Source organism: Pipistrellus kuhlii, unplaced genomic scaffold (genome assembly GCF_014108245.1).
Source record: "Pipistrellus kuhlii isolate mPipKuh1 unplaced genomic scaffold, mPipKuh1.p scaffold_m20_p_119, whole genome shotgun sequence".
In the NCBI taxonomy this organism is placed as follows: Eukaryota; Metazoa; Chordata; class Mammalia; order Chiroptera; family Vespertilionidae; genus Pipistrellus; species Pipistrellus kuhlii.
In genome coordinates this window covers 130446-202534 of record NW_023425426.1, presented here as the reverse complement: position 1 = coordinate 202534, position 72089 = coordinate 130446, and the positions used below count along the sequence as shown (strand labels likewise).

The window sequence follows — 72089 nt, the reverse complement described above, 5'->3', positions numbered from 1 at the left end:
CTAAAGATTTCATTGTTATTTGTTTTCATTGTTGTTCCTACATTCAAAATAATAGCCCTGTAAAGGCAAACATCTGTCACCATTGGGCTTTGATATATTAACATTTCAAAGTCTATTTAAAGTCATGTAATTGAAATGTAATCTGAAGTTCTCTTTTGCTAAAAGAATTCATCAGCTGTAGGTGATGGAGCTTTATTTGTACTATTGAAACTGCATTTTAATTATTCAACTACTAATAAAAGAAATAATACCTTATATTATGAACTGTTTAGCAAAATTCCTAATTGTTCTTACTGAATAAGGAAATTTTTTTAATATCTATGCTCCAAGGCAGAATGCAACCAAATAGTTTCTAAACTACAATATATATTTCATCTGATATTAAATATAAAGCCAAAGACATTCATCAACTTATTTATTCAAAAAGCATTTCTGCCCTAGCCGATTTGACTCAGTGGATAGAGCATAGGCCTGCAGACTGAAGGATTCTGGGTTCAATTCCACTCAAGAACACATGCTCCGGTTGCTGGATCAATCTCTAGTGGGGGATGCAAAAAAGGCAGTAGATCAATGATTCTCTCATCATTGATGTTTCCATCTCTCTCTCTCCTTTTGTCTCTGAAATAAATAATAAAATTAAAAAACTAAAAAAAGAAAAAAAAACCTCATTGTTAAAATGTCTCTAATTATATAAAAAAGGCATTTCTTGGGCATCTATTTTTATATGTTAGACACTGTGCCAAGCTGTCTAGAGTGTGAAACAAAAATGACCAAGAAGTTCTCAGCCCTTAAAAGAAAGTCTAATTGTTTAAAGGAAATTATACAGATATCAGCATTCAATGTGCATGCAAAATGTGAAAGGAAATTTAACTTTGTTTGGGCCAAAGTTTCAAAGAAGGAGTAACTTGACCTAGGTCATGAAGGATTTGTAGGTCAATTAGGTCTAAAAAATGAAAGAAAAAAAATTAAAGAGAAGATGCAAAGGTGGGGATGTACAAACTGAGATTGACTTTTGAAGGAATAAGAAGACATTTGGTGGAATGAGCCTTGGGCCACTGTTTCTAAAAGTGAGACATGATTATCAATTATCTTTACTTCTTAAGAACTTCTGTTCTTACAGACCACTGCCAGATGTCAAAAGATACGGCCCAGCCGGGACCTGTTTGGCTCAGTGGATAGAGCGTCGGCCTGCGGACTGAAAGGTCCTGGGTTCGATTCCGGACAAGGGCATGTAGCTGGTTGCAGGCACATCCCCAGTAGGGGGTGTGCAAGAGGTAGCTGATCGATGATTCTCTCTCATCGATGTTTCTAACTCTCTATCCTGCTCTCTTCCTCTCTGTAAAAAATCAATAAAATATGTTTTAAAAAAAAAAAAAGATATGGCCCAAAAATCTATAGTATTTTTTTTAATATATTTTATTGATTTTTTTTACAGAGAGGAAGAGAGAGGGATAGAGAGTTAGAAACATCGATGAGAGAGAATTATCGATTAGCTGCCTCTTGCACACCCCCTATTGGGGATGTGCCCTCAACCAAGATACATGCCCTTGACCGGAATCAAACCTGGGACCTTTCAGTCCACAGGCCGACGCTCTATCCACTGAGCCAAACCATTCTCGGCGAATCTATAATATTTTTAATCAGCTTCTGACCTGATTCTGATGCACACTAAATGTAAGAACCAGGTGATTAGAGAAAGGGAAGAAAAGTAGAAGTAGAGAACAATAAACCTGGTAAATACAGCGTGGGACAAAAGTAGGTTCACAGATGTTTGTATGGAAAATAATGCAATAATTAATAAATAATAATTCAAGAATAACTCTGTTTCCTGTACTTGCAACTGTAAAACTACTTTTGCTCAACCCTAATATGTCAAAGCATTACTACATAGGGACTTTATAACCCTACTGTGGAGTTTATATATAATCTACTCTTTATGGGGAAGTTTCAGACAGAAAATTAGCATACATCATTAATTTTTTTTTTAGATAACTGAACAACAATGGGCAGGATGAATAGGTGTGGATGAAAGGAGAACAATGCAGGTATGTTAGGAGATTTGGTATAAAAGTCCAGACTCTATGCTTGTTACCAACCTCAAATATGATTTGAAATTCAGCATTAAAAAGAGTTTTAAAAAACGATGGTTGTGGTATGTACAGAATTTGTTGTTTGGTTTAAAGGAAGGCTGTTTAGGTTAATCTATTTGCTGTCACTTCTTAAAAATGTGTGACATTTTCTCCTGTTACGATGCAATATATAGAAAGAAATGTTGATCTGTGAAAATAAATTGATTTAGCTTGCACCTGGATTTATTCTGTGAACACAATTGATGAGAAATAACTTTTGATTTACATTTTCTATTGATGACTCTTTGAAGGTAATAACTGTATCAGGCTCCTCAACCTCCTTATAATTTTTTTAAATATTTTTATTGATTTCAGATAGGAAGGGATAGAGAGAAACATCAATGATGAGAGAGACTCATTGATTGGCTGCCATCTGCATGCCCCCTACTGGGGATCAACCCCACAACCTGAGCATGTGCCCTTGACTGGAATTGAACCTCTGTCCACAGGCTGATGCTCTATCCACTGAGCCAAACAAACCAGGTCTGTAATTTTTTAATAACCTTAAGCTTAGCATGTTTCTGACCAAATGTCTAGATATAACTACATTTAATTCCTCCTGAATTTCTAAAGCTTCACATTTTCTACCTTTGTGAAGAAACCTCTGTGAAGTTTGAGAGAAACAGTTTACTTTTCCTCTCTAGGTTGATACAGTTCTACCAGCTAAGGTCATCAGACTTGGCATTTATGAAATTCTGTTTCAAGAGTATTGTTCATGGAAATGTTACTCAATAAAAGAGGTAACCATCACACAAACAGATGCAAATACTCTATTATACTCTTTGGTTGATATATTAATGCTGCTGTAAAAATAACTGTTAATAATAGTTACTATTTTTTCAGTCCTTACTATATATTAGGAAATGTATTAAGTAAACATGTTACAAGCACCATTGTCTCTCATTTAACCCTCATAACAACACTTTGAGGTAAGAACTACTACTATGAGTCTCACTTTACAGGTAACTGGGACAATATGACCAATGTCAATCAGCTGATTAGTGAGAAACACAAGATTGGCATGCAGATCTCTCTGCCTCAAGAAATGACATTCTTGAGGATCCAAGATGGCGGCTTAGGTAAACACACTTAAACTGCTGCCGTGAACAACAATTTCAAAACTTCAACTGAAAGACAAAATGTCTATCACCCAGAACCATGGGAAAGCTTGCTGAAAGGAATCTCTACAACTAGACTGAAAGAGAAAGGAACATTCAGGGCAAAAGTGCTGAAAAACTGAGGTATGGGGGCGCACGCGTGACATGAGCTGGCGGCAGACCCCAGCTGGCAGAGGGCATTGCTTTTTTCAACCTGAAGAGAGACAAGATCCCAATCTCTCTGAAATCCAGTTTCTGGAGAGAAGCTAGACTATCTGCCATTGGATTGGAAAGTGAGGGTGGCCAGTTTCTGTAGAGAAGTTAGACTGTCAGCCATAGGGTTGGAAAATGAGAGTGGCTTGCTTGCAGAGCTGTGCACAAGAATAATTATAAAATATTTTCTGTGCTGAGGTGCTAGACACAGGGAAACATGGGGCCCAGCGATTGCTGACAGGCAGCCATCGCTGTTAGCCACACCCTAGCCTAAAGACTCACTGAATCTCTGCCCTGAGACTCCACCCCACACAATATACAAACACACCCAAGCTCCAAGCAGCAGCTTTTGCATATGAATGTCCTTCTCTAGTGCAAACTTGAAACCCAGTGCAGACAGCTCTAAAGCATCGAAGCTCCAAGCAGGGAGGAGAGGACTGTGGTTCTCACTATAGCTCCTGCAGGGTGGCCTCAGACAGTAGATGAACTGCACCCCATTGGAATCCATAAGCCAGTGTTCTAGTGGTCAGTTTCAACTCCTCACACCCATAAGTGACACACTCAGGAGACAGACTCAGTGAGCACCAAAGCCCCACTGAAACAAGAAACGTCTCCAGAGTAGCAGTTCTTCCTTTATAAACAAAGGGGGTCCTCACAGCCAATTTGCCTGGAGATAAATTCCTCCTAGTGTACCAATAACAATTAAGGCTTAATTACACCAAGACTTTGCAGTCAGCCCACAAAGGGGTGTACCAAGAGCAACCACCTCAGGTGATTGGAGAAGCTGAGCTACTGGTCCCTATAGGTCACCAACCACACAAAGCCACTCCATAAACACAGGGAGGCAGCCAAAATGAGAAGGCACAGAAGCATGTCACAAATGGGAGAGATGGAGGAAAGTAAACTACTAGAAGACACAGAGTTCAGAACCACATTTATAAGGTTACTCAAAAATCTTCTAAAAACCTTTGAAAAACTTGATGAGACCTTCAAGAAGCTTATTGAGACCTTCAAGGACCTTAATGGGAATGCCAAAAAAAAGTGGAAAAGAACCAGTCAGAAACTAAGCATACACTTTCTGAAATAAAAAATATACAGAAACTCAACTGTACATCAATGTATCCCAAGAGTCAAACCAAAGCTCTGGAATATGAGGAATCAAAAAACACCCAACCAGAGAGGCAGAAAGAAACAAGAATCCAAAAGTGTGAGGAAGGTGTAAGGAGCCTCCCGGATGGCTTAAAGCATACCAACATCCGGATTTTTGGAGTGCCAGAAGAAGAGAACAAGCAGAATATTGAAGGCTTAATGGAAGAAATAATGACAGAAAGCTTTCCCTACCTGGTGAAAGAAACAGACCTACAAGATCAAGAAGAGCACAGGACTCCAAACAGGAGGAATCCAAAGAGGAACACACCAAGACACATCATAATTAAAATGCCAAGAGCAAAAGACAAAGAGAGAATCTTGAAAGCAGCAAGAGAAATACAACTAATTACCTACAAGAGAGCATCCATACGACTGTCAGGTGATTTCTCAACAGAAAATATGCAGGCCAGAAGGGAGTGGCAAGAAATATTCAAAGTGATGAACAGCACAACCTACAACCAAGATTACTCTATCCAGCAAAGCTATCATTCAGAATTGAAGGTCAGATAAAGAGCTTCACAGACAAGAAAAAGTTAAAGGAGTTCATCACCACCAAACCAGGATTACGTGAAATCCTGAAAGGTATTCCTTAAGAAGAGGAAGAAGAAGAAAAAAGTAAAGGTAAAAATTATGAACAACAAAAAGACATCAAATACATACCTACCAACAAGTGAATCTAAAAATCAAGTGAAAAGAAAATCTGAAGAACGGAATAAACTGGTGAATATAATAGAATCAGGGACATAGAAAGGGAGTGAACTAACAATTCTCAGGGGGCCGAGGATCTGGGGGGTGCAGGAAGAGATTGGACAAAAATCTTATACATATGGATGAAGACAGTGGTGGAGTAAGGGCATGGGGTGGGGTGGGAAATCAGGTGGAGGGGAGTTATGGGGGGTGAGAGGAACACCTGTAATAATCTGAACAATAAAGATTTATTATTTAAAAAAAAAGAAAACAGAAAAGAAATGGCCAAAACCGGTTTGGCTTAGTGGATAGAGAGTCAGCCTGTAGACTGAAAGGTCCAGGTTCTATTCCGGTCAAAGGAATGTTGCGGGCACATTCCTAGTAAGGGGTGTGCAAGAGGCAGCTGAACAATGATTCTCTCTCATCAATGTTTCTAACTTTCTATCCCTCTCTCTTCTGCTTTGTAAAAAATCAATAAAATATTTTTTTTTAAAAAGAAAAGAAATGACATTCCTGACTCCCACTCCATGCTACACCATGTTGGCTCAGTTTAACTCTACCTAATTTACTTGTGATATACTCTGGTTTCTCTTCAGATCGCATAAATCTTTCGCCTTTTACTAATTTACTTGTGATAATGAATCATTACCATGCTTCATATATTTCTTTGTTCAAAGATGTCAAAAGGTCCTGTGATCCTGACTTCCAAAGATGCAGAGATTAGGGATTTCCTTTGAGACTACTTTAGCTTCTTTTGAGTTATTCTCCATAAATATATGCAAACTTTAACTGCCTGTACATGTCCTAAATTACTGCATGTATGCATTCTTTCCCTAAGTATATACTACATCAAAACTAAAATCCTACTCCCCTCCTCACATTAAATCACTGCTGACATTGAGAACTCTCTAAGGCACATGTGTCAAACACAAGGCCCGCGGGCCAAATCCGTCCCTCCAGGCCTTGCAATGTGGCCCGCACTGCGCTGTCATCACTGCACTCCACTGCGTTTCCATCACAATGACAGTTTATGACTGTTCAGTAAACCATTCGGCCCGCGATTTAGGCTGGATTTTAGATTTTGGCCCCTTCTCTGATTGAGTTCGACACCCCTACGCTGACAGCATCTCAAAAATTAGACAGTCTGAGCTATAAGGTTTTCCAACAATTTCCTAGAAAAGGCCGATAAATTTCATGAGACCCTCGAGGATATGAAAAAGAAATTAAACCAACTAGAAATTAACATACATTGACTAAAATAAAAAATATTATACAGAGACCCAACAGCAGACCAGAAGAATGCAAGAATCAAGTCAAAGATTTGGAATACAAAGAGGCAAAGGACACTCTTGTGGAGAAGCAAGAAGAAAAGAGATTCCAGAAAGTCGAAGATAGTGTAAGAAACCTCTGGGATAACTTCAAGTATAACATCAGAATTATGCGGATGCCAGAAGAAGAGAGAGAGCAAGACACTGAAAACCTATTTGAAGAAATAATGACTGAAAACTTCCCCCACCTGGTGAAAAAAATAGACTTACAAGTCAAGGAAGCACACAGAAACCCAAACCAAAGGAATCCAAAGAGGACCACACCAAGACACATCATAGTTTAAATTCCAAGAGCAAAAGACAAAGAGAGAATTTTAAAAGCAGCAAGAGAAAAACAGTTGCCTAGTAGGGAGTACCCATATGACTGTCAGCTGATTTCTCAACAGACTATGCAGGGTAGAAGGAGGTGGCAAGAAATATACAACGTGATGAAGAGTAAGAACCTACAACCAAGATTACTCTACCCAGCAAAGTTAACATTCAGAATTTAAGGGCAGATACAAAGCTTCACAGATCAGAAAAAGCAAAAAGGAGTACATCAACACCAAACCAGTATTATATAAAATGCTAAAAGGTATTCTTTAAAAAGAGTAAAAGGAAGAAAAAGGTAAAGATAAAAAATATGAACAACAAATACATATCTACCAACAAGTGAATTTAAAAGTCCAGTGAATTAAAAATCTGAGGAAAAGAATAAAGTGGTTAATATAATAGAATCAGGGACATAGAATGGGAGGGGATAGATAATTCTCAGGGGGAAAGAGGTGTCAATGTGTGAGGTACTGGAAGAGACTAGACAAAAATCATACACCTATGGATGAGGACAGTGGGGTGAAGTAAGGGCAGAGAGTGGAGTGGGGACCAGGTGGAAGGGAGCTATTGGGGGGGGGGGGATTGAAACAATTGTAATAATCTGAACAATAAAAATTTATTTTAAAAAATTAAAAAAGAGTAAACTACAAGAAACAGAGGACTGCATCAGTGACCTAAAAGACAAGGTTGAGAAAAAATATCCAATCAGAGAAGCTTTTAGACAAAAAAAATTAAAGCAGGAGGAGAGCCTATAGGAATTTTGGCACAACACAATACAAAACAACATCAGCATTACATACATTCCAGAAGGAGAGGTAACTAAGCAAGGAATAGAAAACGCATTTGAAGAAATAAAGACAGAAAACTCCCCTGATATAGGGGCGTTGGGGGGGGGGGAACCCACACAAATTCAAGAAGCTCAGAGTCCCAAGCAGAATCAACCCAAAAGACAACCCCAAGGCACATTATCAATAAATTGGCAAACACCAACAACAAAGTAAGAATCTTAGAAGCAGCCAGAGAAAGGCAGAAAGTTGCATACAAAGGAACCCCCATTAGAGTAGCAACTGATTTCTCAACATAAACTCATCAGGTCAGAAGGGAATGAAATGAAATATACAAAGTCATGCAAAGGAAGGGTCTAAATCCAAGAATACTGTAGTCAGCAAGGCTATCGGTCAAAATTTAAGATGAAATCAGAAGCTTCACAGAAAAGAAAGGACTAAGAGAATTTATTACCAACAAACCAGCAATGCAAGATATGCTCAAGGGTCTGCTGTAAATATATATATATATATATATATATATATATATATATATATATATATATATATATATGAAGTGAAGAAGGAACAGAGGGGTAAAGAATAAAAATGGTGACAAAAAAGTACCTATCAATAATAACTTTAAATGTAAATGTATTAAATGCCCCAATCAAAAGACACAGGGTAATGGATTGGATAAGAAAACAAGACCCATATATCTGCTGTCTACAAGAAATCCACCTCAGGAAAAAAAAAAAGGAAAAAAAAAGATGCAGAAAGACTGAGGATGAAGGGATAGAAAAAGCTTTTTAAGGTGAATGGAACTGAAAAAAAAAAAAAAAAGAAGAAGTCCACTTCATAATACTAAAGGGAGCAAACCAACAAGAAGAAATAACTCTGGTAAACATATATACACCCAATACAAAAGCTACTGTATTGGGTGTATATATGCACCCAAATGCAATCAAAACCCCTGGAGGATATCAAGAGAGAAATTGATAGCTATTCACTCATAGTAGGAGATTTAATTGCCCCACTATCACCATTGGAAAAGCCCTCTAAACAAAAAATCAGCAAATAAATATCAACCCTAAATGACACATTAGACCAGATGGAATTGACATCTTCAGAACTTTTCACTCCAAAGCCACATAATATACATTCTTTTCAAGTGTACATGAGTCATTTTCAAAGAATAGAACGTATGCTGGGTCAGAGTCAAAGTCTTTTCAAATTTAAGAAGATAGAAATCATAACATGCATCTTGTCAGAACACAGTGGCATAAAATTGGAAATCAACTACAATAAAAACAATAAAAAAATCAAACACATGGAGATTAAACAGCATGTGATTAAACAATGACTGGGTTACCAGAGAAATCAAAGAAGAAATTTTTTAAAATAATGGCAACAAGAGACAATGAAAACACAACAATCCAAAATCTGTGGCATACAGTAAAAGCAGTCTTGAGAGTGAACTTCATAGCTCTACCATCCTACTGCAAAAAAAAAAAAAAATGATTATAAATGACCTAACCCTACAACTCAAAGAGTTAGAAAGTGAGTAATAAGCCCAGTGTAAGCAAAAAGAAGGAAATAATAAAGATCAAAGCAGAGATAAATGACATAGAAACCAAAGAAACAATACAAAATATCAACAAAACCAAAACCTGGTTCATTGAGAGGATAAACAAGATTGATGAATCTCTAGCCAGACTCAGCAAGAAGCAGAGAGAGAACCCAAATAAACAAAATCAGAGATGAAAGGGGTGAAATAACAATAGACCCAACAGAAATACAAAGGATTGTTTAAAAAAAAAAAAAGTACTACAAACAACTTTAGTCCAACAAACTGGACAACTTGGAGCAAATGGACATATTCCTAGAAAAATATAACCTTTCAAAACTCAATCAGGAAGAATCTAAATAGCTCAATAAGCCAGTAACTATGAAAGAAATTGAATAAGTCATTAAAAAGATTCAGGCAAACAAAAGCCCAAGGCCAGACAGCTTCAAGGGGAGTTTTACCACAGATTCAAGGAAGAACAAAAACCTATCCTCCTCAGACTATTCAAAAAAATTCAAGAGAAAGGAACACTTCTAAGCTCCTTCTATCAAGCCATCATCACCCTAATACCAAAACCAGATAAAGACAGCACACTGAAAGACAATTACAGGCCAATATCCCTCATGAACATAGATGACAAAATCCTCAACAAAATCCTAGCAAATCAGGTCCACCAGTAAATCACAAAGATCATACACTATGACCAAGTAGGATTTATCCCAGGAATGCAAGCATGGTACAATATTCACAAATCAATAAATGTGATATACCACATAAACAAATAGAGAGATAAAAATCACTTAGTCATATCAATTGATGCAGAAAAATATTTGACAAAATCCAACACCCTTTCGTGATAAAAACTCTCAACAAGGTGGGATAGAAGGATCATACCTCAACATAATAAAAGCTACCCTACCTAATAAAAGAGTAATATCCAAATTAACCTTCACTCCACTACACCCACAAGCCACGCCCACATGACCATTAGACCGAATATGCCAATTAACCCCAACCATGATGGCTTCCATCACAGAGAGCAGGAGGGAGGCTTAGGTTTCCCCAGCAATGGAGAAAGCCAAGATTTTCACACATCTGGCCAGCAGAGGCCTCCACTCAATGATACAGTTTCAAATATAGACAATAAATCCCAAGAAAAACGGTGGCAGCCATGAAGATGGAGAGAACAGGCTAGTTTTGCCCCCGATGAAAGAGGAAGCCAAGCTTTCCACCTGTCCTGGCTGGCCTAGGCCTCCACTCCAGGCTGCAAAGTTTCAATTATAGAAGGTGAATAAACCCCAATAGAAATAGTTGTTGCCACTAAGCGAGCAGAGGGCTTGGCTTTGCTCCATGATAAAAAGTTTCAATTGTAGAAGATAAATACATACTAGATACCAGGGCCTCACTTGGAAAGCTAGGGGTCATGGCTGTCCTGCAAACAACCACAGGCCCCTCTCCCAGGCTGCCCTACACCCCAAGGAAACACCCACCCTAATCTGGGACACCCTTCAGAGCAAACGAGCTGGACCCCACCCATGCACCAGGCCTCTATCCTATCTAATAAAACAGTAATATGCAGATTGACCATCACTCCAACATACAAGATCAAGATAGCTGCCTCCGTGGTCAAACATGGCTGCCCCCAAGTGGAAACATGATGGTCACCACAAGATGGCCATCAGGGGAGGGTAGTTGGGGCAACCCAGGCCTACAAGGGAGGGCAGTTGGGGGTAATCAAGCCTGCAGCAGAGGGCAGTTAGAGGTAACCAGGCAAGCAAAAAGGGAAGTTGGGTGCAAACAGGCTGGCAGGAGAGCAGTTAGACATCAATCAGGCTGGCAGGTAGAAGTGGTTAAGGGCAATCAGGAAGGCAGGCAGGCAAGCAGTTGGGAGCCAGCCGTCCTGGATTGTGAGAGGGATCCCAGATTGGAGAGGGTACAGGCTGAGCTGAGGGACCATCCTCCCCCCTGTGCATGAATTTTGTGCACTGAGCCTCTAGAATATGATAAACCCACAGCTAGCATCATACTCAATGGGCAAAAGTTAAAATCATTTCCCCTAAGAACAGGAACAAGACAGGGAGGCCCACTCTAAGCACTCCTGTTTGACATAGTACTGGAAGTATTAGCCAAGATAGTCAGGTAAGAAGAAGAAATAATAGACATCCAAATTGGTTGCCGAAACCGGTTTGGCTTAGTGGATAGAGCGTCAGCCTGCGGACTCAAAGATCCCGGGTTCGATTCTTGTCAAGAGCATGTACCTTGGTTGTGGGCATATCTCCAGTAGGGGATGTGCAAGAGGCAGCTAATCGATGACTCTCTCATCGATGTTTATAACTCTCCATACCTCTCTCTTCCGTTCTGTAAAAAATCAATAAAAATATATATTTTTTAAAAAGACATCTAAATTGGAAAAGAAGTAAAGCTGTCCTTATTTGCAGATGACATGATACTGTACATAGAAAACCCTAAAGAATCCATCAAAAACTGACAGACTTAATAAATGGATTCAGCAATGTAGTGGGATACAAAATTAAAGCCAAGAAATCTATGGTATTTCTATATACCAATAGTGAACTTTTAGAAAGAGAGACTGAAAAAACAATCCCATTTACCATAGGACCAAAAAAATTGAGATACCTAGGAATAAACTTAACAAAGGAAGTAAAAGACCTCTACTCAGAAAACTGCAGGACACTGAAAAAAGAGACAAGAGGAAGACATAAACACATGGAAGAACATACCATGTTCATGGATTGGTCGAATCAACATCATTAAAATGTCCATACTGCCCAAAACAATACATAGATTCAATGAACTCCCATAAAAATACCAACGGCATATTTCACAGACGTAGAACCAAATCTTCAAATATTCATCTGGAAAAAAATTTGAAGCTACTGCTAATATTGATATAATAAAATATGATTACTGAAAAGCTATGTGCAAAATAAAAATATTTAAATATTTAGTTAAAATATCATAAGCCAAAATTGGGTCTACTGGTTAGCCAACAGAAAAAATAATACTAAATCAAGTTGGATCCCTAATTCCCAATTTATATAAAAATAAATTCCAGGTGAATGAAAATTTTTAACATAAATAGCCAAAGTATACAAACAGCAAAAAGAAGTATGTTTAAGCATGACACAAAATTCAGAGGTCATCAGATGAAAAACTAATAAATTTAACCACCTAAATGTTTTCATAGTTCTGCATGTAAAGAAAATACTGTTAATAAAGTCAAAAGAAAGTTACATATTATACTTGGAAAATGGATAAATACAATACGCACAAGAGGCTAATCTCTTTAACATATAAAGAGCTTCTATAAAAAGCAATAAGAAAAAGATGACCAAACTGATAGGAATATAAGTGAAAGTAGTGAACATAGTTCACAGTAAAGAAAAAAATAAATGTCAAACCAATTTTTAAAAATTGTCAAATTCACTAATTATTATAGTACTGTACCACAAAAATTACAAGATATCTATACTGTTTTTCAAGTTCTGTCACCTATGTTATCTTAGTCAATCCTCACAAAAACAAAGAGGGCAAGATAAAAATTATGTTGACTTAAATCAGAAATGAAAGAGGTGAAATAACAACAGACCCCACCGAAATACAATGGATTGTTACAAAATATTATGAACAACTCTATTCCAACAAACTAAACAACCTGGAGGAAATGGACATATTCCTAGGAAAATACAAACTTCCGAAACTCAATCAGGAAGAATCTAAAAATCTCAATAGACCAGTGTCTTGGGAAGAAATTGAAACAGTCATCAAAAAGCTTCCAGAAAACAAAAGCCCAGGGCCAGATGGCTTCACAGGAGAGTTTTACCAAACATTCAAGGAAGAACTAAAACCTATCCTTCTCAGAATATTCCAAAAAATCCAAGAGGAAGGAACACTTCCAAACTCCTTCTATGAAGCCAGCATCACCGTAATATCAAAACCAGATAAAGACAACTCAATGAAAGAGAATTACAGGACAATATCCCTCATGAACATAGATGACAAAATCCTCAACAAAATTCTAGCAAATCGACTCCAGAAGACCATCACAAAGATCATACACCATGACCAAGTAGGATTTATTCCAGGAATGCAAGGATGGTACAATTTCCGCAAATCAATAAATGTGATACATCACATAAACAAATTGAAAGATAAAAATCATATAGTCATATCAATTGATGCAGAAAAAGCATTTGATAAAATCCAACACCCTTTCCTGATAAAAACTCTTAACAAAGTGGGAGTACAAGAATCATACCTCAACATAATATTAATTAAAGCCATATATGATAAACCCACAGCCAACATTACTACTCAATGGGCAAAAACTAAAACCATTCCCTCTAAGAACAGGAACAAGTCAGGGATGCCCACTCTCGCCACTCCTGTTTGACATAGTACTGGAAGTACTAGCCATTGCAATTAGACAAGAGGAGGAAATAAAAGGCATCCAAATTGGAAAAGAAGAAGTAAAGTTATCCTTATTTGCATATGACATGATATTGTACATAAAAAAACCCAAAGACTACATTAAAAAACTAATTGACTTAATAAATGAATTTGGCAATGTAGCAGGATACAAAATTAATGCCAAGAAATCCATGGCATTTCTATACACCAACAGTGAAACTACAGAAACAGGGACTAAAAAAGCAATTCCATTTGCCATTGCACCAAAAAAATTAAGATACTTAGGAATAAATTTAACTAAGGAAGTAAAGGACCTGTATGCAGAAAACTACAGGACACTGAAAAAAGAGATAGAGGAAGATGTAAGGAGATGGAAGAACATACCATGTTCATGGATTGGTAGAATCAACATCATCAAAATGTCCATTCTTCCTAAAGCAATCTATAGGTTCAATGCACTGCCCATTAAAATACCAACGGCAAATTTCACTGACCTAGAAGGAACTCTCCAAAAGTTCATTTGGAACAATAAAAGACCCCGAATAGCCACAGCAATCCTGAGAAAGAAGGGTAAAGTAGGAGGGATATCAATACCAGACTTCAAACTATATTACAAAGCCACTGTTCTCAAAACAGCCTTGTACTGGCACAAGAACAGACATATAGATCAATGGAATCGAATCGAGAACCCAGATATCAACCCAAATCACTATGCTCAATTAATATTTGACAAAGGAGGCACAAATATACAATGGAGTCAAGACATTTTCTTCAATAAATGATGTTGGGAAAATTGGGCAGACACATGCAAAAGAATTAAACTAGGTCACCAACTTACACCATACACAAAAATGAACTCAAAATGAATACAGGACTTAAACATCAGACAGAAAACCATAAAAATACTAGAAGCAGCCACAGGCAGCAAAATCTCAGATGTATGCCAAAAGAACTTCTTCACTAATACTACCCTTAGGGCAACGGAAGCTAAAGAGAAAATAAACAAATGGGACTACATCAAAATAAAAAGAAACCTTCAACAAAACAACAAGAAAGCCCACTGTGTGGGAGAACATATTTGCAAATGTTCCCACTGATAAAGGTTTACTCTCCAACATCTACAGACAGCTTATCCAACTAAATAAAAGGAAGGTGAATGATCCAATTAAGAAATGGGCAATGGACCTAAATAGAATATTTTCAAAAGAAGACAGAAGGAAGGCCAAAAGGCACATGAAAACATGCTCAAAGTCACTAATTATCTGAGAAATGCAAATCAAAGCAACAATGCGATACCATCTCACACCTGTCAGAATGGCCAACATCAACAAATCAAATGACAAGTGTTGGCGAGGTTTTGGAGAAAAAGTAACCCTCATGCACTGCTGGTGGGAATGTAGACTGGTGCAACCACTGTGGAGAACAGTGTGGAATTTCCTCAAAAAACTGAAAATGGAACTCCCATTTGATCCAGTAATCCCACTCCTAGGAATATATCCCAAGAAACTAGAATCACCAATCAGAAAGGATATATGCATCCTTATGTACATAGCAGCACAATCTACAATAGCCAGAATTTGGAAACAGCCTAGGTGCCCGTCAGCAGATGATTGGATCCAAAAACCATGGTACATCTACACAATGGAATACTATGCTGCCATAAAAAAGAAGGAATTCTCATCATTTGCAGCAACCTGGATGGAATTGGAGAACATCATGCTGAGTGAAATAAGCCAATCAATGAAAGAGAAACAACACATGACCTCACTCATTTGTGGATAATAAAGATCATTATAAACTGATGAACCAAAAGATAGATATAGAGACAGTAAAGCAACAAGCAGATTGTCAAATTTCAGCGGGGAGGGGAGGAGGATCTGGGGGAGATAATAGATCAACCGAAGGACTTGTATACATGCATATAAGTACAACCAATGGACATAAAACTCTGGGGAGGGAGGGGATGTGTAGGAGGGAGGGAGGGGTGCAAAAAAAATCAATAAAAATAAATAAAAATAAAATAAAATAAATAAATAAAAATAAAAGACAGCCAAAAAATTTTTAAAAAAATAAAATATTCTCCTTAAATGTCAAAAAAAAATTATGTTGACTTATTACATGGCAAATCTCAACTATACCATTTGAGATTTTTAAAATGTTTGATAATATACTACATTGATGAACATAGCACACATACATTGTTGGATAGAATCTAAATTGGAACCATTTCTAGAGGAATAGTTAGCAATGATGTCAACATCATTTGTACCAACAAGTTTTTTCATGGATCTATCTGCATATATATGCAAAAAAAGTATGTATAAAGATATTTATTACAGTATTATTTATAACCATAAATTAAAAAGAACCTAAGCACTCATCTATAAGAGATTATTAAATGATAATATATTCACATAATGAACTATTATGCACCCAATAAAAAGAACACAGAGGTGCTGAACGTTGTTATATGAAACAATTTACAAGGAAAAATTATTAACTGAAAAATACATACTGCAGAGAAATCCAAGATGACGGCATAGGTAAACACCAAACTGAAGGCTCACACAACAATGTCAATACAACTAAAATACAAAATGGACATTACCCAGAACTACAGGAAAATTGACTAACTGGAAATTCTACAATGAGAAGGAAAGAGAAAACCAGAAGGAATATCAGAGAAGCTGTAAAAGCCTAAGGTATGGAAACACGGTGCATGCACGGAGAGGACAGAGCAGGAGAGGAGGGGGAGGCTGAGTGCCTGCCTGGCGTTCCTTAGTGGGAAGGAGATAAAAGCTCCGGACTGTGCTGAACCCCAATCCAACAGCACTGAACCCCAGTTCTAGGCCATACCCTGGGGACCAAGGCTCATAGAGAGGGAGCCTGGGCTGTAAGGTGGAAACTCGGGGGAGCGGCAAAAGGAAGTCCTGGAGGCACACACATTGCTCACAGAGAAGGGACGGTTGATTGTGCCACTGGATTGCCCTAGCAGGAAGGAGACAAAAGCTCCAGACTGCTCTAAACCCACTTCCAACTGCACTGATCCCCAGTTGTGGGCTCATTGGGGGAGAGCCTAGACTGGTAGCAGGCAAAACTTGAGGGCACCTTTGTCTCAGAGGTGCTTCCAGCAAGTACTGAAGTGATGGGAGCCATCAGAATTGAGACAAGCAACTCCATCTTAAGGAAATAGAATTAAGTTCCTTCTAGCAGAAGTTATTCGGTGCCCTGAGGGTTTGGCCAGAAGCTAAGATTAACCTGCCACTTAACATCTTTGCAACTTCCCCTTCCTGATCCTCCCCCATAGCTAGCCCAGCCTTGGAATGTTACACCTTGGAATGTTACGCCGCCCTGGCAGTTAGCCAATCCTGTGTTGCCAGATACCTTACCACCTTGTCACTCAGTGCCTAAACCAATTATACACTGCCAAAGACCCCTCTGCATAGGCAACCCTGCCCCCCTTTGTTTCTGTTGTATATATACAGCCATTTCAAAAAATAAAGTTTGAGGCTTGATCAGAACTTTGTCTTGCCTCCATTTCTTCGTGTCTCCTGTTCTCTATCATTCCCTTCTAGGTGCCTCCTCGCCCCACTTCGATCTCCCACTGGTCGAGACACTGAAGGACACTGAGGAACACTGAGACTCAGGAGCCTCATAGGGTGGGGCTGACAGAAGCAAAGTCTGTAGGCTCCACCCTGAAACTCCACCTTATCCAAGCTAAACACCGAGACTTTTAAGGCTACCAACTCAGGGAAGCTGTGAAAATACCAAGACAAGGAAACAAATCACAAACAAAAGAAATGGAGGACAAAAAGTGACTGGATATAGAGTTCAAAACCACACTTATGAGGTTTTTCAAGAATCTCCTAGAAAAGGCCGATAAAATAAATGAGACCTATGAGGATATGAAAAGGGATCAACTAGAAATAATAAGGGAACAACAAGAAATAATAAGGGATCAACAAGAAATAAAGAATACATTGTCTGAAATAAAAAATATTACACACAGTCCTAAAAACAGAATGGAAAATTGCAAGAATTAAGTCAAAGATTTGGAACATAAAGAACCAGAAGACACTCCTCCACAGAAGCAAGAAGACAAGAGAATCCAGAAAGTGGAACATAATGTAAGAAACCTCTGGGACAACTTCAAGCAAACCAACATCAGAATTATGAGCATCCCAGAAGAAGAGATAGAACAAGATACCTAAAACATACTGAAAAAAAATAGTGACAGAAAACTTCCCCCACCTGGTGAAAGAATTAGACTTACTAGTCCAGGAAGCACACATAACCCCAAACAAAAGGAATCCAAAGAGGACCACACCAAAACACATCATAATTAAAATTCCAAGAACAAAAGACAAAGAGAGAATATTAAAAGCAGCAAGAGAAAAGCAGGTAGTTACCTATAAAGGAGCACCCATACTATTATCAGCTGATTTCTCAACAGAAACCATGCAAGCGAGATGGGAATGGCAAGAAATATTCAAGGTGATGACTAGCAAGAATCTACAGCCAAAAATACTCTACCCAGTAAAGTTATCACTCAGAATCGAAGGCCAGATAAAGACCTTCACAAATAAAAATAAACCTAAAGGAGTTCATCACCGCCAAACTAGAATTATATGAATTGCTGAAGGTGGTTCATTCAGAAGAGAAAGAAAATAAAGATAAAAATTATGAACAACAAATAGGTAACTATCAACAAGTGAATCTAAAAACCAAGGGAATTTTAAAAATTTTGATGAACAATATTAACTGGTAAATATAATAGAATCAGAGGTATGGAAGGGGAGTGAACTGACGATTCTCGAGGAAAAGCAGAGTGGGGGTTGTGGGAAGAGACTGAAGATAAACTGTGTACCTATGGATGAGGACAATGGGGGTGGGGTGGGGAAAGGGCAGAGGGTGGGATGGGAACCTGGTGGAGGGGAGCAATGGAGGGGGGCAAAAATGAGGAACATTTTATTAAAATATATTTTATTGATTTTTTACAGAGAGGAAGGGGGAGGGATAGAAATCCAGAAACATCTATGAGAGAGAAACATTGATCAGCTGCTTCCTGTACACCCCCTACTGGGGATGTGCCCACAACCAAGGTACATGCCCTTGACCAGAATCAAACCCGGGACCCTTTAGTCAGTAGGCTGACACTCTATCCACTGAGCCAAACCGTTTTCGGCAAAATGAGGAACATTTATAATAATAAGAACAATAAAGATTTATTTTAAATAAATACATGCATACATAAATACATAAATACATACATAGTGCAGATAATTCTGGTTTCTGTTCTAGCATGTATGGAGCTTGGATGTTATTACTTTACACTAACAACTAAAAATCTGAACAAGATGAAAAACAAAATATTGTTCTTACCTTTGTCAGAGAAGTGAGGGAAAACCACTGGCCCCAAAATTGGAGTGGCAGAGAGAAATCCTATATAATAAAAGCCTAGGTGGCATCACGCCCTTGTGTGATACCCTTGTGCAATGCCCTCATATGATGCTATCACAAGATGGCCAACAAAAGATGACCATGCACAAAAAGTGGAGATAGGGCCCAGTAGTCACTCCACGTGGTGAGTCATGAGGGTCCCAAGGCTCTGCACAGCTTGGAGGAGGCCAGTCCCAGCATCTCTGCCACCTCGCATGTAGGAGGCGGGTCCCAGCAGAGGAGGTGGGTTGCTGCAGGGAAGGGCAGTTCTGGGCAATCAGGCCAGCAGGAGAGAGCAGTTGAGGGTGATCAGGCCAGCAGGGGAGCAGTTAGGTGTCAGTCAGGCCAGCAGGGGAGCGGTTTGGGGGCAACAGGCTGGCAGGCAGAAGCAGTTACGGGCAATCATGCAGGCAGGCAAGAGGTTACAAGCCAGCATTTCCAGATTGTGAGAGGGATGTCCAACGACAGGGATCGGGCCTAAGCTGGGAGTCAGACATCTCCCAAGGGGTCTCAGATTGGAGAGGGTGCAGACCTGGTTGAGGGACACCCCTGCCCCCATGCACGAATTTCATGCTCCAGGCCTCTAATACACATATAATCACAATTTACTGGAGCAGAATACCATATGGAAACCAGTATCAAAGAAAGGAAAATTTGAACTGACAAATTAATGAATTTACAAATCGCAGGAGGCTCAGTGTAGACATCTCTGAAGTTAAAAACACCAGGGAAGGCCAATTTGTAGGAAAGTCCACACACTTTTGAGAGTTTTACCTCAAGGAACTCTACCAGGTTCTCACAGTGTATATAAAAGAAAAATAAGGCTGTGCTTCCCACAAGAGAAGGAAAAATATAACCATTATGAAATACACCAGATAATTTTGTCCTTTTAATAAGGTCTGCCATCAAGAGAAGCTGTTTTACCAGAGCTTAACAATCCCAAGTTTTATCAGAGTTTTACTAACTTGGAGGAAGAGAAATATCCAGCACCTGCTCCCCTAGCCGTCCTGTATCAACTAAGAAGAGGATAAAGTTGATAAACACTTTTTTTTCTTTGCTTCTTTGTTTGTTTAATTATTTATTTATTAAACTACACAACACTAAAAAAAAGAGATAGAGGAAGATGGAAACAGATGGAAGAACATACCATGTTCATGGATTGGTAGAATAGACATCATCAAATTGTCCATACTTCCCAAAGCAATCTATAGGTTCAATGCACTCCCCATTCAAATACCAACAGCATATTTCACTGACCTAGAAAAAACTCTCCAAAAGTTAATTTGGAACAACAAAAGACCCTGAATAGCCACAGCAATCCTGAGAAAGAAGAGTGAAGTACCAGACTTCAAGCTAAATTACAAAGCCACTGTTCTCAAAACAGCCTGGTACTGGCACAAGAACAGGCATAGAGATCAATGGAATAGAATCGAGAACCCAGATATCAACCCAAATCACTATGCTCAATTAATATTTGACAAAGGAGGCACAAATATACAATGGAGTCAAAACAGTCTCTTCAATAAATGGAGTTGGGAAAATTGCACAGATACATACAAAAGAATGAAACTAGATCATGAACTTACACCATACACAAAAATAAACTCAAAATGGATATAGGACTTAAACATAAGATGGGAAACCATAAAAATACTAGAGGCATCTACAGGCAGAAAAATCTCAGACATATGCCAAAAGAACTTCTTCACTGATACTGCCCCTAGAGCAATGGAAGTAAAGAGAAAATAAACAAATGGGACTACATCAAAATTAAAAGCTTTTTTAAAGCAAAAGAAACCATCAACAAAACAACAAGAAATCCCACTGTGTGGGAGAACATATTTGCAAATGTTCCCACTGATAAAGGTTTACTCTCCAACATCTACAGACAGCTTATCCAACTAAATAAAAGGAAAATGAATGCTCCAATTAAAAAATGGGCAATTGACCTAAATAGAATATTTTCAAAAGAAGACAGAAGGAAGGCCAAGAGGCACATGAAAACATGCTCAAAGTCACTAATTATCCGAAAGATGCAAATCAAAACAACAATGCGATACCATCTCACACCTGTCAGAATGGCCAACATCAACAAGTCAACAAACGACAAGTGTTGGCAAGGTTGCGGAGAAAAAGGAACCCTCGTACACTGCTGGTGGGAATGTAGACTGGTTCAGCCACTGTGGATTACGGCATGGAGTTTCCTCAAAAAAATAAAAATGGAACTGCCATTTGACCCAGTAATCCCACTCCTAGGATTATATCCCAAGAAACTAGAAACACCAATCAGAAAGGATATATGCACCCCTATGTTCATAGCAGCACAATCTACAATAGCTAGGATTTGGAAACAGCCTAGGTGCCCATCAGCAGATGATTGGATCAAAAAACCATGGTATATCTACACAATGGAATACTCTGCTGCCATAAAAAAGAAGGAATTCTCATCATTTGCAGCAACCTGGATGGAATTGGAGAACATCATGCTGAGTGAAATAAGCCAGTCAATGAAAGAGAAACACCACATGACCTCACTCATTTATGGATAATAAAGAACATTATAAACTGATGAACCAAAAGATAGATATAGAGACAGTAAAGCAACAAGCAGACTGTCAAATTACAGCAGGGAGGGGAGGGAGATCTGGGGGAGATAATAGATCAATGGAAGGACTTGTATACATGCATTCAAGTACAACCAATGGATGCAAAACTCTGGGGAGGGAGGGTATGTATGGGAGGGGGCCTGTAATGGTAAGATATGTACACAGATAATTTAATTAAAAAATAAAAGAAAAGAATAAAATAAAATAAAATAATAAACAAATCAACAAATGGCAAGTGTTGGCGAGGATACAGAGAAAAATGAACCCTAGTGCGTTGCTGGTGGAAATGCAGACTGGTACAGCCACTATGGAGAACAGTATGGAGTTGCCTCAAAAAACTAAAACTGGAAATCCCATTTGACCCAGTAATCCCACTCCTAGGAATATACCCGAATAAACTAGAAACACCAATCAGAAAAGTTATATGCACCTCTATGTTCATAGCAGCACTATTTACAACAGATAATATTTGGAAACAGCCTAGGTGCCCATCAGCGAATGACTGGATCAGAAAACTCTGGTACATCTTCACAATGGAATATCATGTTGCCATAAAAAGAGGGAATTCTTACCATTTGCAACAACCTAGATGGAACTGGAGAGCATTATGCTAAGTGAAATAAGCCAGTCAAGGAAAGAAAAATACAACATGATCTCACTCATTTGTGGATAATAAAGAACATTATAATGTGATAAACAAAAAGATAGGTACAGAGGCAGTAAAGCATTAAACAGACTGTCAAATTACAGTGGGAAGATTAGGGGGAGGTGGGGTAGATAAGAGATCATCAGAAGGACTTGTAGGCATGGATTTAAGCATAAATAATGGATGCAAGACATTTGGGGGTGAGAGCATGCATGGGAGAGGGTCAGGGCAATGGTAAGATATGTACACATGTAATGTCTTAAAAAATGTAAAGAAAAAAATTTTTTAAATCCTATCTAATAAAAGAGTAATATGCAAATTGACCATATCTCTGTCACACCCACAAGCTAAGCCCACCAGCCCATCAGGAGCAAGTATGCAAATTAACCCAAACAAGATGGCTGCAGCCAAGGAGAGAGCAGGAGGCTTGTGTTTCCCTGGCAATAGAGGAAGCCAAACTTTCTGCACAACCTGGCAGGCTCAGGCCTCCACTCCATGCTGCAAAATTTCAATTATAGAAGATAAATAAATCCCAACAAAAATGGTGGCAGCCCCATAGCTGGAGAGGGCAGGAGGCTTGGGTTATCCCCGACCATGGAATAAGCAAGTTTCCGCAGTCCTGGCCTGTCTTGGCCTCAGCTTATGGCGACAAAGTTTCAATTATAGAAGATAAATAAATCTCAGATACCAGGGCTTCCACTTAGGTCACTGGGGGGCGTGGCCAGCCTATAAAACTCATTGGCCCCTCACCCAGGCCACCCAATGCCCCAAGGAAACCCCCAGGCTGATCCAGGACACTCCTCAGGGCAAACCAGCTGGCCCCCACCCATGCACCAGGCCTCTATCCTATCTAATAAAAGAGTAATATGCATATTGACCATCACTCCAACACACAAGAAGGCTGCCCCATGTGGTAAAAGATTACTGCCCCCATGTGGACATAAGATGGCCACCATAAGATGGCTAGCAGGGGAGGGTGTTTGGGAGGGACCAGGTCTGCAAGGGAGGGTAGTTGGGGTGATCAAGCCTGCAGGGGAGGGCACTTAGGGGTGACCTGGCCAGCAGAGGAGTGAATTGGGGGCGACCGGACCTGCAGGGAAGAGCAGTTGGGTTGGACCCAGGCCTGCAGTGGAGTGGAGTTGTGCGATACCAGGACTACAGGGGAGGGCAGTTAGGGATGACCAGGCCTGCAGGAGAGGGCAGTTAGGCAACAATCAGGCTGGCAGAGGAGTGGTAAGGGGGTGATCAGGCTGGCAGGTAGAAGTGGTGAGGGGCAATCAGGAAGACAGGCAGGCAAGCAGTTAGAAGCCAGCAGTCCTGGATTGAGAGGGATGTCCAACTGCCCAGTAGGATCAGGCCTCAACAGGCAGTCGAACATCTCTCGAAGGGTCCCAGATTGGAGAGGGTGCAGGCTGGGCTGAGAGACACAGCCTCACACACAAATTTCGTGCACCAGGCCTCTAGTATTGTAATACTGATGTATGGTATCAGATGGGTATTAGATTTATTGGGGTGATCACATAGTAAGTTATAAAAACTAGTCACTGGATTGTACACCTTAAACTAATATAATATTTTATGTAAACTGTAATTAAAAATTATTATAAAAAAAGGTTAGAGGTCAGAAATAATGTGGCAAAAATAAATTCATTTCAATGGCTTATTACTAGAATAAACACAGCTAAGGAAAGAATTCCTGAGCTCGAGGATGAATCAATAGAAACTACCAAAACTGAAAACAGAAAAAAAAGCTGGAAAAAACACAGAGAACATTATATCCAAGAATAGTAGGACAACTATAAAAGGTATAACTTATGCATAATGAGACTATCAGATGAAGAAAAAGAAAAGAAATATAGGAAAAAATAATTGAAACAATAGGGCTGTAAATTTAATACAAATTAATGTCAAACACCAAATCACACAGAGCCAGGAAATTCAGAGAACACAAATCTGGATTTTTTAAAAACAAACAAACAAACAACAAAAAAAAACTACATTTAGGCATATCATATTCAAATTTCAGAAAATCAAAGAAAAATATCTTGAAAGAGGGAAAATCATTTTATCTTACAGATGCCATTTTCAATTGGTGTGCCACAGAATTTTTAAAGCATGCAATATCTGACTATTTGTCAGGAGCACTGACTTCTTATTCTTAAATTGTCAATTTAAAAAAAAAAATTCCAACAGCCAAAAAAAACAACAGCTATTCTTTGTGAATGAATCAAAATTATATTTTTTGTCAGATCAGCAAAAAATGTATCTATTGGTGTGCTGCAGAATTTAGTAATTAGTTTGTGTGCCATGAGATGATAAGGATTGAAAATCGCTGCCTTAGAGAAACATAGCTAAGAATTACATCAGACTTCTCAGTGCCATACAAACAAAAGAGTGGAGTTAATTATGTTAAGTGTTGAAAGAAAAAAAATATAAATCTAGAATTCTGTACCCTGAGAAATTATCATTCAAAAGTGACAAGCAAGAACTTTCTCTGACAAATAAAAGTTGAAGAAATTTGTTGCCCATAAGCCTGCCTTGCAAGAAATGTCAAAGAAGTCCTGAAGACAGAAGGAAACTGATATATCATAAATTTGAATTTATATAAAGAAAAAGCATTAGAGAAAAAAATGAAGGTAAAATTAAAACTTTCATTTTTTTAATTCTAAATTGACCTAACAGATACTCACGTGTTCAAGATAAATAATACAATAATTATTAGTTTATATATACTAGAGGTCTGATGCACTAAATTTATGCAAGGGGCTCGGCCCTCACAGCCCTGCTGCCACAGCCAGCCCTCCCTTGCAGCTCCTCGTAGCCCCAGCCAGCCCTCACAGCCCCTTGCAGCCCCTCACAGCCCTGGCCATTCTTTTCAGCCCCAGCTTCATCCAGATGGTTGTCCAGAATGTCGCTGGGATGGTAATTTGGCTGTTTAGTCTAATTAGTATATTAGCTCTTTATTATATATGACTAGAGGCCCGATGCATGTATTCATGCTCTGGTGGGGTCCTTTGGCGTGGCCTGCAGGGTTCCGGCCAAAACTGTCAGTCCAACATCCCCCAAAGGATATAGTAATGCACAAAGCAGCAGGCGTTGGGGGAGGAGCCCAAGTCCGGGGTGCCATGCCTCTCCCATTCATCATAGCCCTGCTGTGCTTTCCTCCACCACCATTCAGGAGGCTTGCTGCCACTCCACTGCAATCTCCACATGCCAGTCCTAGGGCGATACCAGTGCACCCATGACCAAGAAGTGGTGGTGGACACACGCCAGTCAGTCCCAACTCTTGTCCCTATGTCAGTCCTGATCCTGATCCTGATCCTGGTCCAGATGGGGGAGGGGAGTGCAGGGGGAGTGTCCACAGGAGAGGTTTGCACCACCACAGCAGCACTCACCAGCTATGAGTCTGGCATCTGGCACCCGTTGGTGAGATGAGTGGTGCTCCCACTGTGGGAATGCACTGACCACCAGTGAGCAACTTTTGCATTGAGCATCTGCCCCCTAGTGGTCAGTGCACATCGTAGTGTCCAGTCAAACAGTCGAATGATGATTTAGGCTTTTATATATGGAGATATGTAAGTGAAATGAATGACAGCAAAGACATAAGGGATAGAAGGAAAGAGCTAGAAATATTTTCTTATGATAGGTACTTGCATTAGTGAAGCATATAATGTTATTTGAAAGTGGACTTGAGCCTAGCCAACATGGCTCAGTGGTTGAGCATTGACCTATGAACAGGAGGTCACAGACCAATTCCTGGTCAAGTCACATGATCAGATTACGGGTTCAGTCCCTTGGAGGTGGTGTGCAGGAGGCAGCCCATCAATGATTATCTCTCATCATTAATGTTTCTATTTCTCTCTCCCTCTCCCTTCCTCTCTGAAATCAATTAAAAAAATTTTTTTAAAGAAAATGGACTTGGGTTTGGTGTAAGTCTGTATTACAAACTCTAGGGCAACCACTAAAGAAAGTAAAGAAATAGTTTATAACTGATATGCTAAGAAAAAAGGTACAATTAAATCATACAAAATGCTCAATTAAAGCCACAAAGGCACAAAAAAATGGGAGATAAAAATATGAATAAATAACAAGGACAGATAATAGAAAACAGTAACAAATATGACAGATATTAATTCAGCCATATTAATAATTCATATACTATATGATTCATCCACTTAAGTCCACAATGCAATGTTTTGGGGTATTGTATTAAGTTTAAAATTTTTTTAAATATCTATAATAATAAAAAGTAATATGCTAATTAGAAGAGATGTCTTCTGGATATCCTTCCTGACCAAGTCGGGGCCTGAGGGAAGCCAGCCCAGGTCCCAGGTGCCTGTGGGCAGCCAGAGGAGGGAAGCAGCCTAGGCCTCAGATGCCAGAAGGAAGCCAGTGCCAGCAGCTTGGGGAAGGAAGGCCTACTCTTGCACGAATTTTCATGCATCGAGCCTCTAGTATATAACATAAAATGTACCATTTAAAAAATACATGGTGCAGAAATGTGTGTTTTTCACTAATCGCTCAGGGAATTCTTTTTCACTAAAACCCTGGTGAAACTTCTGAATCCTTCTCAACATAGTATTCCAGCTTTCACCACCACTGAACCAGAGCAATCCCAAATGAAAATATAATTGCAAGTATGTAAAGAAATGTACACACTGAAAATATCTTACATTAGAGATCTCTTTATATACAAGCTTTTCCAAGCAACTTAGATATTACATTAAACAATGTACCTTTTAAATGGTACTTTCCCAGAAAATATAATGAATAAATATGCTAAATATGAACCATTTGCTATAATTTCTGATTGTATGCTTACATTTCTTTGCCAATTAAGGACAAAAAAAAACAGCATTGAAGAATTAATATACTTACCCATGTGTGGAATATTCCAAACTATGTACCATTTCAACATATTCTGGCAGGTTATCTAACAATGCTACAACATTTTTAAAATAGTATGACTGCCAAGTCTCAGAGTATGGGATCCAGATGTGGAAGGTATTTGGAATCCTATAATTTCTTCTAGGCAAACCTGGGATCTGCTATGTAAAAGAATTCCAGCTTCCTCACCCTTGGTGTGTAGGTTAGTCACCATGACTGGTATGCATTGCAGGTGGCTCTAGTACAAGAATGATCCTATCTCGCATTTGCAACTAGCCAAAGATTTGTAAAGAGCCTTTCTTGGCAGAAAGTTGTTTTCAATCTAACTCAAATGCTCAAGTTCATGGCATTTCTTTATCAAAGCCAGTAGAGATTATGGTTTTGCAATCTCCAACATGCACGCACACTTCCAAGCAAGCATGCATGTGCACGAACACATGCATACTCCATCCATTGCTCTAATCCCATCCTCCATTTAGGAGAAGCAGAGAGGTAACACTTTCTCAGATTTCATGGGCTAGAGTTAAAATTTCTTTGACATGATTTTCATATAAAGTATCAATATTATATCCAAAAGGAAAAACACATATCATCATTCAGCCATAGGTGTGGTCTTATAAAAAGAGTTATTGCTTGTTTCCTCATCTGTAAAATAATTTTACTTTATCCTGCCTAGTTTGAACATTTCTAAATAATAAGAATTATTGACCATTAATAGCTTTACATAAGAACAGAAGCAATATTCAACCCCTGTTAATTAATATAACTTGAGGTTAGAATACAAAGACTAAACTTGGTCATCTTTCATCTTTAAGAGTCTTCCAACTCTAAGATTCTATTGGCACTCTGCGTGTCAGTTTTATAAGCTAGTATATGTGCCTTTTCTTTCTTAGAACACTGAAAAAAATCAGCTCTTTAGAGTTAAACACTTCATCCCTTGCTTTATTGAACAAAACATGAATAGAAATCTAAGGTATTCCTATTAACAGTGGTAAACACTGAAGTTGTACACTGACAGGAATATAGCCATACATACTTACCTAATAAAAGCAAATACAGCTTTACCATAAGATAAATCAAAATTTCTATCCTTGCCGAAACCATTTGGCTCAGTGGATAGAACGTCGGTCTGCGGACTGAAAGGTCCCGGGTTCAATTCCGGTCAAGGGCATGTACCCTGGTTGTGGGCACATCCCCAATAGGAGGTGTGCAAGAGGCAGCTGGTCGATGTTTCTCTCTCATCGACGTTTCTAACTCTCTATCCCTCTCAATTCCTCTCTTTGTAAAATCAATAAGATATATTAAAACAAAATTTCTATCCTTGTCTTATCCAGATCAGGATTTGCCTGGAGACCTTCAGCCTCCTTCAGTCAGATAAATACTACTTCTGCTAGGGCCACCTACACCAAGCATGTCAAACTCCCAGCCTGCAGGCCCCATGCAGCCCACAACGAATACCTTTGTGGCCCAGCCAATATAACGGTATGTAAGAAACATTTTAATAAAAATTTCATAACTTAATTTTTACAAAATCCTGTTATACATAATTATTAATAATGAACTGCAACGTTTGCTAATGACTGATTACTATAATTGTGTTTCATTCATGTTCCTTCCGCACAAGCACACCATTTCTCTCTAATATGAGCCACGAATGTTTTAGCAGCTGATTGCCACATCATTAGTCTTGGACTGACTTGTTTGGTGTGTGCAACAGGAAATATTTTGCTTTCAGAGAACAAAAAAACAGGTTTATTTCTGTTACACTTAATTTGTGCAGATATTTCGTGTCTGGTAAATTAATGTTCAAGAAAAAAGAAAAAAATATTAATTTTTGTTAAAATGTTCTATTATTTTATGTTAACGGTGGCTCATTTATTTCAGCATTTTGTCTTCAGCATGTCTCTATTGAAATAAACTATGTTTCTATGAAAATTAAAGTTTTTTGTTTTGTTTTGTTGGTTTTTTGTTTGTTTGTTTTTGTTTTTTGTGTGTGTGTTTTTTGTTTTGTTTTGTTTTGTTTTGTTGTTGTTTTTGCAGCCCACATAAACTTAAACCTTGTTTATTTGGCCTGTGATAGCCTTTGAGTTTGACATGGTTGGCCTACACCCAGAAAATAATATAAAATAGTTTCTATGATGGGATCAAAATTCAAAATTATGTTAAATGAGAGGCAATAAAGTAGCTTTAAATGAAGAAAGATGAAGCTCAGATTCCAGATCTTCCACTTATTAGTTGTATCATCCTGGATAAGATATTTACCTGGTAACCCCTCCATGTCTCAATTTCCACATAATTCAAATGGGAATGATGATACATCATTCTTTTTTTTTTTTTTCAAGATGATCCCATTTTATTTTAATTTTTTATTTATTGATGAGAGAGAGAGAGAGAGAGAGAGAGAGAGAGAGAGAGAGAGAGAGTTTGTTGTTCCATTTACTTATGCACTCACTGTTTCCTTCTTGTATGTGTCCTGACCAGAATTTAGTTCACAACCATGATGATTTCAATACCTCATTATTATTATTTTTTAAATGTTGTTTTATAATGATTTTAGCAAGAGAGGAAGGGAGAGGGAGAGAGAGGAAAACATTGATTGGCTACCTCCCCCGTATGAACCCTGAAAGGAATTGAACCACCAGCCTGGGTATATGCCCTGACCAGGAATTGAACCAGTGACCTTTCAGTCAAAGGGATGAAACTCAACTAGTAACTGAGCAACACTGGCCAGGACTCAAATACCTCATTCTTTTTTTTAATTATTATTATTATTTTTTTAATAAGTTTTTACTGTTCATATTATTACAAATGTTCCTTTCCCCCCCCCACCATTGCTCTCCTCTGCCAGGTTCCCACCCCACCCTCTGCCCTTTCCCCACCCTCCATTGTCTTCATCCATAGGTGCACAGTTTGTGTTCAGTCTCTTCCCATGCCCCACTCTCCCCTTTTCCCCAAGAATCGTCAGTTCACTCCCCTTCCATACCTCTGATTCTATTATATTCAACAGTTACTATTGTTCATCAGATTTTTTTTAATTTCCTTGGTTTTTAGATTCACTTGTCGATAGTTACGTATTTGTTGTTCATAATTTTTATCTTTGTTTACTTTCTCTTCTGAAAGAACCCCTTTCAGCAATTCATATAATTCTGGTTTGGTGTTGATGAACTCCTTTAGCTTTTTTTTATTAGTGAAGCTCTTTATCTGACCCTCGATTCTGAGTGATAGCATTGTTGGATAGATTATCTTTGGCTGTAGGTTCTTACTATTCATCACCTTGAATATTTCTTGCCATTCCCGTCTGGCCTGCATGGTTTCTGTTGAGAAGTCAGCTGACAATTGTATAGGTGCTCCTTTATAGGTAACTACCTTCTTTTCTCTTGCTTCTTTTAATATTCTCTCTTTGTCTTTTGCTCTTGGAATTTTAAGTATGATGTGTCTTGGGGTGGTCCTCTTTGGATTCCTTTTGTTTGGAGTTCTGTGCTCTTCCTGGACTTGTAAGTCTAATTCTTTCACCAGGTGGGGGAAGTTTTCTGTCACTATTTCTTTCAGTATGTTTTGGATATCTTGCTCTCTCTCATCTTCTGGGACTCCCATAATTCTGATGTTGGTTCACTTGAAGTTGTCCCAGAGGTTTCTTACATTATCTTCAATTTTCTGGATTCTCTTGCCTTCTAGCTTCTGTGGAGGAGTATGTTCTGGCTCTTTATGTTCCAAATCTTTGACTTGATTCTTGTGATCTTCCCTTCTGTTTTTAGGACTCTGTAAAATATTTTTTATTTCAGACAATGTATTCTTTATTCCTTGTTGATCCCTTATCATTTATTGATGACTCCTTATTAATTCTAGTTGATCTCTTTTCATATCCTCATAGGTCTTATCCATCTTTTCTAGGAAATTCTTGAAAAACCTTATAAGTGTAGATTTGAACTCTATATCCAGACGCTTTTTGTCCTCCATTTCTTTCGTTTGTGATCTATTTTGTTGTCGTATTTCGCAGTTACAGATGGGACCTCAAATACCTCATTCTTAAATCTAATGTTCCTACAACACTAAAGGCATTCAAGATATAGTAACCATTATACCAATCAATGTCTCCTCCTAGACCATGTATCTTGTTCAACCTTAGCAAGTCTCCAGATACCATTTAGCTTTCTCTCTCTCTCTCTCTCTCTCTCTCTCTCTCTCTCTCTCTCTCTCTCTCTCTCTCTGTATTTGAACTTTGGTAACTATCCAGATGTGGAGTATTTTGTAGATTGCTTCTACTTATCTAAACCATGAAGCCTAACTCCTGTGACCAGTTCATGGGCCAGACTGACACTAATAGAGAAGGCAAAAAAATGTCCATTGTACGACTTCTTCCATTTGAGATTACTGTATGTTATTTTACTTTCATTCAATATTATGATGGCAAGCTCTTAAATAATATAAAAATGTATCAGTCACAACAAAAACATTTACAGAAGAAAGCTAAGAATGCACAGGGCATTTATGCTAACATAGTCTATCAGCTGCACTGGCTAATGCCTAGAACAAAAACTAAAACTTACAAATTGTGTGTGATAAAACATCTGCCTTCTCTCTAGCATCAACTTATCTTGTAGCAAAAAGAGGTATATGTAGACCTGATTCTATAGTTTCATTTGGAATTGCAGATGATTTGGGAACATTGGAAGGATATGAGTGGTGAGCTTTGAAAGTAAAGCTTTATACAGAGGAGAAAATAACTCTTCTCTAAAACCTTGCCTATTTTAAAGAATATCTAGACTAGTTCTAAAAATCAACTGAATACAGTATACACTTATTTTTAGAAATAAACATAAAGTTAGTGACAGGACTTTAAAATGAATATGATGCAGAAACTTTCTGACAACTTCTCTCCATGTGACTCTATCATCCTAATATATAAAAAACCAGGGGCCATTATGACTGAAACAACCAGACAGACACTGAACTGCAGGCTATGTGGGGCAACCATACCAGGAGGGGTGTTATGGAGGGAGGGATGACAAAACGATTGAACAGTAGGTTGTGTGGGGGCAACCAGGCCAGCAGGGGAGGGCAGTTGGGGGTAATCGGGCTGGCAGGGGGCAGATAAGGGTAACCAGGCTGGCAGGGGCTACAGTTGGGGGTGATCAGGCGGGGGAGGGCAGTTTGAGGCAATCAGGCCAGAAGGCAGAGGCGTTTAGGGGTAATCAGGCTGCAGTGGGGAAGTTACATGTGATCAGGCAGGAAGGCAGGTGAGCCATTAGGAGCCAGCGAAGCGGTCCCAGATTGTGACAGGGATGTCCCAGATTGGAGAGGGTGCAGGCTGGGCTTAGAGGAACCCTCCTCATGTATGAATGTTGTGCACCAGGACTCTAGTTACTGTATACAGAGAATGCTGAAGGGTTGGTGGAGAATTCTATTCTAGTTCACAGGAGTATAGATGCAAGCCATAACTAAGAATCCACACAAAGTGTGATATCTATAGCTAGAATTTTTAAAAATATGTTCTGGATATAATTTAATTATGAGATATATGTGTTGCAAATATTTAACTCCTCATCTGTGACTAACCATTTTATTCTCTTAATAGTACCTTTCAAAGATCAAAGGTTTGTTATTATTGTGTTGAAATACTATTGCAGTCCAATTTACCTTTCTTTTGGCATTTGTAAGGCTTTATATATTCTAAGACATTTGCCTAATTCATTATTACAAAGACCTTTTCTATGTTTAATTATAAATATTTTATAATTTTATTTTTAACTTTTAGGTCTTTGTTCCATTTTATGTTAGCTTTGGTGTGTGCTGACAGGTAAGGATAGCAATAAATTTTTTTTCCTAACAAATATCCATACAGTCTAACACAATTTGTAACAAAAATATCCATTTCTCATTGAATTACGTTAGTATATTTGTATAAAATCATTTGGACTATATATTTTGTTCCATTTCTGAAGTCTCTATAAGGTATTCTTGCAATAAGTGTTTTACCTTGGAGATGTAAGTTCTCCTTTGCTTTTTTTTTTTTTTTACTTTTCCTTTTTACCTCATGTTGAAGCAATCACATGAGGGATAGCTTTTCTATTATCCTTTTTTCTTTCTTTGTTTTTGTTAATCCTCACTTGAGGATATTTTTTCATTATTTTTTGGGGGGAGAGGAGGAGTAGAACAGAGAGGGAAAGATGGAGAGAAACATCACTGTGAGAGAAACACATAGTTTGGTTGCCTCATGCTGTGCCCTAACTAGTGCTCGAGCTGGGGAGGAGCCTGCAACCAAGGTATATGCCCTTGACTGGAATCAAACCCGGGACCCTTTGGTCCACATGCCAATGCTCTGTCTATTGAGCAAAACCGGTTAGGGCTTCTAGCTTTTCTTTTCCAAAATTGTTTCTGCTATTGTGGGGCCTTGACATTACCATATATAAGTTTTACAATATCTTGTTAATATCAACAACAACAAAAATGTCTCCTGGGATTTTGTGTTTTAGGAGAGTTGACACTTCAAAAACATTCTCTTCCATAAATGAATATACTATATAATATATTTCCATTCAATTAGAGTTTTTCAAAATAATTTATTTCAATATACTTTGTAGCTTTCATTATATAGATCTGTAACATATTTTGTTGAATATATCTCATATATATCATGGTTTTTATGCCAATATGAATGGTTATTTAAATTTTTATTTTTCAATTTGTTTCTTTTTTTTTAACATTTATTTATTTATATATTTTTTTGCCATTTTACCATATTTTATTTTATTTTTTTAATAAGTTTTTATTGTTCATATTATTACAAATGTTCCTTTCCCCCCACCACCATTGCTCTCCTCCACCAGGTTCCCACCCCGCCCTCTGCCCTTTCCCCTCTCCCCATTGTCCTCATCTATAGGTGCACAGTTTATGTTCAGTCTCTTCCCACGCCCCCCTCTCCCTTTTACCCCAAGAATCGTCGGTTCACTCCCCTTCCATACCTCTGATTCTATTATATTCAACAGTTAATATTGTTCATAAGATTTTTTTAATTTCCTTGGTTTTTAGATTCACTTGTTGATAGTTATGTATTTGTTGTTCATAATTTTTATCTTTGTTTACTTTCTCTTCTGAAAGAACCCCCTTCAGCAATTCATATAATTCTGGTTTGGTGGTGATGAACTCCTTTAGCTTTTTTTTATTAGTGAAGCTCTTTATCTGGCCTTCGATTCTGAGTGATAGCTTTGCTGGGTAGATTATTTTTGGCTGTAGGTTCTTGCTATTCATCACCTTGAATATTTCTTGCCATTCCCTTCTGGCCTGCATGGTTTCTGTTGAGAAGTCAGCTGACAATCGTATAGGTGCTCCTTTATAGGTTACTACCTTCTTTGCTCTTGCTTCTTTTAATATTCTCTCTTTGTCTTTTGCTCTTGGAATTTTAATAATGATGTGTCTCGGTGTGGTCCTCTTTGGATTCCTTTTGTTTGGAGTTCTGTGCGCTTCCTGGACTTGTAAGTCTAATTCTTTCACCAGGTAGGGGAAGTTTTCTGTCACTATTTCTTTCAGTATGTTTTCGATATCTTGCTCTCTCTCATCTTCTGGGACCCCCATAATTATGATGTTGGTTCGCTTGAAGTTGTCCCAGAGGTTTCTTACATTATCTTCAATTTTCTGGATTCTCTTGCCTTCTAGCTTCTGTGGAGGAGTGTCTTCTGGTTCTTTATGTTCCAAATCTTTGACTTGATTCTTGCGATCTTCCCTTCTGTTTTTCGGACTCAGTAAAATATTTTTTATTTCAGACAATGTATTCTTTATTTCTTGTTGATCCCTTATCATTTCTTGTTGACTCCTTATTAATTCTAGTTGATCTCTTATCATATCCTCATAGGCCTTATCCATCTTTTCTAGGAAATTCTTGAAAAACCTTATAAGCGTAGATTTGAACTCTATATCCAGACGCTTTTTGTCCTCCATTTCTTTCGTTTGTGATCTATTTTGTTGTCGCATTTCGCAGTTACAGATGGGACGGGGTTTCAGGGTGGAGCCTGCAGCTTTGGCTTGTCAGCCCCGCCCTATGCGGGTCCTTCAGTGCTCGCTGCTGCCAGTGCCTCTGAGAGAAAGGTGCCCTCGATTTTCGCCTGCTGCCAAACACTCTATGCTCTCCCCTAATGAGCCCGGTATTGGGGTTCAGTTCAGTTGGAAGTGGAGTTGGAGGTGGCGTTCAGAGCAGTCTGGAGCCCAGGTCTCCTTCCCGTCAGGGCAATCTCGCGGCACAGCCGATCGTCCCTTCTCTGTGCGCAGTGTGCACGCCTCCGGGACCTCCTTTCGTCTCTCCCCGGGGTTCCGCCTTACAGCCCGGCTCCCTAAGGCTGAGCCTGAGTCCCTGGGGTCTGGCCCAGAACCGGGTTCAGAGCAGTTGGGGGCCCAGCACAGTCGGAGCTTTTCTCTCCTTTCCGCTCTGGGAACGCCCGCCAGGCACTCGGCCTCCCTCCTCTCTGGCTCCGTCCTCTCCGCGCACCGCGTCTCCGTACCTTGGGCTTTTCCAGCTCCTCCGCGCCTCCTTCTGGTTTTCTCCTTGCTTCTCGCTGTAGAATTTCCAGTCAGTCAACCTTCCTGTAGTTCTGGGCAATGTCCGTTTTATATTTTAGTTGTATTTTATTGAAATTGTTGTGTGCGGCTGCGGCTAGGTGTTCACCTGGGCTCAGCCATCTTGGATCCTCTCTCAATTTGTTTCTAACATATAATAATACAATTGATTTTTGTGTGTTGACCTTGTATCCGACATTCTTCCTAAATTTACTTCGGATTTCCAGTACGGATTTAAATATATATATTTTTTATGAGAGGTTTTCTATGTTTATTGTTTTGTGGGGTTTTTTTTATTTAATAAATCTTTATTGTTCAGATTATTACAATAGTTTCTCCTTTTTCCCTCCCATAGCTCCCCTCCTCCCAGTTCCGACCCCTTCCTCTGCCTTTATCTCCCCTTCCACTGTCCTTATCCATAGGTGGAAGATTTTTGTCCAGTCTCTTCCTACACCACCCATACCCCGTTCCCCCTCAGAATTATCAGTCCACTCCTTTATGTGCCCCTAATTCTATTATATTCACCAATTTATTATGTTCCTCAGATTTTTTAATTCACTTGACATTTAGATTCACTTGTTGATAGACACTTGTTGATAGATATGTATTTGTTGTTCATAATTTTTATCTTTACTTTTTCTTCTTTCTCCTCTTCTTAAAGAATACCTTTCAGCATTTCGTATACCCTGTTTCCCCAAAAATAAGACAGTGTCTTATATTAATTTTTGCTCCCAAAGATGCGCTAGGTCTTATTTTCAGGGGATGTCTTATTTTTCCATGAAGAAGAATACGGTACACATTTATGGTTAAATGAAAATAAAGGACATTTATTACCTGTATACGGTACAGTAGTACTGTAGTTGTCAACACAAACCAGACAAACTGTGAATCCTACAGTATCAAGAATTTACTCATTTATTCAATGACAATCATGTCATCATCTTCTGGAACATCATCATAACAATCCAATTCCTGAATTTCATGGTGAATTTCTTGTGACTCCATTTCTTTCAGAATCAGTGGACCAAATCTCATGTTTAGCAATAGCACTGTCTTTAAATGAGTACTTCTTGTCAAAATAGCCTGCTCGCAGTGCATTTGCAAAGCAACTGTCAGTGATTTTCTCCCATGAATTCTTCACCCAAGTCACAACTTCTTGCAGTTTAGGTTTCACAAAGTTTCCACGCTGATTTCTCTCCATTCTATTTTCAATGTAGTCATTAATTTCCATGTGCAAATTGTCTTTGAATGGCTTGTTTATTGCAATATCAAGAGTCTGGAGATAGGCTGTCCTTCCTGAGGGAATCATTATCTGATCTATTTTTCTTTCATGAAGAAATGTCTTCATATCTTTAGCATGATGAGTGCTGGCTGCATCCCAGACTAGCAGACCTCTTTGGCTCCCTCACATAAGAAGCGGCAGCATTAAATCGACCCACTTCCTTATAACTGCTTGTGTGGCCCAGGCTTTTTCAGTTTCAAGAATAAAAACGCCCAAAACACATTCAATCTTTTCCTTCTTGCAATTAGAAATGACTAAAGGTGGGATTTTAGTGCCATCCAGACAAATTGCCAAAATACAGGAAACACATGCACTTTCGTAAACAGTGGAGGGAATGTACATTAAGGAGGCACCCCACTGTTCAATTGTTGTTTGAGATGATTGGCACATAAACACTGCAGTTTCATCCATAGCAATCATGTTGGAAATATTGTATTTAGAGAAGTCAGCATCATCAATAAAAGACTTGAATGCAAGTGCTCACTTAATAACTTGCGTATCTTCCAACCTAAACAATGTTGTAGATCTTCTTAAGGACAGTTCACTTCACTAAAGAAAATTATCCAGCCAGTGTTGTGATGCTTTGAAGTCTTCGGGGGCTATATCAAACTGTGGTGCCATTGCAAGAGCAAATTCTTGAATCTTAGCCCTATTCACAACCAAAGCCTTTGCTCTCCTGTCAACAACCCATTCACAGATCAGGTCTTGCAGCTCGGAAAATAATGGTTGCCGATCTGATCCACATTTGCACTTTTTAGCACTTCCCCTGTCCACTTGTTCAATGAGGTTACTATACTCTGCTCACCATTTTCGGACCAATCGGATACTCAACATCTTCTCTTTGCAGAAAGCAGAAAGATTTTGGCCCCAAGAGTCTTCTATGATTCCTTTCTTGTACTCCACAAAGTAGCTTTTTCTTTTTATGCTCATTTCTAGGGGTATAAAAAAGGAATTGGGGTATCAAGGTGGGGGGAGGGGGATCACTTAAAATGACAGGGGGGAACAGAGGGGGGAATCAAAATGCACAGGAGAATCAGAGGGGGGATTACCATTTTAGTAACCCCTTTTGATCCTCCTGTGTCATTTTGATTGCCCCCTCTGATCCTCCTGTGTCATTTTAAGTGATCCCCCTCCCCCAACCCGTGCCACTGAACCCCTTCACCAGACATCCCCCCACCCCAGTTTTTAAATAAATCTTTATTCTTTATATTATTACAAAAGTTTCTCATTTTTCCCCTCCACCAGGTTCCCACCCCACCCTTTGCCCTTTCCCCACTCCCCACTGTCCTCATCCATAGGTGCACAGTTTATGTTCAGTCTCTTCCCACACCCCCCACTCCTCTTTTCCCCAAGAATTGTCAGTCCACTCCCAATCCGTACCTCTGATTCTATTATATTCAACAGTTAATATTGTTCATCAGGTTTTTTAATTCTTTTGGTTTTTAGATTCACTTGTTGATAGTTACGTATTTGTTGTTCATAATTTTTATCTTTATTTTCTTCCTCTTCCTAAAGAACCCCCTTCAGTAATTCATATAATTCTGGTTTGGTGGTGATGAACTCCTTTAGTTTTTTATTCCTATTTGTGAAGCTCTTTATCTGGCCTTCGATTCTGAGTGTTAGCTTCCCTGGGGAGAGTATTTTTGTCTGTAGGTTCTCATTATTCATCACCTTGAATATTTCTTGCCATTCTCTTCTAGCCTGCATGGTTTCTGTTGAGAAGTCAGCTGACAATCATATGGGTGTTCCTTTATAGGTAACTACCTGCTTTGCTCTTGCTGCTTTTAATATTTTCTCTTTGTCTTTTGCTCTTGGAATTTTAATTATGATGTGTCTTGGTGTGGTCCTCTTTGGATTCCTTTTGTTTGGAGTTCTGTGCACTTTCTGGACTTGTAAGTCTATTTCTTTCACCGGGTGGGGAAGTTTTCTGTCACAATTTCTTTCAATATGTTTTCAGTATTTTGCTCTCTCTCATCTTCTGGGATGCTCATAATTCTGATGTTGGTTCGCTTGAAGTTGTCCCAGAGGTTTCTTACATTATCTTCAACTTTCTGGATTCTCTTGTCTTCTTGCTTCTGCGGAAGATTGTCCTCTGACTCTTTGTGTTCCAAATCTTTGACTTGACTCTTGCAATCTTCCATTCTGTTTTTAGTACTCTGTATAATATTTTTTATTTCAGAGAATGTATTCTTTTATTTCTAGTTGATCCTTTATTATTTCTAGTTGATCCCTTTTCATATCTTCATAGGTCTTGTTTATTTTATCGGCCTTTTCTAGGAGATTCTTGAACAACCTTATAAGCATGGTTTTGAACTCTATATCCAGTCACTTCTTGTCCTCCATTTCTTTTGTTTTTGATCTGTTTCCTTGTCTCAGCATTTTCACTGCTTCCCTGAGTTTGTAGGGTGGGAGAATCAGCTGTATCTATGCCAGGAGACTGCCGTATTCGACTAGACTTGGAAAACTGCAAGAGCCTCTGTGCTCAGCTTGGATGGGGCAGAGTTTCAGGGTGGAGCCTACAGCCTTCGCTTCTGTCAGCCCCGCCCTATGAGGCTCGTGAGTCTAAGTGTTCCTCAGTGTCCTTTGGTACTTGCTGCAAGCACCTCTGAGAGAAAGGTGCCCTAGAGTTTTGCCTGCTACCAGTCTAGTCTCTCTCCCAATGAGCCTGCAACTGGGGTTCAGTGCAGTTGGAAGTGGGGTTAAGAGCAGTCTGGAGCTTATGTCTCCTTCCCGCTAGGGCAATCCAGTGGCTCAATGGCTCAGTCAATAGTCTGTCCTCTGCGCAAAATGTGCGCAACTCGGGGGCTCTACCTTTCGCCCTCCCCTGAGCTTCCACCTTAGAGTCCAGATTCCCTCTGTATGAGCCTGGGACCCAAGGGTCTTGCCCAGAACTGGGGTTCAGTGCATTCAGAACTGGAGCTCAGCACAGTCAGGAACTTTTGTCTCCTTCCCGCTAGGGAACGCCAGCCAGGCACTCAGCCGCCCCTCCTCTCTGGCTCTGGCCTCTCCACATGCACAATGTGTCTCTGTACCTAGGCTTTTACAGCTCCTCTGAGTTTCTTCTGATTTTCTCTTTCCTTCTCGTTGTAGAATTTCCAGTCAGTCAACTTTCCTGTAGTTCTGGATAATGTCCACTTTATATTTTACTAGTATTTTTTTAATAAGTTTTTATTGTTCATATTATTACAAATGTTCCTTTTCCCCCACCACCACCATTGCTCTCCTCCACCAGGTTCCCACCCAACCCTCTGCCCTTTCCCCATTCCCCATTGTCCTCGTCCATAGGTGCACAGTTTATGTTCAGTCTCTTCCCACGCCCCCCTCTCCCCTTTTCCCCAAGAATCGTCAGTTCACTCCCCTTCTATACCTCTGATTCTATTATATTCAACAGTTACTATTGTTCATCAGATTTTTTTAATTTCCTTGGTTTTTAGATTCACTTGTTGATAGTTACGTATTTGTTGTTCATAATTTTTATCTTTGTTTACTTTCTCTTCTGAAAGAACCCCCTTCAGCAATTCATATAATTCTGGTTTGGTGTTGATGAACTCCTTTAGCTTTTTTTTTTTTTTTTTTTTTTTACTAGTGAAGCTCTTTATCTGACCTTCCATTCTGAGTAATAGCTTTCTGGATAGATTATCTTTGGCTGTACATTCTTACTATTCATCACCTTGAATATTTCTTGCCATTCCCTTCTGGCCTGCATGGTTTCTGTTGAGAAGTCAGCTGACAATTGTATAGGTGCTCCTTTATAGGTAACTACCTTCTTTGCTCTTGCTTCTTTTAATATTCTCTCTTTGTCTTTTGCTCTTGGAATTTTAATTATGATGTGTCTTGGTGTGGTCCTCTTTGGATTCCTTTTGTTTGGAGTTCTGTGCGCTTCCTGGACTTGTAAGTCTAATTCTTTCACCAGGTGGGGGAAGTTTTCTGTCACTATTTCTTTCAGTATGTTTTGGATATCTTGCTCTCTCTCATCTTCTGGGACCCCCATAATTCTGATGTTGGTTCACTTGAAGTTGTCCCAGAGGTTTCTTACATTATCTTCACTTTCTGGATTCTCTTGCCTTCTAGCTTCTGTGGAGGAGTGTCCTCTGGCTCTTTATGTTCCAAATCTTTCACTTGATTCTTGCGATCTTCCCTTCTGTTTTTAGGACTCTGTAAAATATTTTTTATTTCAGACAATGTATTCTTTATTTCTTGTTGATCCCTTATCATTTATTGATGACTTCTTATTAATTCTAGTTGATCTCTTTTCATATCCTCATAGGCCTTATCCATCTTTTCTAGGAAATTCTTGAAAAACCTTATAAGCGTAGATATGAACTCTATATCCAGACGCTTTTTGTCCTCCATTTCTTTCGTTTGTGATCTATTTTGTTGTCGCATTTCGCAGTTACAGATGGGATGGGGTTTCAGGGTGGAGCCTGCAGCTTTGGCTTCCGTCAGCCCCGCCCTATGCGGGTCCTTCAGTGCTAGCTGCCAGCACCTCTGAGAGAAAGGTGACCTCGATTTTCGCCTGCTGCCAAACCGTCCATGCTCTCCCACAATGAGCCCGGTATTGCAGTTCAGTTAAGTTGGAAGTGGAGTTGGAGGTGGCGTTCAGAGCAGTCTGGAGCCCCAGTCTCCTTCCCATCAGGGCAATCCCACGGCATAGCTGACCGTCCCTTCTCTGCGTGCATTCTGCGTGCCTCCGGGACCTCCTTTCACCGTTCCCCGGGGTTCCGCCTTACAGCCCAGCTCCCTATGGCTGAGCCTGAGTCCCCGGGGTCTGGCCTAGAACTGGGGTTCAGAGCAGTCGGGGGCCCAGCACAGTCGGAGTTTTATCTCCTTTCCGCTAGGGAATGCCCGCCAGGCACTCCGCCTCCCCCTCCTCTCCGGCTCCATCCTCTCCGAGCTCCGCGTCTCCATACCTTGGGCTTTTCCAGCTCCTCCGCGCTACCTTAGGGTTTTCTCCTTGCTTCTCGCTGTAGAATTTCCAGTCAGTCAACTTTCCTGTAGTTCTGGGTAATGACCGTTTTATATTTTAGTTGTATTTTATTGAAATTGTTGTGTGCAGCTGCAGTTATGCGGTTACCTATGCCACCATCTTGGTTTCTCTCTCCCCCCTACCTTTTTATCAGACATTTACCCCTTGGGGCCTGCCTGGGGACTGTCACTGGGCTTGCTGGGGCCAGGATCTGCCCTGGAGCAGGGTCTGCCACTGACTGAGAACCTTCAGTCATCATGAGGGCAGCCGCAAGCATCAGGTAGTGTCACCAGAGTCAGACCAGTACTCACCACCTTCACCGCATCCCTTCCGCTTTAATCCTCCTGTTCTTCTACATGCATCTGCGAAAGTCTCCTCCTCTCTCCCACCCCGTGCTCACTCCGACCTCTGCTCCCCCTCCACACAGCAGTGACTTCAGGACACCGCATAACAGTCACTGGTTGCTAGATGCCACTTGGGGTGGCCCTAGCGACCAGTTTATGGTAAGTTAATTTTCATTCTGAGACAGAGCCTAGGGGGGCCTTATTTTCAGGGGATGCCTTATATTTCACTCAGAAGGAAACCTGTAAGTAGGTCTTATTTTCGGAGGATGTTTTGTTTTTGGAGAAACACAGTAATACTACTTTGGTTGTGATGAATTCTATTAGCTTTTTCTTATCTGTTAAGCTCTTTATCTGACCTTCCATTCTGAATGATTGTTTTGCTGGGTAGAGTAATCTTGGTTGTAGGTTCTTGCTATTAATCACTTTCAATATTTCTTGCCACTCCTGGCCTGCATAGTTTCTGTTGAAAAATTAGCTGGCAATCCTTTGGGTGCTCCCTTGTAGGTAATTAACTGTTTTTCTCTTGCTGCTTTTAACATTCTCTCTTTGTCTTTTGCTCTTGGCATTTTAATTATTGATATTATGTGTCTTCATGTGGTCCTCTTTGGATTCCTTTTATTTGGGGTTCGTTGTGCTTCCTGGACTTGTAATTCTATTTCCTTCACCAGGTGGGGGAAGTTTTCTGTCATTATTTCTTCAAATAGGTTTTCAGTATCTTACACTCTCTCTTCTTCTGCACCCCCATAATTCTGATGTTGGTACGCTTGAAGTTGTCCCAGAAGCTCCTTACACTATCTTCAAATTTTTGCATTCTTTTTGCTTTTGCATTTCAGTGATTTTTGCTTCTTTATATGTCAAATCTTTGACTTGATTCTTGTGTTCCTCGAGTTTGTGTTGGGTCTCTATATAATATTTTTTATTTCAGTCAGTGTATGTTTAATTTCTAGTTGGTCCTTTTCCATATCCTTGAGGGTCTTTCTCATATCCTCGATGGTCTCACTAAATTTATCAGCCTTTTCTAGAAAATTCTTTAAAAACCTTATAACCGTGGTTTTGAACTCCAGTCGTTTGTTTTACTCCATTTCTTTTGTTTGTGATCTGTTTCTTTTTCTTCACATTTTTGCTGCTTTCCTGAGTTGGTAGGGTAGCTTTGTGTGCTAGGTGTCCTTTATGGGCCAATGGCTCAGCATCCCCAGTTATGTGAGGTGGACACTCCCATGTATCTGTCCAATTTTCCCAACATCATTTATTTAAGAGATTGTTTTGGCTTCATTGTATGTTGATGCCTCCTTTGTCAAATATTAATTGAGCATAGTAGTTTGGGTGGATATCTGGATTCTCTATTCTTTCCATTGGTCTATATGTCTATTCTTGTGCTAGTACCAGACTGTTTTGAGAACAGTGGCATTGTAATACAGCTTGAAATCTTATATTGAGATCCCTTCTACTTTATTCTTCTTTCTTAGGATTGCTGTGGCTATTCGGGGTCTTTTTTTTTTTTCAAATGAATTTTTGGAGAGTTCTTTATAGGTCTGTGAATTTTGCCATTAGTTTTTTAATGGTAATTGCATTGAAACTATAGATTGCTTTGGGTAGTATGAAAATTTTAATGATGTTGATTCGATCAACCCACGAACATGGTATGTTCTTCCATCTGTTTACATCTTCCTCTATCTCTTTTCAGTGTCCTGAAGTGTTCTGGGTATAGGTCTTTTACCTCCTTAGATAAGCTTATTCCTAGGTATCTTAATTTGTTGGATGAAATGATAAATGGGATTGCTTTTTTAGTCTCTCTTTCTAAAATTTCACTATTGATGTATAGAAAGGCCATAAATTTCTTGGTGTTAATTTTGTATTCTGCTACATTGCTGAATGCATTTATTAAGTCTGTTGGTTTTTTTGTTGGAGTCTTTCTGGGTTTTTATATACAATATCATGTCGTTTGCAAATAAGGACGGATTTACTTCTTCTTTTCCAATTTGGATGCCTTTTATTTCTTCTTCTTGTCTAATCACAACGGCTAATATTTCCAGTACTGTGTCCAACAGGAGTTGGGAGAGTGGGAATCCCTGACTTGTTCCTCTTCTTAGGGAAAATGGTTTTAGTTTTTACCCATTGAGTATGATGTTAGCTGTGGGTTTATCATATATAGATTTTATTTTTTATATAAGTTTTTATTGTTCATATTATTACAAATGTTCCTTTCCCCGCCCCCCCACCATTGCTCTCCTCCACCAGGTTCTCACCCCACCTTCTGCCTTTTCCCCTCTCCCCAATGTTCTCATCCATAGGCGCACAGTTTATGTTCAGTCTCCTCCAACGCCCCCCTCTCCCCTTTTCCTCAAGAATCGTCAGTTCACTCCCCTTCCATACCTCTGATTCTATTATATTCAATAGTTAATATTGTTCATCAGATTTTTTTAATTTCCTTGGTTTTTAGATTCACTTGTTGATAGTTACGTATTTGTTGTTCATAATTTTTATCTTTGTTTACTTTCTCTTCTGAAAGAACCCCCTTCAGCAATTCATATAATTCTGGTTTGGCGGTGATGAACTCCTTTAGCTTTTTTTTATTAGTGAAGCTCTTTATCTGGCCTTCGATTCTGAGTGATAGCTTTGCTGGGTAGATTATTTTTGCTGTAGGTTCTTGCTATTCATCACCTTGAATATTTCTTGCCATTCCCTTCTGGCCTGCATGGTTTCTGTTGAGAAGTCAGCTGACAATTGTATAGCTGCTCCTTTATAGATTACTACCTTCTTTGCTCTTGCTTCTTTTAATATTCTCTCTTTGTCTTTTGCTCTTGGAATTTTAAGTATGATGTGTCTTGGTGCGGTCCTCTTTGGATTCCTTTTGTTTTGAGTTCTGTGCGCTTCCTGGACTTGTAAGTCTAATTCTTTCACCAGGTTGGGGAAGTTTTCTGTCACTATTTCTTTCAGTATGTTTTCGATATCTTGCTCTCTCTCATCTTCTGGGACCCCAATAGTTCTGATGTGGGTTCGCTTGAAGTTGTCCCAGAGGTTTCTTACATTATCTTCAACTTTCTGGATTCTCTTGCCTTCTAGCTTCTGTGGAGGAGTGTCCTCTGGCTCTTTATGTTCCAAATCTTTGACTTGATTCTTGTGATCTTCCCTTCTGTTTTTAGGACTCTGTAAAATATTTTTTATTTCAGACAATGTATTCTTTATTTCTTGTTGATCCCTTATCATTTCTCGATGACTCCTTATTAATTCTAGTTGATCTCTTTTCATATCCTCATAGGCCTTATCCATCTTTTCTAGGAAATTCTTGAAAAACCTTATAAGCGTAGATTTGAACTCTATATCCAGACGCTTTTTGTCCTCCATTTTTTTCGTTTGTGATCTATTTTGTTGTCGCATTTCGCAGTTACAGATGGGACGGGGTTTCAGGGTGGAGCCTGCAGCTTTGGCTTCCGTCAGCCCCGCCCTATGCCGGTCCTTCAGTGCTAGCTGCCCTCGCCTCTGAGAGAAAGGTGCCCTCGATTTTCGCCTGCTGCCAAACAGTCTATGCTCTCCCACAATGAGCCCGGTATTGGGGTTCAGTTAAGTTGGAAGTGGAGTTAGAGGTGGCGTTCAGAGCAGTCTGGAGCCCCAGTCTCCTTCCTGTCAGGGCAATCCCGTGGCACAGCCGACCGTCCCTTCTCTGTGCGCAGTGTGCGCACTGCCGGGACCTCCTTTCGCCACTTCCCTGGGGTTCCGCCTTACAGCCCGGCTTCCTATGGCTGAGCCTGAGTCCCCGGGGTCTGGCTTAAAACTGGGGATCAGAGCACTCGGGGGCCCAGCACAGTCGGAGTTTTATCTCCTTTCCACTAGGGAACTCCCGCCAGGCACTCGGCCTCCCTCCTCTCTGGCTCCATCCTCTCCGTGCGCTGCGTCTCCGTACCTTGGCTTTTCCAGCTCCTCCGCACCTCCTTCTGGTTTTCTCCTTGCTTCTCACTGTAGAATTTCCAGTCAGTCAACCTTCCTGTAGTTCTGGGCAATGTCTGTTTTATATTTTAGTTGTATTTTATTGAAATTGTTGTGGGCAGCTGTGGCTAGGTGTTCACCTGGGAGCAGCCATCTTGGATCTCTCATATATAGATTTTATTATGTTGAGGTATGATCCTTCTATTCCTACCTTGTTGAGAGTTTTTATCAAGAAAGGGTGTTGGATTTTGTCAAATGCTTTTTCTGCCTAAATTGATATGACAGTGTGATTTTTATCTCTCAATTTGTTTATGTGGTGTATCATGTTTATTGATTTGTGGATTTTTACCAACGTTGCATCCCCAAAATAAATCCTAATTGGTCATGGTGTGTGATCTTTTTAATGTACTGCTGAATCTGATTTGCTAGAATTTTGTTGAGGATTTTTGATTCTAAGTTCATGAGGGATATTGGCCTGTAATTGTCTTTCATTGTGTTGTCTTTATCTGGTTTTGGTATTAGCGTGATGCTGGCTTAATAGAAGGAGCTTGGAAGTGTTCCTTCCTCTTGAGTATTTTTGAATAGTCTGAGGAGGATAGGTTTTTGTTATTCTTTGAATGTTTGCTAAAACTTCCCTGTGAAACCATCTGCAAAAGCAGGACATTTTAGATCCTTGGGTATAATAATATGTGATACCCTTAGAAGGCAGCATATCATGCAGAAACTCTAAAGTTATTTGCTTCAGAATTCTTTATTTTAGGTGGATCATGCAATTCGGCTCTTCACTGGAACAACAGACCTTTTATGTAAGAGATGAGTGAGATTAATTTTAAGAAGATAACTCTGGCTGTCATGGTGAGGCTCATCTGGAGGGGAAATAGTTTGATTTCTAAGAGATCACTGAGGGGGGCTATTATAACAGGCTGGACCGAAGTTGGCCTGAGCTAAAATAATGACACAAGTATAGAGGAACTGGTGATCTTTCAAATGTGGTAGAAGTAGATGAGGATTGAAGAGAAAGTGTTAAAATATTCCCATCTTTTTAGTTTGGGCCAATAGAGAGATAATGTATCATTAACTAGAGGCCTGAAACACAAATTCATGCTTATTGAAAGGAAATTAATTAGAAGGTATCCAGTAGGGTGGGACTGGGTGAGACAAGCTAAACATGCTCTGGAACCAAACTCCTGCAGTCCCTCCCAGGCTGGCCATGCCTGAGGAGGTGCCCGGCTCGAGGGGCATCTGCAGAGTGAGTGGGCTCCCTTCAGCAGGGTCCCTCGGCCTGGCCTGAGGGAAACAAGCCAAAACTGGTTCTCCAACATCCCCCAAGGGGTCCCGAATTGCCAGAGAGTGGTTCTCAGGTGATGCACCCTGGGATCAGGCTCCCTCCTCTCTGTTCCAGGTGCATCACCTGAGAACCATAGCTGGCAAGTGACCCCAGTTAGGCAGCTCCTGCATTGAGTACTTGCCCCCTGGTGGTCAGTGCACATCATAGATACTGGTCAGAGCAACTTCCCCCTAGTGATCATTGCACATCATAGATACCAGTCAGATTGTTGGACAGTTGCTTAGCTTTTATATGTGTGTGTGTGTGTGTGTGTGTGTGTGTGTGTGTGTGTGTGTGTAACTAGAGGCCCATTGCATGAAATTCATGCATGGGGGCAGAGGTAGTTGTCCCTCAGACAAGCCTGCACCCTTTCCAATCTGGGACCCCTTGAGGGATGTCCAACTGCCTGTTTAGGCCCAATCCTAAATGGGCAGTCAGAAATCCCTCTCACAATCCAGTACTGCTGGCTCCCAACTGCTTATAAGCCTGCCTTCCTGATTGCCTCTAACCACTTCTGCCTGCCAGCCTGATCACCCCCTAACAATTCCCATGCCAGCCTCATTGATGTCTAACTGCTCCCCTGCCAGCCCATTTGCCCCCAACTTACCTCCTCTGCCGGCTTGGTCACCCCTAATTGCCCTCTTCTGCAGAGTTGATTGCTTTCAACTGCCCTCCCTTGCAGGCCTGGTGCCTCCCAACTGCCCTCCCTTACTTGTCTGATCACCCACAACTGCCCTCCCTTGCAGGCCTGGTCCCTCCCAACTGCCCTCACCTGCTGGCCATCTTGTGATGGCCATCTTGTTTCCACATAGGGGCAGGAGTGATGGTCAATCTGTATATTACTCTTTTATTAGATAGGATAGAGGCCTGGTGCAAGGGTGGGGGCCAGCTGGTTTGCCCAGAAGGGTGCCTGGGATCGGGATGGGTAGGTGTTCCCATGGGGCAGACTGAGCGAGGGGCCACGCCCCCCAGTGAACCAAGCAGAGGCCCTGGTATCTGGAATATATTACTTTTTACAATTGAAACTTTGTAGCCTGGAACAGAGCCAAGCCTCTTGCTCACTCAGTGGTGGCTGCCATTTCTTTTTGGATTTGTTTACCTTCTATAATTGAAACTTTGTAGCCTTGAGTGGAGGCTTAGGCCTGCTAGGGCAGGCAGAAAGCTTGGCTTCTTCCGTTGCCAGAGAAACTCAAGCCTCTCTCTTCTGTGGTCGCAGTCATCTTGGTTAGGGTTAGTTTGCATACTTGCTCTGATTGGCTGGTGGGCGTGACTGGTGGGCATGGCTTGTGGAGCAGAGCGATGGTTAATTTGCATATTACTCTTTTATTAGGTAGGATTAAGATAGAAAATATAGAAGGATAAATAAATGGGGGAAAGATCTTTAGATAGTGAGTGACTCATAAAACTATATATCCAATCCCAACTTGAATTCCCAGTTTTGGATTTTTAGTTTCAATTGTCCTGAGAATCTATAAGTGGTGTGCTATAGATACTTCAACTTCAACATAATATAATATAAACCAACTTCCAGAAAGAGAAAATTCTATTTCTTCAGGGGTCCTATACATTAAGGGCATTCTCCTTATTCTACTTATGACTCTGTGGATGTTCTTTCCTAAAATAAGCAGCCACTGATTCTGAATGTTCTAGGAAATCCTAGATCATAGGTACCTTTTAGAAGAAGATAACTCTCCTGGTACCTATTCAACATGGGATAAGGAAGTTTATTGCCTTATAGTTATCATAGAACTTCCTCTAAGGAATTTCCCAGTGTACTAGATTCTTGAATATGAGTTAAAATCTAGTTGGATCCATTTGTGGGCTCCTGCTCATCATCTTGGAAGACAACTCTAATCAAAACTATTCTATTCTTCTGAGCCTAAGGCTGCTTGGAAATAAGCAAGTTATACCTTCCTGCAAGGTTAAAAGAGCTCTCTGTCCATGCTGGAACTTCCAAGTGAATGCTCAGTACAGAATATCTGCACTTTGTGAGTTCTTGAATATCTTCTAATAAAGTAGATTTGCTCCTAAGAAGTTTAGATACCTTTAGAAGTTTCATAGTTAGACTGGGAGTCTCTAAATTTCTTAAATGACACAAAAATATTAAAATACAGGGTTGGCAAAAGTAGAATTACAGTTGTCCTTATGGAAAACAATTAAATGACTAATAAATAATAATACAATAATAAACCGCTTGATGTACTCACAAGAGTAAATCTATTTTTGCCCACCCCTGTATGAGTAGATGATGTATATTATACTTTTGGGTGAGGCGGGGTGAAAGTCCATAGTTTCCATCAGATTTTCACCAAGAACTATTATCCTTATAATACTGATATTTCCAAAAGTTAGGTGACTAAGAACTTTGCTCTGTCCTGAAATATCACTGCTTTGGATCAGTATTCTTTCAAAATAAAGCTTGATGAATATTAGCTAAGAGGTTACAGATTTTTTGTTGTGATTATGTGTAAAATGCAGAAGATGCACTACAAAGATTTCAAATTTTACTTTCATTTAATTAGAAATTAGAACCAACTTTCCAGATTCAATTTCAAGACACTACTTTTCTTTTGTGTTTCGGTCCTTTCCAAAATTGGCATTGAGTGCTATAGGCACTTCAACCTCAATATATCACAATGTCCTCTGATTGTTCTCCTAAAATTGAGTTTTTCCCCTCATGACTACTGCAGTGCTATGCCAAGTAAAGTACTCAATAAATCATTGTTGAATTATTAAGAGTTTGTAAGCCTCTTATTATTATTTTCCTGTTATTTTGAAAGTTTTACTTTATTGCACTGATGAGTCTCACCATTTTCTATCTTACAATCCTTTCAAATATGACATTTCCATAGTCAACAATAGCTCATTATAGCAGTAGTGTGTGAATCTGTGGTCGGGATTCGTGAATCAACACATGCATCAATTACATGAAGTTAGAATTTTTTAAAAGGTTATGCATAATCCTCAGTGGTGTGTTGTTGTTGTTGTTGTTGTTGTTGTTGTTTTTAATGCCCCAAGAGGTTCATGTTTCCCCAAAATACATCCTATTGAGAACAATTTTCTTTAATGAGTTTTTGGTCATATACCAGATTATTTCAAAGGCTTGCTACTTGGTTTCCCTTTGGAATATTATAGGAATTAGAAACACTGAATGCAGCTATTGGCTGGCCATATGTGAGTAGCAAGCAATCGTTCTCTGTTGCTCACTAAGAAAAGTTGTGCTTTACCTTATGCCTCCTTCTAGGTCTCCTTAGACTCAAAACTCGATTAAAGCCTTTATGTTGGAAGGTATGCATGGTTTCTGATAGCTGCTCAGGAGACTTCCTGTCTTTTTCCATCATTTCTCATTCAGCCTTTCTCCCTTTTAAAGGGAATTTCTGAATGCTCAGCTAAAACAGAGAAATGTTATCATCTCACTTATGCTGAGGTGAATTTCCATTTGCTTCATGGTGGAGTATCATTATTTCTACTACCACTATTATTAATTTCATCAAATAATGCAATACTCAAAATGTTTCTAAGCCTTTGGAGACCTACTTGTGATGGAGAGAAGAACAAGTAAGGAGAGTAGCCACCTGACCAGAGGCCTTTTAGCTACAGTTTACCATGACTCTCTGAGATTTTCCAGCATTCTACACATGACATATATTTCTTTTCCTCTCTGAAATAATGTAATTCAAAGCAGGATCCTCTAGCCCCACACTCAGCTTTGAAGAATATAGTGACAAATATGGACAAAATAGAGAACTAATGGAACTGTTTATTTCTATACTAATAATTATTTGAGAACAATTGGAAATTTTCATGGCTTTGTGTTATCTTCTATCTGCCTCCTACAGTAGAAATGGGAAGAAAAGACAAAATTATTGAACGCAACTATTGGCTGGCTGAATGCCATACCAACAGCACATGTCCCAGACATTGAAGATGAACAGATGGGTTATTCATGATCATCCAGGATGGGCTCGGCATCCTTAACCTGGGAACATTAAACTTACAGGAAGAAAAACAGATGCTGTCTTTGGGAAACCAAAATAGAACTGATTTGTTTCTCTGTTTCTAATTATTGCTAAAATTTAATGGCCTAAAACAAAATTATATCCATCGAGTAAGTATTATTTAGGCACCAGTCCTATTTTCACAAATCATCCCTTTGAATGAGTATCCTTGCAAAGTGTGAGATTTAGTTATTGGGATTCAAATTAGATGCAGCATTTTTCACTTACCATTGATTGCTAATGAAATGAAACATATGCCAGGCATATGGTCATTTATTCACACTTATATTTACATCATATGGCAACATATTGTGTCCATCCCTACACCTACTCCAATACAATACAGTTATGTATCCATAGGTAATACAATGTAATTAACTCTAATGCCAGCTTGCAGATGTTAAACAAGTAAGATCTATCTGGGATCATAGTAATAAAGTTTACTTAATATTGTCCTGAAGTATCCTATTCTCTGGAAGCTTAGATACCTAAATACCTTCATAGAAAGTACAAGTAGAGCATAGTATATAACTGGATATTTGGGAAGGCAGAATGGTAGAGTTGTTAAGAGTTCCGGTGTCAGAGTGAAGGGTGTTCAGACTCCATCACTCACTAACTATGAATATTTGAACATGTTATGAAATCTCCCTGAGCCTTAGTTACCTCATCCATTGAAAAATACCAATCTTTAAAGAATTAGTGAAATGTATGTAGAGTACCTAGCACCTATATCTTCTACACAGTTATCTCATCCATTGAAGAATAATACCAATCTTATAAGAATAAAGTGGGATGTATGTAAAGTACCTAGCACTATGTCTTCCACACAGCAGAAACAAAATAAGGGGTACCACCCTCCTTTGTCCTGTGGGCAATCAGATCAAAATACAACTCCTATGTATTTAATGTACGAGCTAAGAGCAAATGTATTGTTCAACATGCCTAAGTTAAGAGATTTATCAATTTGCGTCACTGAATGTGAATTTTAAGGACTCTGAAAGATCCTAAAAAGGGAATAACACAATCACAAATTTTAATTATGAATTAGAAGGCTATTTATTAAAACAATATCCAAGAAGGAACAAAGAGTTCTGCAATGATGTAACTGAGTGGGGTTAATTGTAGAATAGAAGCTGTTAAGGTTTTAGCATTAGGTTCCCCAAAGCCTCAAAAGTGGAGAGCTCTGCCATGAATGTATCTTTATTAATAAAAAAATAATAATAACTGGTATTTATTAAGTTCTTATGATAAGCCAAGCACTGGGATAATTACTCTACATAAACTATTTCTTATAATTTTTACAATCTTGTAATATATGTACGAGCTACATTTTACAAGTTTCCTCAGGTGATCAAAGGCTAAGATTTAAAAGAGTACTATTGACAGTTTTTTACTATATTTCCTTGACATATCACTACTCACTTTTGCATGATGTTTAGTCCTGAAAATCTCACCTCAATATTTGCCATTATTTCTAATAATAAAAGTTTATTATGTATCAGGTACTATTTTAAGTACTTCATATTCATTATATCTTGTAATCCTCACTATTGCCATAGGAAATTAATTTTCTTATGCAAAGGTCACAAATAAAGGAATTACATGTCTCAAGATTAGATTTTAACAAAGGATTGCAAATACCACATTCCTCTAAATTTTGATGCAGCTAGCAAAACTATAAGATCTGAAAATAAAGAATATTTTCAAATAAAGCTATCTGATTATTTACAAACTTGTAAGTAAAAAAACAGAAATTCTACAAGAGACAAGATCAAAATTTGAATTCATATGAACTCAACTCCAAAGCACCTGCTCCTAACCACTATACTTTGTCTTTAAATATGTTTGTGTCTGTTAGAAAGGGGAGTGGAGTGGTAAGTGATGAAATCACATGGTTGGTTGCCTGTCTTTAAAAGGTTTTGTACAAGAAAAAAAGAGGAAGAATATAACATAGCCAACGACAAAAACATTGCACAAACAATATCAATAAAGCAAAATTTCTAGATGAGCTGAAGCTAAAACATATTAAAAACTGAAAAGGGCCACTTTAATTTTTTAATCTACATTTGAGACAAAAAGAACAAAAGTTGGCAAGATAACTGCTTGGATCAAATGGTGTAGTATTACCAAGTGACAAAAAGTAAACAAAAGGACAAACTTCTATTTTTCTTCTTCCTTTTCCATCAAAGAGAGTGGCCTTCAACTTGAAAGGGTAGGGGAAATGTGGTTTAAAAGGGCATTCTAAAATAGACCAATAGAAAGAGAACCCTGTCACTTTACATGAAAGTATGAATTACATTTTAATGTGACAAAAATATCTTATGGATGTACCAGTAAACACAGAACTATTCTGGAAATCTCTCAATGCAATAAAATAAGCATATATTTACCAGGCACAGTACTGATCTATTTGGCAATACAATATATGATTCAAACAAGAGTACCTTCCATCTACAGCTCATAATGTGGTTGAGATATTTTCAAAGCAAACTACAAAGCAATTTGTGGGGTGTGTGTGTGTGTGTGTGTGTGTGTCTGTAAAATTTGATAATTTTGAGTTAGCAGAGAATCAATTCCTTCTAAGAGATCTCAAGAGGACAAGAGTACTAATAGTGAATGTCTTATCTAATCTGGATTTTTAAAATAGATAAAAATCTCATCAGGTAGAATGGATTGAAAGGATACCTTAAATCGATGAGAATGCACCAGTCATTGGAGTACTGAAGTGGAAAAGTGTAGGATTTACCTGGAGAAATGTAAATGGTGGAGGTTTTTTGTTTTTGTTTTTGTTTTTGTTTTTTTTTGAGAAAATTAAGAATGATAGATTATACAGGTCACTAGAGAGTAAAATAGGAATTTATTTTATCACTGTAATAGAGTCCCAGTGCACGAAATTTGTGCATGGGGGGAGGGGTGTCAGCAAGGTGGGTTGTCCCTCAGCCCAGCCTGCAGCCTCTCCAATCTGGGACCCCTCAAGGAGGACCTTCATTTTTTCCTCCGGGAGTGTGGTGGAAAAACCCTAGATCACCTTCTTGGATTCTTATTACCCAAGTTACCAAGAACACTGCAAGTAGAGGCCTACAGGGAGCTTAGCCAATGAGCTGTCAGAAAAGGTATTTACTCTCAAACTGGTTTGGCTCAGTGGATAGACCATGGGCCTACAGACTGAAGGGTCCTAGGTTTGATTCCTGTTAAGGGCATGTACCTTGGTTGGAGGCACATCCCCAGTGGGGAGCATGCAGGAGGCAGCTAATCGGTGTTTCTCATTGATATTTCCATCTCCCTTTTTCTCTGTAAAAAAAAAAAATCAACAAAATATATATATTTTTAAAAAGGTGTATCCTCTGCAGCTCATGCAGTTCCTGGGTTGTGTCCACTGGGGTAAGGGCGTGTCCCTGCCATCCAGGCCCTGGTATGGGAGCCTGGCTGGGGGTGGGGACCCAAACCGCCCTTCATGCGTGAGCATTTGCAAGCGGCTGGGGGTGGGGTGGAAACATCCCTGTCTCTAAACATCCCAGAGGCCAGCAGCCAGCCTCTCCCCGCGCCCCCCCATCGTGGGTGCCTGGCTGGGGGTGTGGACCCAAACCACGGCTTTGTGTGCAATCCTTTGAAAGCCGCTGGGGATGTTTCTGCCTGCCAGGCCACTTGGTGCCTGCACTCATAGGCTCCGAGTGGCAAGGGGGCATTCCAAGACCCCTTCCGCTCAGAACCTAAGCACAGGCCCACAGGCTAGGAGCAGCTTGGGTCCAGAGGATGTTTCCTGGACCCAGGTCGCTCAGCACCTGCATATGCAAATTAACCACCATCTTTGTTTGGGTTAATTTGCATATTCACTCTGATTGGCTGTGGGTGTAGTGAAGGTACGGTCAATTTGCATGCTTCTCTTTTATTAGATAGGTTACCCAGAATGGTGCCTAGTAAAGATTAGTATCAAATAAATAAAAGACAGAAATAAGATTTTGAATATAGGTAAATGTTGCCTTAATTTTCAAAACTGGTGAAAAATTGGATTTTGGAATAGTTAAAATGGATTGATTTTCAAATACTTAAAAAGAAAAATACTACTCATGCAAAACTGGCATGGATTTATCAGGAGGTGATCCTATTAGATTTTCTTCACTTCACTTTTCCCAACTCTCATTTTTTTTAAAAAAAAAAATGCAAAGTTATAGAAAAGTTGAAAGAATCATTCACCAAACACACATATTCACTTATATTTTCCAAATGTTAACATTTTGCCACATATGCACTCTCATTCTCACTCTTACTCTCCATATACACACATATGTTTTCTTTTTACTTTTTAATGCCAGTTTTTTAGAGAGGGGAAAGGGGAAGAGAGAAAGAAACCAATGTGAGAGAGGAATTTTGATTGACTGCCCCAACCAGAGATCAGAATCCAAAATCTGGGTATGTGACCTGACCAAGAATTGAACTGGTTGACTCTTGGGTACATGGGACAGTGCTTCAACCAACTAAGCCATACCAGCCAGGGAGGGTGTGTGTGTGTGTGTGTGTGTGTGTGTGTGTGTGTGTGTATAAATATAAATATAAATATAAATATAAATATAAATATAAATATAAATATAAATATATAAATATATATAGCCTCTGTTTTCATATATAATGTTTTCTTTTTTCTGAACCATTTGAAAGTATGTTTCAGACATCATCACTTCCTTGAAAACTAATATTACTAAGTTGGTATTAACAAATACAATGTAGATAGGCTTTCTAAAGCATTTGGCAAAATTTTTCTTGATAATTTCATGAATGAAATGGAAAACTATGAGTACAAGATATGACTAGGTGAGTTCCTAGTTACGAAATTAAATTGACATACTGAAGAGTGTTAATTAATGGGTCGATTTCACCAGGATGGTCTATAGCACTCAACTTGACTGCACTTGGAATAAATATTTTATCTCCTACTGAAAATTTACACTTGGACAATATCTAATTCAGCTCTTCCCAGCTTAGTTTATAGAAACCACATTTATGGTTTTTAAAAATGTTCTTGCCCATCCTCAGAGTTTCTGACTTAGTGTGACTGGGGAAGGGCTCCAGGAATCTATGGCAGACACCTATGACTGAGGGTAATTAATTTATGGTTGAATCTCCAGTTATTCCTACCTCAATGCAGGTAATTTACAATAGATTTAAAAACATTCAAATACTTATAACACAAACCATAGTGTACTTCAACATTAATTAAATAGATTTGCCAGTTTCTGGTCATCTCATTTTACCTGCAGCTATGGTTTCAATTAAGGCTTTAAAAAAAATTCATAGTTGTGCTTGCTAGACAAAGTGGAGATCGTCTTTCTACATCTTCCAATGGCTAAGATTTTTATCCTGGAATGTGGTTAAACTGGGTCTTAAAACATACAAATTCTAATGTGTAAGCTTTTCTTCTGAATGTTAGTATCAGATGTTTGAAAGAGACCTATATTTTAGAAAATAAATCCCCATAAGTTCAAGGCTTTTGGGCATTTTACTTTTTAGATATAAGATAAAAATATGTTAGTAGAGGACCAGACACTAAGCTTACTTCTGGAGAACACTGAGAAACATCAAGTGTTCATAGAGTAAGAACCTTTTCTTCATGATCTTCTTAATAAGATAAATATAATATAATGTAGAGTTTTTATCTTCTCTTAAGAACTATGCTGTTTTTTAAGGATCTAACTACACACTTTGAAAATCTTTCATCTCTATGAACTCTTTGCAAATTATAAGATAATAATCAGATGACTCCAATGTTGTGGTGTGTGGGAGGTTATCAAGACCTTGCACATGGACTCTCTGTGGAGTGGGAAGTTAATTTCCCTATAAATCCATCACCTAAAGCTGGCTGTATAAATCAGAATAGGACAAGAAAAAAAACTGCATCCAACTCTTTTAAAATGCAGTTTATGGAATAAATCTGGAACAAATTGTACACATTATCTGTATGCATTGAATCAGTGTTATTGGATTACAACTTGCCTTTCCCTGCCAGAATAAAGAAAAATAGACAGAGTGGGAATAAATTGTATAAACAAAACAAAACAAAATCTTAAATCTCTTATGCTCTTGAGAAAGAGAAGTTATGTTAACAGGAATATGCAAAAGGTAGTTTTTTGTTTATAGTTAACTTTATAATAGTGTTTATAAAAATTTAAGAAAAATATCACACCAACTTCTAAGTCCTATGATAATAACTAACACCTTTCAAATGCTTACTATTTGCCAGACACTCATAATTACTTTAGATCAGGGGTTTTTAACCTTGGCTGCAAATTAAAATCATCTGGGGAGCTATAAAACTCCAGATGAACAGGCCTCACTGAAAAGCAATTAAATTAGAATATCTGAGAGTGGTACCAGTCCAAGAATTAGTAGTTTTTTAAGCTCACCAAGTGATACAATATGCAACTGAAGTTGAGAAATATTGTTTCTAATACATCAACTTATTTCATCCTCATAACAGCCCTTTACTATGGGGTACTTTTCATTTTCATTATCATCATCACCATTACCATCTCTGAATTACAAGTGAGAAAACTGTGACAGAGAGATGTGAAGTTAATTTTCCAAGGCCAATAGAAGTGGGATTTGAATCCAGGCAGTCTAATTCTATTGTGAGAATATTATATTATTGCCACCCAAATTGAAAACCACAGATTGACAAAATTTCCATCAACCTCCAAAGTACCAATCACAAATGGTGCCCTAGCAGCTCTTAAATAATTTTAATTTGTTTGGTTGAAAGTTAAACGTAGAGAAAATAATGTCTGCTGAGAAAATTAAGTCATCTTTATCAGCATTATGATACACCCAAATCATCTGGTTTTTGAAGTATGTCTATTGCCATCCAGCAGTGTAAAACACTAGCACTTCAGGCCCTCACTCTTTACTAAGGTTTCAAACTGAGTGCTCTAGAGTTCCTATTTTTATAAGAATCTTTATTGTTGAAAGTATTACATATGTCCCCTTTTTCCCCAATTGACCCCTTCTAACCCACTTCTATCCTCCCTACCCGCCCCCCAGGCTTCACCAAATTATTGTCTAAGTCCATGGGTTATGCATATATGCATACAAGCTCTTTGATTTATCTCTTCCTAAAGCATCCATCTTATATGAAAACTGATGTTTGAAATTTTAACCCTGCTAATTGGCTTCTGTAAATTCGTGCTTACTAAGACTACTCCCACTTCAGCTAGACCATTAAACTTTCCTCAGACAAGGTTATCAGTGCTGGTGCCAGGCTAGGCCTCTGGTTGAGATCTCAAGGCCCAACACATATGAGCTCTTTAAGAACTTGCAAAAGGTTCTGGAAACACTCTATATTTGGGAGACATAGAAGGTAAAATCATATAAATAGAGAGAATTCCTACATGTTGGGCCCAGAATTTGAGAGATTTTCCTCTGGACCTGAGCATAATAAATGTAACTCCATCTCTGGTATTGTTTTGTTCTTTAATATAACATTCCCACTTTCCCTCTGAGATTCAACAGTCCATTCCATGCTTCTGTCTTTCTGAGTCTATTTTGTTCCTTAGATTCCACATCTAAGTGAGATCATGTAATACTTGTCTTTCTTTGACTGGCTTATTTCACTTAGCATAATACTCTCCAAGTTTCTCTATGCGGTCTCAAAGGGTATTTTTAAAACACTTCAAAAAAATTATGTTTATAGAAATTTGAAGCAAGATCCATTCTTCCATATATTCTGTATTGTAACTTTCAATAAGTTCAGATAAAAGCTCACTATTTGACCTATGTTGTTTTAGTTCCTTGTAGAACTACCTTTACTTAAGTATTTAAAGATTTATCTGAAAATAATATTCAAATATTTCAACTATGTGATAAAGCAAATAAGATTAGAATTTAACAAGAGTATATTTAGCATTCTTGCACTAAGTTTAAAAAACACCGGACACTGTATATCTCTTTGAGTCAATACACTGTATATTTGGACAGAAATTATAGTTAAAAAGTTCCTTCTTATATTGAAATGACATAGCATCTCTGTAACTATTGCCCACTGGTCTTAGCTTTTCCTACTCAAGTACAATACCAGGACAACAGATCACACCACATGGCATCAAACATTCGAATTATCTCAAGGAAGCAATAGTCTGAAATAATTAAGAACCTGATTTCAGGCTACAGATATACTAAAGTCAGGTTTAAGTATAATGACCAAACATCCTAGTTTGCAAAGGAATAAGAGGTTTCCTAGGGTATAATAATCTTGGTACTCTGAAACCTGTTTGGCTCAGTGGATAGAGCATCGGCCTGCAGACTGAAAGGTCCCCGGTTCGATTCCAGTCAAGGGCATGTACCTTGGTTGTGGGCACATCCCCAGTAGAGGGTGTGCAGGAGGCAGCTGATCAATGATTCTCTCTCATCGATGTTTCTAACACTCTATCCCTCTCCCTTGTTGTAAAAAATTAATAAAATATATTTAAAATAATAATAATAATCTTGGTACTAAACTTCAGAAAGTCTCAGACAAACTGGTATAAATTGGTCATCTTAAATCCTAGATTCACTATTATGACTTTGGGCAAGTTATAAGGCCTCTCATTTTCTTCATTTGCCAAATAGAGATAATACTTTGCTTCACAAGGTAATTGATGTGAGGCTAAAAAGAGTTAATGCATATAGAGCACAATGCTCAATATATATTAATAATAGTAGAAGGTTAGTAATATAAGAGAGAGATGTTTGAGTGAAATTCGGAAAATGTTAGTGTCGACGTGAAATGTCCAAACCTGTAGAGAATTTTTATGAGTTTACTTGAGCTAAAATGATGACAAATGCTGGAAGCAAAATCTCAACAGATTAAGAAAATGCTCCAGAGAATGGCAGCTTTTTCAGCTTATTTTATATATTAGAATGAAATGGGGAGATGTAAGGAGGGTCACATGAAATCCATTGGTGGAAGACTAAGAGGGCAGGAGAAAGAGAAGCAGGGAAAAATCCGGGGTTGGGAGACACACACTTCGTTTACACTGGTGGGTAGCAGAGAGTTAATACTTAACATTTACATCACATAGAGATGGTATGCAGGAGAACAAGATAATAATGTGGGGTTCTGTGACCTCGTGCTCCTATACCAGTGGTTGTACCTTGAGGGATGTGGAAAAGAAGATTACTCTGACATTTCAAAGGTATGTTATCTTAGATGCAAAAAAAAAAAAAAAAAAGGCAATAGAAAGGCTCACTTACTGTAAAGATTGATTTTTGTCAGGAAAGCTACAACTAGAATGTGACTAACCATCAGGATCCGCTTTCAGATAGGAATTTTTACGTTCAGATCATCTTAAGTGATTACTTCCAGTCTCTGAGTTTGTAAGGCCTGCCATGCAGGCCTCCCTTGAGCTTGTCAGGTTTAGTATGTGGCCCCGTGTTTATCCACGTTAGTTACCTACAAAATTAATACAAGAGAATACTGTGACATGGCTACTAAAATATAAAAAAAATGTAACACTAGGCTACATTAATAGGGCTACATACAATATTCAGGATGAAATATCCTGTTCTACTATTTTAATCAGCCAGCATCGAGAATATTCTGATTCATTCCAATGTCCAATAGAGACAACAAGGATGGCAACTGATTTTGAAGTCATATTACTTGAGGCATAAATAAATAAATAAATAAATAAATAAATAAAACTGGGTTATTTAACTTGAAGAAGACAATAATTGGAGGAAAATTAGAAGATACATTCAATTTCATGGAAGAACTTTCATGATAATTGTAACTGCAGAGCCAGATAATTTTCTGAAATCATCTGAAAGAGGGCAGCAGAAATGCTGAGAAGTTTAGACATAGAAAATGTAAGACTCAGGAAACAGAAGAACCACAGAGATGTGAGATGTTCTCTGCTGCCACATTTACCTAGAAACAATGGTCAATTCTGAGTGCAGGTAGAAGGCTGAAAATCCATTGCAAATTTTGGTGCAATGCCCAAAAGAGGGCTACTGCACGGGAACATAGAAATCAGTATTGCTTTTGTCAGAGATTTGGAGAGGGAGCTCAATTATGCAGTCAAATCATCCTCAAAATGTGTGCTGCATACGGGGATACATGGAATAGAATGTTAAAGTCATGAGCAGAATGCCTCTGAAAATCAGAGCAGTTTCTCCAGCAATCATATAAGACAAGATTAGAGTTCCAAAGATACACTATGCAATCACTAACCCAAAGATATATTGATATCAGACAAGTAGATTGGTAATTTTCATAATTTTAAAATGATCAATGCACAAGTAAAAATATAAAAATTGTAAATCTGTGAGCACCCCATGTAATGAAGAATTAACTTTGCCTAAATAGAGTTCTGGCTATTGCCCACAGCTATTGGGAGGTAATCTTTAGTTCCCTGGAATGTTCTTCCTTATAAGAGTGCCTTTGTTTGCCTATGGGCTTTGGTCACAAGACAAACTAACAATGTGATTTATGATGGGGCCTGGGGGGGGGGGGGGGGAATAGGAGCCACGCCATATTAGTTCTAACCTCTAGAGAATGAGCGATGAAATGTATTACCCTGAAATGCTGGGAGGGGCTGGAAACTAAAGGCCAGCCATGCAGGCAGTACGTGATCAAGACCCTGGTTGGCAACATTCTCTGAGGAAGATGAAATCTTCGTGTTTGGAATCCTCCCAGATTTCACCCTTTGCATCTCTTCCTTTGGCTGATTCTAGTTTGTATCTTTTTGCTATAACAAAACTGCAATTATAAGTATAGTGTTTTCCTGAGTTCAGTGAGTTGTTCTAATGAAATATTAAACCTTGAGAATGATTGGGGGAGCCACCAAATTTTTAGCCCTCAGGGTTTCCTGAAGTTGTGGCTGATGTCTGAAGTTGGGATAACATTTCGGGACTGTTCCATCAAATTGTGCAGGTTTGCCTAATTCTTTACACACCCTATAACAGAGTTTTGAATTACAAAAAGCACACTCCCTGGAGCAGAATTCTCTGAGTGCTGTTTTCAACAATCTTATGTGCCATGCTGCCCTGGCAGCTCTTCACCTGCCTTTGGTCTTTCTTGCATCAGAGGATACCCCAGTCTGTTCGAGCCTTGGGCAGTCTGGTGGCAATCCTGATGGTGTTCCTGATCACTGCTATCCTGATAAAGGTGCACCTGAATGCCCTGCTCTTCTTCATCATCATAAAGCTCAAGATCATGCTTGTTAATTCATTCGGTGCCATCCTGCAGGGCAACCTTTTGGTCTGGCCTGCTAGCTACATGGCCCCATCATGAGTGGCCAGAGTCTGACAGGCATCTTATCTTCCTTTGCCTCAGTGGCCATGATCTGTACCATTACCAGTGGCTTGGAGCCATCAGAAAGTTACTTTGGCTATTTTACCACAACCTGTGGGGTCATCATTTTGACCATTATCTGTTACCTGGAATGGCATTTCTACTAGCAGCAGCTCAAGCTCAAAGGGCCTAGAGAGCAGTAGATCAAGTTGGACCTCATTAGTAAAGGAGAGAAGCCAAGAGCTGGCAAAGAGGAGTTTGAAGTTTCAGCCTCCAAATCTCAGCCCACCAACAAAAGCCACTCAATCTAAGCCACCCTCAAATATATCTTAGTCTTAGTTCTCTCCATCGGCTTCATCTTCACAGCCATTATTGGGGAGTTTCCTGCCGTTACTTCTGAGGTCAAGTCCACCATTGCAGGCACTAGCACCTGGGAAGTCTATTTTATTCCTATGTCCTAATTCTTGACTTTCAATGCTTTTGGGTGGGCCGGAGCCTTACACCATATCTATGTTGCCTGAGAAGAACAACCACTGGCTGCCAAGCTGGTGCTGGTCTGGCCGATCTTTGTTTCCCTGCTACTGCTGTGCAATGTCCAGCCCCAGGGCTACCTGACTATGGTCTTTGAGTATGATGCCTAGGTCACTTTCTTCCTAGCTACCTCACTAGTCTCTGCATGTGCTTCGGGCCAAAGAAAGTGAAGCTGGCTGAGACAGAAACAGCTGGAGCCATCATGGCCTTCTCTCTGTCTCTGGGCCTGGTGCTGGAGGATGTCTTATCCTTCCTGTTCCAGGCAATTGTGAGACCACGGACAGACAGAGGGCTGCACTGGCTCCAAGCCACTGTTCCTCTCCCTTCCTTCTCCTTCAAGTATGGACAGGAATGGGCTGGAGGTTTTCTCCTCTAAGTGACTTCTCCTTCCTCTTAGCAGGTGCTGGGCCTGAGTGTCCAGGCCCTGAGGAGGAAGCCCCTGGGTGAATAGAGGTGACATTATGTGCCCGGGGGTCAGAGTCCAGGGAGGGGTTGAAACCTTTGCATATGTTCAAATTCCCCTACACTTGGCTCTGACTAATCCCTACTTGAGCAGGGCAGCAGAGGCTACTAGATTCAGAGTGAGAGTTTGTTTCTGTATCTGTATGCTCATCTGCCTGTACCAGGACTGGCTAGAGGCCAGTGATACCAAATTTTTGGACTGGAACACGGATTCTTTGTCCACTGGAATTGAAGAATGAATCCATGAACAGAAAGTGATATAGCATAGGTGGAGATTTCTTGAAGAACAAGTACAGACTCCCACATGGGGAGAAGGAAAGAGTCCCACACAACTGACTCCCAGGTGGTGAGGGGGAAGAGTCCCACAGAATGGACTCCCACGTAGGGAGCGGGAAAAGGGTCCCACTAAGTTCCCTTTCCTTATGGCTTGTATAGGCTGCAGATCCTGGTGCCTTGATATCCCCTCAGATCAGTCACTATTCCCTTACACTGGTTACTCTAGTAACTCCTGGGCTCAAAGGTTGAATTTCACATGGGACATGTGAGGTTCTCTCCTCTCCTTCCTTATTATTTTCCTATACCCTTTGAGCTTTCTTCTTCTCCTGAATAAAGGGCTTCCTTCTCTTTATTCTGGAAATATAGACCTTTCTTGGCTACTTCCAGTTCTTTTGTCTTATGGAAATATATTTGTTGCAGCCTTCTTGACTTATGGAGATGGAGCTGTGCCTGGCTTTCTTGTCTTTTGGAAATGTACCTTTTCCCAGGCTGTGGCCCTGTGTTTTTTTCCCACAGAACCCAACCCTAAAAAAATCCCTAAACCTGTTTATGTTCTCCAAAAATTCCTGCTTCACCAGGACTATCAGTACTAAGGTTCAGTCTGATATTTCCACCCTCCTTTTTCCCATGTGTCTCCTTCCCTAACATCTCTGTCCCTCCTCTGCTCCCCCTGCCTTGTTGCCACCTATCATGCACCCTGTACAGTTGCCATTTTACTGACTTTTTTATACTCAACAGAAACCAGGAGCCTTCAGAAGCTCTCTAAATTTTTTTGTTCAAAAAAAAATACATAAAACATTTTCGTCACCAAAGAAAATTCTCTCATGTTCATGTCCCTTTGCAGTCATCCCACACACATTGTCAGGTACTAATCTTATTTTATATAAACATTAGAGGCCCGATGCACCAAATTTGTGCAAGAGTAAGCCTTCCTTCCCCCAGCTGCAGCACTGGCTTCCCTCTGGCAACCAGGACCTGGGCTTCCCTTGAAGCCCCAGCTTTGTCTGGAAGGACTTCCAGTTTAATTAGCATATTATCCCTTTATTATTATAGATAATTAGTTTTCTTATTTGAGAACTTTAAGTAAATGAAATCACTTTTTTTAGGGAGGCTTCTTTACTTAATATTATGTTTTTAGCGACTTCACAGTGTTGCATGATTGGTAATTCATTTCTTTGTATTGCTTCAGGATATTCCATTGTATGTATCTAATATTTACCTATTGATGGAAATTTGTTTACCCATTTAGTTATTGATGGAAATTTGACTTGTTTCCAGTTTGAAACTATTATCGAAAAAAAACTATTAACATTTGCACACAAATTTTTGTATGAATATATGTTTTCATTTATCTTGGGTAAACAACTAGGAATAGAATTGCCAGGTCATATGGCAGATATATGTTTAATTTTATAAGAAACTGCCAAACTATTTTACAGTGTTTATTCCATTGTACATTTCCACCAGCAGAGTATGAGTGCTCCAATTGCCCTATATCCTGGACAACATTTGATATTATCAGACTTTTCATTTTTTCCATTCTACTGGAACAAAGGTAGATGATAAGAATGATGTGTATGAATGGTTATCTCATTGTGGCATTAATCTTTGTTTTCTTGATGACTAACGATGTTCAACATCCTTTCATCTGCACTGGAATTCATTCCTTTACATGTTTGAAGAGTTGGCAAACCACCTTTGATAGAATCTGACTTTAGAATCAAAATTTAGTGTTTGAATCTCAGATATACCATTTGCAGTTATTTCATTTTGGGCCAGTATTCAACCAGTCTAAGTTATAGTCAATCTATCTATAAACTGGGGATAATGCTGTCTCACAGGTATATCTCACATGTACATAATATATGAGAAGTGTCTGGCCCAATGCCTCTTACATAGTAGATCTTAATAAATGCTAATTATGATCATTACTATTGAAGCATCCATCTTGCATAAAAACTGCTATTTGAAATTTTTTACCCTGCTATTTGGCTTCTGTAAATGCTTGCTTGCTTGCTTGCTTGCTTGTTTGCTTAAATAATAAGGAAATAAGACTACTCCCACTTCAGTGAGGCCATTAAATCTACCCTGGACAAAATTATCAGTGCTGGCACCAGGCCAGGCCTTTGGTTGAGGTCTCAAGGCCCCAGCACATAGGTGCTCTTTAAGAACTTGCAAAAGGGGCCAGAAACACCACATATTTGGGAGACAAGGTAAAACACATAAATAGGGAAAATTCCTCCATGTTGGGGCCCAGAATTTGAGAGACATTTTCATAAAGTGTGACTTCAAACTTTCTGGCATTGTTTGATTATTCCAGTTCTCTGTAACATTATTGGTTCCCTGAGAGTCCGGGAAAACCAACCCATGCTTAGATTTTTAGCCTCTGGTGAGTGGACCTGGTTTGTGGTCTGGGGGAGCTGGATAGGCCTCTGGGAGGTGCCTCTCTGCTGATTTAGCAGAATTGAACCAGGGGACCCCAGGTGCTTCAGGACCTCAGCCCAGGACCCGGCTGGCATCTGGAGAGAGTGGATGGACACTTCTGGACCTGTTGACAGAATCATTAAGGTAGAGGCACTGTTAGTTCAGCCCACTCCAAGTGAATGGAAGGGGGAGCTTGATCACCTCCCCGGAAGGCATATGGCTTCCTTAGGTAAATTAATCATGAATCTGGTGTATAAATTTAAGTGTGAGAGTCTATGTGAAGCGAAAGCTACTTTGATTTATTCTGCATTTCTGTTGATTCGTCTGGCTAAAACATGTGATTTATTAATGGCTGAATCCGTGATGGTCTGCAGACATCTTAAGCAGTGCTGGTGAGTTATTTTTCTCAGAGATGTTTGCACTCTATCAAAGTGGGTGGGAATCAGCCCAATTAGCTAATAAAAATTTCTGTCTATAGGTTGTTCTTCCCTGAAATGTGAATTTGCTGCATTAAATTGAAATTTTAAAGTCCTAGGGTTAATTTAACAGTATAAATTTGAGACATTTCAAAGAACAAAGAACTTTTATTTATGGCTTTCTTATCTCTTTTGGTGGTCAGAGACTTCCCTGGGCTGGGCTTACAGCTCTTCAGGGCGGAGAGTTACTGGCCCAGTCCCAGCCTGTGACATCTTAGTCCAATGTGAGCCACCTGAGGGGAACTGAGGCTGAAGTTATTATTAACTGTCTATAGACCCTGGTAAAGTGGTTGTGGGTTTTGTTTGACTTGCTGTTTTCAGTTATTAGGATCCTCATAGAGGACATAACATGGTCTTTCCCTTCCTCTCTCGTCCTGATTCTAACAGCATCTGTAACTGGATTAAAGATCTTTTCTATCAGAATGCCATGCAGGCTTTCAGTTCACAATTAATCTCCCTACACTCCCTTATCCTCCCCCGCTATCTTTCTAGGCTAGTCATTTTTTTCCCACAGGTTGGACCTCAGCCTTTGAAAGGGAGGACTGCTACAGCGGTAGTCTGTAGTTTTCTCTGAAACTCCCAATCTTTCTATTTATCCCCTCTGTAGGAATTGTCTTCCTCTGACTTATAATTGGAAAGGGAGACGAGCAACTGGACTTGGGATGGGACAGGGTGGGGAGGGGGTGGTCAGAAAAATCAAGAGTAGTAAAGGAAGAGGATTTAAGCTCCTCAAGGGGCTTAGAGTAAAAATCTATGAGGGAAAACAACAGTTACAAAAAAAAAAGTATCCTTAAATGTAAAAAGCCTAAATATACAAGATCTCGGACCATTTGCCTTGTTTCAGAAAAGAGTAAATGGTTAATGCAGAAATGGTGTGGGGGTGGGGGTGTGAAGGCAGTTAATTGTGAAGCAGGGAGAGAGAGGTTTTTGTTGATTTTTACTGGCTTCGGACCGCACTGTTGGCGTAGGGGTCTGGTCCAAGTGTCTTATCAGAACTTCACTAGATTCAAGGTTGCAAGTTTTCTGCAAGCATAATTAATATTTAAAAAATAAAAAAAAACTAAACTCCCAGGAGTCAAGCAGAGGAGAAATGGAGGCTGAAGTCCTCAGCTTCCCTGGTGATTTAAAACTGGTTCCTAGGCAGATTCACCCCCCGAGAGCTAGGTGAAAGAAGGGGGTTAGGGGGGATGGATACCCAAGCTGCCTGCAGTGGCCCTGGAAGAAGCCGCAGCAGCGAGAAAAGCAGGGGACACTAGAGATGCCCCGCTGCTACCCAGTGAGTAATGAGCATTTTACAACAAGCAATTCAAGACTTAGGCCTTTGGCTTGCTGGCTGCAGCAGTTAAACCAGAAGCCACTGACTGCTACTGGCCTTCCCGCAGCCCCAGGAATAGAGCAGCAAGCCAGGGATCTGTGAAAGCAGCAGATAGAGCTAGTGAAAGCTCCCTATTTGCAAATGTACTGAAAGGGCTCGGTACCTGTTGCTGCTGGAAGAGGAGGGGCTGAGATCACCTTCCAGTGCACTCCCTTGAAAGAGGCCTGGTCACTGCTATGCCACAAAGGGGCCTGGTGGGAAGACAAGGAGCCTAATACCCAAGCCACCGCTACTGCAACTCTGGCTGTTTTGGACTGGCAGCTTAAAGTCAAAGAGCAAAGGAAAGGCACTCTTCCTGGACCTTGGAGCCTTCAGGACTTTGAAATTTTGCAAGAGAGGAGGAGTCTGACTGAGGGATGGCACAGACCCTGTTGGGTTGGAAGGCCCTAAGGTCGCGTGTTAAACTTCTAAGTTACGGCTTTCTAGGCAGATGTCCAAGCCCAGTTATGTAGGGGTTAAGCTTCCTGTTTACAGCAAAACAGTTTTCTTCCATGCCAGAATAAATTTTAGGGAAATTAGGCAGGCTGTGTTTGTGGCTAGAAAGAACTGGCCACCATGCACAGCCTTGACAGTGGCTCACAGAAAACTGTATAATGGACTTAGAAGATGTCTGTGTCTTCATGGACAGGACTCCAGAAAGATGAGGACAATTTTGCTTTGTGTGGGAAGGTCAAGAATAGACTTTAGTCACCTCCCTAAGATATCTGTATAGCCCTACCATGTGTCATATATGGTAGCAAGAGATTTGGCTACCTAGGGTGGCCACAGTGCCAATATTGTACTTCATTGTGTTAATAATATTGCATTAACCTTACAGATTTGAATGCAGTTGCCAAAAGGGCAGGTGTCCAAATGGGCAAGGAAAATACCCATCTGCTTTTGGTCTCTATTGAAAGACAGTTGGCAGCCTGTATACTGTCTTGAAGGCCTGTGTGGCCATACCCATGTCAGGTGTGGCACAAACCTCAACTTTAGGGAAATGGGGAAGGCCTGTTTGGAAAAGAGGGAAGTGGTAAGTATCAGCCCTTTGTTACAGGAATTACAGACCCCATGAGGTCCTGTGACATGTGAGACCCTGTAAAGCAATAAAGCTCCCATAGTCCTTTCTCAGAGGGCAACTCACCCCTCCCAGAGGCCATATGAAATTTTAAAGACAAGTAGAGGGAACCCTACTACAAGGACAGCTGTAATTGTCTACTTGATTATAGACACATTTTTAATTTCTTCTTGCCATTTGAAAACAGTTATATTACTCTGAAGAATCCATAGAAAGGACTGACAAGGAAAATCAGAAGCAGTATATTTTTCTCCTTATATTATTCCTCTAAAATTTGGCGATGCATAATAAATCATGGCAATACATTTCTTTGAATAAATTCAATAAGACCATTTTCTAATAGTGGTTTTATTGACCGGAAACTTTGATTGGAGTATCATGTTTTAAAGAGCCCTGTCTGAACTCTGAAGAATTGAAGCCAATAAGAGTACCAAGGAAAAGCCTGGTATCCTGCTTGGGAGCCCTGAAAATGGCTGGCACTGGAGCATCGAGCTGATGCCCTACCATCACTGGCGGTTGGTCAGAGTAGAATGGGAGCAATAAGGACACCTCTGTATCCCTGTGGAACTCCCATGCACTCTAGGCTGAGGCAAGTAGGAAAGCTACTGAGATGGGCCTTAAAACCTAGTACACAGATAATAATTTAATTTTAAAAAATGTAAAAAAAAATTTTCTTAAAAATAAACCTAGAACATGGGCCCAAGTGCAGTTGCAACAGGTGAGGGATGCACCTAACTCCGCAGAAACTGCAGGCAGGCTGGACAGCAGCTGTATGGCTTGGCTTCCTAGCCCTATGGGGCACACTAAGATTCTATCAAGAAATTCCAGCAAAGGTAGTCAGTTACCATACTTGTTGTGTTTATGAAAACAATCGGGCCAAATTAAATACAATAGGTAAATTGGTCTTGATCTGGCTCTTTTGATAAACAAAAAAAGAGGTAATTTTGAGGAGAAAAATTCTATTTCAATAGAGGTTATTAAAACTGAAATGTTTTCTTTCCCTTCCATCAGACCATTTGTTACAGTTTGTCTATGCCAGGTCATAAGTCCGCCTCCTCCTGTGCCCAGGCCTAATAATCCCTCTAACAGAGAGCAAGGGTCTCTTGGCTCTGAGAGAAAACTTAGTCCCTCTTAAGCACATAGCAGCTACAAAAGAAGTTCAATGCCCATTTTCCCTAAAAGAATTCAGAGCCAGGATCCTTGAGATAATATATTAGGCAATTAGACAGACATGAACAGAGCAAGGACAGTGGGCCAACTAAGGCTACAAGATGTAACTAAGCCATACCTCTGTGTATGTGAGACAAGGAGCTAGGCAAAGAGGTACTCACCCAAAGTCTTAGCCCCTAGAAAAGGTTGGTAGCCTATTTGTCCAAAAGACTTGACCCCATTTGGGAAACCTACTTGCCTCTGGGCAGTGGCAGCCACAGCTACGCTTATCAAAAAAGCAAATATGTTAACCATAGGGCAGTAACTAATCCTAACTGCCCCACATGAGGCTGAGGCTTTACTCTTGAAAACACTGGAGTACTAGATGTCAAACATTTGAGTAACCCACTTTCAGGCTCTCTGGTAGACAAAAGAAAAATCAGTAGCAATTTATACTGATAGCAGGTACGCATTTACAGTGGCTCACCTACATAGTACTATATACAAGGTAAGGGGTCTCCATAGAAGCAAGAGGGAATTGGGCCATAGATAAAGCTGCCAGGGAGCCTGCCCTAAAACCAGTGGGGCCTCTACAGATTCTAGTGACTCTTCTAGACCTTATCTACTCAATCTAGAAAAGCTGAAATCCATAACCAGTCTTTATTTGAGTTCTTACAGGCTTTACAGTCTACCCAGGAAGTAATCCAGAAGCACATCTGAGACGCGCTGCCTGTACCAACTTCTTATCCAATTCATCCCTTCCACCATGGTGACTCTGTTTGGGTAAAGAAATTTGCCACCTAAGGACTGACTCCTACCTGGAAGGGACCACCTCCACGGCACTCAAAGTCAACAGAATCCCAACGTGGCTTCATCACACCTGGCTTAAGACAGCCAGGCAAAATTAAGAGACTGGGACTTTTTGGACTCTCTAAAGATTACTCCTGGACCTCATTCCAAGCCCTTATCTCATAATCAGGCCCACTAATTTTATTAGGCAGAAAATTAAGTTTATAGTCCTCAGGGGTAAATATAATTTCCTCCCTGACAATGACTAAGAGTCAATGATTTGACTCATGTACATAAAACCAGTGGGGAATGAAGCATCCGTCTTATGTAAAAACTGCTGTTTGAAATTTTAATCCTGCTATTTGGATTCTGTAAATGCTTGCTTGCTTGCTTTATTAAATAATAAGGAAAATAATACTACTCCCACTTCAGAAAGGCCATTAAACCTTCCCCAGATCAAATTATCAGTGCTGGCACCAGACCAAGCCTTTGGTTGAGGTCTCAAGGCCCTAGCACATAAGGGCTCTTTAAGAACTTGCAAAAGGGGCCAGAAACACCTCAATTTTGGGAGACAAAGAAGGTAAAAACATATAAATAGGGGAAATTCCCTCATGTTGGGGCCCAGAATTTGAGACATTTTCCTCTGG

At 39.5% G+C, this 72089-nt stretch overlaps 1 pseudogene; it reads left to right on the top strand.

Moving 5' to 3' along the window:
* The first annotated feature begins 25578 nt into the window (after positions 1-25578).
* LOC118716070 lies at positions 25579-63810 on the top strand (annotated as a pseudogene).
* The last annotated feature ends 8279 nt before the right edge of the window (positions 63811-72089 follow it).